This window comes from Brassica napus, chromosome C7 (assembly GCF_020379485.1).
Source record: "Brassica napus cultivar Da-Ae chromosome C7, Da-Ae, whole genome shotgun sequence".
Lineage (NCBI taxonomy): Eukaryota > Viridiplantae > Streptophyta > Magnoliopsida > Brassicales > Brassicaceae > Brassica > Brassica napus.
Window position 1 is genome coordinate 23,795,505 of NC_063450.1, and position 72,089 is coordinate 23,867,593.

Consider the following 72,089-nt stretch of genomic DNA (forward strand, 5'->3'; position numbering starts at 1 on the left):
CTCGAGGAGGTGCAAACAGATATTGCCAGGACTCAAGAGGATATACTGGAAGTATCTAGGAAATTACATGATTCATATAAGGATGAAGGGGAATACTGGCATCAGAAAAGTATGAATATATGGTATTCATCCGGGGATCTCAACACAAAATACTATCATGCTTTGACAAAGCAACAACGGGTTCGTAATAGAATTGTTGGATTACATGATGTGGATGGGAATTGGATTACAGAGGATAGTGGGGTGGAGAAAGTGGCAATCAATTATTTTGAAGATCTATTCACGTCTTCCTCACCATCGGAGTTTGATAGCTTCCTGGCAGAGGTTATACTGGGTATCACTCCTCAGATGAATCAACGATTGTTAAGTATAGTGACGGAGGAGGAGGTTAAAGAGGCTTTGTTCATGATGCGTCCAGGAGACATGACAACTCTTTTCTTTCAACACTCCTGGCACATTATTAAGAATGACTTGGTGGAGATGGTGAATAACTTTTTGGTTTCAGGAGAAATGGATGCCAAATTAAATATTACTAATATATGTATGATTCCAAAGATGGAGAGGCCTACTAGGATGACGGAATTGAGACCAATCAGTCTTTGTAACGTAGGGTATAAAATTATTTCAAAGGTTTTGTGTCAGAGATTAAAAATATATCTTCCTTTACTCATTTCAGAAACTCAATCGGCATTTGTGGTAGGAAGATTGATTTCTAATAACATTCTTATAGCCCAGGAAATGTTCCATGGATTGCGAACTAATAAAGCATGTCAAGGCAAGTATATGGCAATTAAAACGGATATGAGCAAAGCGTATGATAGAGTGGAATGGGATTTTATCAAGGCATTACTACAGAAAATGGGTTTTGATCTTCATTGGATTAAATTGATGATGGAGTGCATCTCCTCGGTCCAATACCGGGTTCTACTAAACGGTCAACCTCGTGGTCTCATTGTTCCACATAGGGGCTTACGTCAAGGAGACCCTTTATCTCCTTATTTATTTATTCTTTGCACTCACGCCTTAATTGCAAACATAAATAAGGCAGAGAGGGGGAAACAACTAACGGGAATGAAGGTATCCAGAGCATGTCCATCGATTTCTCATTTGTTTTTTTGCAGATGATAGTCTCTTCTTCTGCAAAGCTTAGAAAGAAGAATGTCAAACCATTCTTAGGATTTTAAAGGAATATGAGGAAGTATCAGGTCAACTTATAAATTTTGATAAGTCTTCGATTCAATTTGGCCATAAGGTCAAACAGGAGTTAAGGGATATACTGGGCATTCAGAATTTAGGAGGTATGGGGTCTTACCTTGGTTTACCAGAAAATTTGGGAGGCTCAAAGATACAAGTTTTTAGCTTTGTTCAGGATCAGTTAAATACTAGAGTCACTGGGTGGGCTTTCAGATTTTTCACAAAAGAAGGAAAGGAAGTGATTATAAAATCAGTGGTTACGGCAATACCAAATCATGTGATGTCCTGTTATCATTTACCTAAGGCAACTGCAAAAAAATTGACGAATGCGGTAGCACAATTTTGGTGGAGTCCAGGGGGAAGCACGAGAGGCGTGCATTGGACATCATGGGACAAAGTTGTTGGGGAAAAAATACCCCGGTATCATTTCCCTCAGCCTCTAGGCAGGACCCAGACCCTCGGGTCCCCGATAAGGGAACGCTCCAGGTCCCCGCTAGAAGGAACCCCAAACTCGGTCCATGGAACCGAGCTCCCTTCCAAAAAATGGAAAACTTCCGACAAGGAAAACCTTCCATATTTCCGAATATGGAAGAGTTTAACCTAATGAAACCAACTCCTAGACGATTATATAAGAGCCAAAAAAACCCTAAAGGAAGGGATCGACTTCTCCAAGACTTAGAGGCTAGAGCTAGACGGCTAGAATTAGGGTTCTTCTTCAATACCTTGTAACCCCGTTTGTTCTTGCTGTTCTATCTAATAAAACGTCTCTTCAAGTCTTTCTCTTCATTATTCTCTCAAATCCTTACGAAATACCTACAAGCATCCTCAAATACATTCGGTTTACCGGCTTGTCCATCGTTCCGTAGTACTCACAAAGAGCCTACACAAAAATCCCCTAACAGTTTGGCGTTAGAAGGAGGGGAGTAATCTAACTACGTGACGATGATGGTGGGTGAGCACGACGGCGAATCACCTGAAGCTTCTCAAACAACAGCTGAGCTTCAAAAGCAAATAGACAGCCTGCAAGGCCAAATCACCGACATACACCGAACTCAATGAACTACCGGAGAAAATTCCAACCTCTCTTCAGAAGTCCAGAGCCTGAAGGAAAAACTTGACGAACATTCCAAATAGTTGGAGCTAAGCGCCGAGAAGCTCAGCCAGCTACAGTCAGAAAACACTGCCCTCCGGGACCAGAATCAAACCCTCAACATGGCAGGTAACAAGAAGCGTCGCTTCAACACCCGGGTTCGACCTAAGGGAAATCTGAACACGCCCAGCACTGGAGAAGGTACCACCAACACACCTTCTGCATCTGGGGTAGCTGGGGCAACACGGGAAGGGACCGAGAATCCTCAAATCCATGATCTAGAGGAGAGTGATTCCGAGCCAGAACCCGAGAAAGCAGCAACCGAATCCTCCATAACCGCCTACCTAGAGCAGATGTTTTCTAGGAGATTCGATGCATGCAATCTATGGTAGAACGCCTACCAGGAGTAGCTCCCCCAATCCGAAGGAGCAACCCTGATTCCTACGCGGATACCCCTTTTGTGGAAGAGATTGCCTCGGTTGAGATGCCTAGAAAGTTCTCCTTCCCCAGCATCAAGATGTATGACGGTACTGGCGACCCCGACGATCACATCGCGCAGTACAAGCAAAGGATGTTGGCGATTGCACTCCCTAAGGAGTCCCGCAAAGCCACAATGTGCAAAGGGTTCAGTTCCACTCTGATCGGACCTGCCTTGCAGTGGTACATCAATCTCCCGACCAGGTCCATATCTTCCTTCGCGTGCTGAGCGACAAATTTGTGGAGCAATTCGCAAGCAGTAGGAGCCTGGAGAAGACTTCAGATGGTCTCTACGAGATCCTCCAGCATCGAGTGGAACCCCTACGAGACTACATAGCCCGCTTCAACCAGAAGAAAGTGGTGGTCCCCGAATGCAACATCCCTACTGCAATTTCTGCCTTCAAGAGAGGTCTACTTCCAGATGGGGGGGCTATACAAAGAGCTGACCATGTATCCTTGCAAGACCATGGAAGATGTGTTGTCTCGAGCCTGGGCGCAGGTGAAGTGGGAGGAAGATGTTGCTAGCCGCGCCAAGGCTCAGCCAAAGCAGGACCAAAGGTCAGCCCGATCAGATCGAGGAGACCGAGATGAAAGATCCTCCCAAAGGGGATCCAAGGACTCTGGTAGTAGAAACATGGGCAGGTTCCAGTACCGGCCGCAAGAGAAGGAAGAAAGGATGTCGGTATCTACCTGGCCGATATCTCCTATCTCTCAATATCAACACCAGAGCTAGTCAACTCACTGAGACAGATGGGCCAACAGGTTAAGTGGCCTCTGAAGATGAAAGCACCTGACTCGTTCTGGAACCCGGGACTTTGGTGCGACATCCATCGCGATCATGGCCACAAAACCGAAGACTGCATCTCCCTGAGGATCAAGGTCAACGAACTACTCCAAAAGAGGCATCTCCGAGAATTCCTCTCAGAGAAAGCCAAGGCCCACCTCAGCAAAGAGACAACAGGGAAATCCAAAGGAGCTGCACCAGCCTCACCACCTCGCCAAGATCGGGTGATCCATGTCATATCCGGAGGCTCAGAAGTAAGCGGAGTAAGCCACACAGCCGCAAAGAAAAGCACCTATAACGCTAAGCATGGTCTGGGAACGACCCAACCGAAGCGCCTACTTCTAGGAACCGACGAGATAAGCTTCACAACTAAGGAGTAAGAGAAGATCCTGGCTCCCCACCATGATGCTCTAGTTATCTCTCTCACCGTAGCAAACTGCTTGGTGAAAAGAATACTAGTAGACAACGGCAGCTTCAGCAACATCATCTTCCAGACGGCGTACCAAGATCTAGGGCTGGAGGAGAGCACCCTGACGCGCAAGGTAACCCCACTCATCGGATTCAGTGGCGAGGTCAAGCAAACCGCCGGAGAGGTTATCCTCCCAGTATACGCTGAAGGGGTCAACATGTCTACCAAATTCTTGGTCGTAGATTGCCAATCGGCATATAACATGATCTTGGGACGACCCTGGATTCATGACATGGGAGCAGTCCCTTCAACCCTTCATCAGATGGTGAAGTTCCCTACACCCTGGGGCATCAGAATAATTAGGGGAGACCAGGAGAACTCTCGATCCTGCTACCAGACCACCCTGAAGGGGAAGACCAAGGTCTTATAGCAATTACAGAGAAGACCTCGGACCCCGCGAACCCAGGGATCAGAGGTCAATGATACAGGTAATTGGGGGTCGTTCCGGAGAAGGCGGACCCTGAATCATTCCAAGAACCCAAGGGATCCCCAGAGTACCTATGTCGACCGCTCCACATGGTCTCCTCCGAAGCCCTTCAAAGTTGGATCTGCTCGCAAGACCTGGTCCTTGCAGTACCCTCGTCCCCCGCCTCACATAGACAAGATCACCAAGAACTTTATCAGATATCAGCCAGTGGTCTCGCGGATAAACAAGTGGGGCACGAGTACTCCTAGGAGACCTCCTCAGAGGGTACATCTGGCGGATCTGGAGCAAAAGGCGCCTCGCAGACGTAGGATGGAGACACTTAGCCAGGCAGAAGACCTCCGAACTTGGTCGCTTCAGTGGATGAATGTGACTACACGTTTCATGGAAGTGCTGAAAACCTTCATCAACAGGACACAGTGGTCCCCGAACACTAAGGGCTGGGGCATGAAACGAGTCTCGACCGCGGTCCCTTGACGCAACAAAGAGGCAGAACCCTGCAGAAGAAGGAGGAACCCTCCAGCAAGGACGATAGTCCCAAAAGCAAGTCAAAAACAAGAGGTAAAACATGGCCTAACCACCGGGGTACCTCGCAAGCTGATAACTTGTACGGTCTCCGGACCATGATTTCTATTAATTATTTTATCTATTATTTAAGCGTTATGTTTTCCTACTCCTATGTACGCTGAAACATCTCCGGACAAAGCTTATATAATAAAATAGTTCCGACTATAAAAGAGTAGTAGGAACGCCATAATACTTAAAGAGGCAAACGAGCTGGATCAGGTCCAAGAGACCTTCGATCCTGGCCAACCCTTAATGACAAGTGGTACGACCACGCAAAAACAAAACGGGTATGAGACATAAGGTAGGAATTGGTCTGCGCAAGCCCGAGTATGCCGTCAACACTACCTAAAACCCTTGTATAGCCTCAGGCATATCGGGGTCCCAAACAAAAATACCAAAAATGTGAAAGTACCTGTATTAAAACGCTACGTGCTAAAATAATACAGGGGACACGAGGTATAATTGCCCTTGAGCAAGTGCAAAAGTCCGGGAGCACCTTATAATATCCTGCTTCTCCAGACGTGGAAAGCAGCAAAGCCTGGCACTTGGGTTTTCATCCACACCAGCACCCTCTAAGCATGATAGTGGCTTTCTGCAGAAAGCAACATGCAGCACGGGAACTTGATAGTGACCAGCTTCCGAGCGGTAGAATGCGATACCCCAACAGGTACCGAGAGTGGCCTCACCTAGGATGGCCGAATGCGGTCCCTTTAAAACCTTAATTCCGGGTTCTGAGAAAGAACTCCGGGCTCAGACAGGCCTCAGGGCCAACAACCCTTCGGTTCCTAAAAACGACTCCAGGGTCCAAAGACCACGCGTCCTACCAGAGACCTCAGGGTCCAGAACCCACGGGTTCCCTTAAATGACCTCCGGGTCCTAAGCTTATCAAAACTCTCCAAGTGACTCCAGGGTCCCAGAGGAGATACAATTATGCGAGACCCACAGAGTCACCTAATCATTCCAGGGCTTAGAGGTTCCAAGGAACCTTAGCACCCAGGATCCATGGGTCCTCCGACAACCATAACATCTAGAGCCCATGCGGCCCAGGTCCTGTAAGAGACCCTCAAGCAATCACCGCTTAGCTCACTTGAGCAGTATTCACCAGCTCTCCAATCCTGACTCATGAGTCAAGCTTCAAGACCCCAAGGTCACTCAACAACCTGCAAACTTTCGAAAGATTGTTGAAAATCACAGAAGCAACACGAGTATCATCTACAAAGCTAAAGATCCTGAAAGACGAAGGACAAGCAAGCAATCAAAAGATGCAAATCTGAATAGCATAAAGCCACAACATTGCCGTGGTTCAGTTCAACAAAACAAAAGAGGCACAAAGGCTTGGTTCAAAGTTTTCAACCCTTATCAAGGGCAACTACAAAATGAAAGAAACCTCTTCACGAGGGTAAGAGTTCTGGAACAAGAAGGTCAGTTGGTAGGAGGATCGTCAGCAGGTTCCGGCACACCATCCCTCTCAGGAACATGTGGTTCATCATCAAAGCAAGGAGCAGGGAGACCAAGAAGCTCAGCCTCAGTAGTCTTAACGGTCTTGTATTGCTCCAAGGCTGATGCGGGCTCCCAGCTATCAGTCTGATGGTGAGGCCATTCTCGCATCAGCTCCCAACGGGCCACAACCTTGGCACCATTTACGACCATTGCCTTCTCAGCATCGAAGACCTCTGCGGCGTATTTCAACTCGCATATGTCCTCCTCCTTGCCCTCCAACTGCTTCTGCAGAGAAGCGTTCTCCGTTGTCACACGCTCCATTGCCTCTTCCTGATTCTGTACTTTGAGCTTTAAGGCCTTAATTTCCTTTTCTTTGGCCAAGACAACATCTTTCCCCTCACGCAGCTGAGCGGTCAATGCATCCACCTCGGCCTTGGCAGTAGTCTTATCTTCCATCCTCTCCCCAAGATGGAATAGTTGAGACGCCGCCTGCATCAACATAATCCAACCTATAAAGAGAGACGTTGCGAAAGCAAGACAAAGAACATGACATACTTCCTGGAGTATGTCACCCTGAAGAGAGCGGATGGCCGCAAAGGAGTCCCCATCCAACGACAGACGAGCAGGAACCAAAGGAAACGCCTTCGCATTCAAATTAGACAATACTGCGGACCAGTCACAAGGAGCAGTAGAAGGGGTTTTGGGAACAGAGCCGGAAGCCTTAGACTTTTTCTTGGAGGAAGAAAGAGCTACAGCAGCAGTCACCTGGCGCCTGCTACTACCAACAAACTGGACCTCTTTATCTTCAACAGGACCAGTCCGCTTGACTGCAGCCTTCCTTGCAGACATCGGCTCAAGAGCTTTCTTATATTCCGCCAAGGCCTCATCACCTTTAGAACCCGACATCACGCCTGAAAGATAGAATCAACCTGGTTTAATTTCGTAGAAGAAAAACAGGAAGAACTAAGATAGAAAACTTACCTCTGATGGTACACCGATCTAGCGCTTCGTCGCTTACAAGGAAATAGACTTCACGGCGTTCGAGGGGAAGCTCCAACAGCTGCTCGATCGTATCCCTTCCTGAAGAATAATCCGAGTGAGATATGTCTGCGAAAGAAAACAAAATTCATCAGCATCAAGCAGTTAAAGGGAGTCGTGGCAATTTCTATGACTCACCAGCTGCACACCAAGTGGGAGAGAATCCAAGAAAAGGCATAAAAGCAAACTTTGAAGTCCAACACCCCTCGAAGAAGGGGCAACGTTTTCTCTCAGCCTTCGAAAGCTCCCGCACAGGAAACGCTTTTCCACGAGGATGCAAATGATACCTAATCTCCCCACCGTTCAAAGGAGAGATAGAATAACAATATAGAACCTCATCGACTCCAACGGTAAAACCCTCAAGATCACCGAGATTCTGCATAGCTATCAAGATCCTCCAGGAGGGAGGATTCAGCTGTCCAGGGGAGATCTTCACAGCCTTCGAAATCTCAGCCACCAAAGAAGGAATCTGGTCTCTGAAACCCGATTCGAAGAAACCTTCGTATACATGGATCTCATCCGGCTCAAAATCCGAGACCCTATCAAAAGGACCAGGGATCCGAATGGTAACGACGTCGGGAAGACGAAACTTCTTTCTCCAGTTTGCGACCTCCTCTACTCCTATTACCGATAGAGGACCCACCGGCGAAAGTCTGTCTCCACCCGGAGGAGGCAGAGCCTCTCCAACAGCAGTATTCCTGAGTTTCTCTATTTCGGCGGTCAGGTCCAGAGAAGATTCTGAGGAATCCATGGACTCGCATGCCTCGTTTCCAACCCTACGTCTTGAGTGAACCCTAGTACCTATCGAAGAGGAGCCGAGGGCGAGATCTAGTCCGTTTGTCATCCTAAAAGGTTCGGAATAAAGGATGGGGAGAAAGAAAGTGTTACCAGAGAGAATGAAGACCTAGGCCTGAGTAATGGAGATCGCGCGAGATTTTGGTGAGAAAGAAAAGGAAACCCAAAAGTCCATTCAGCAAAAACGGGGAAACAAAATCAAAAACCCTAAGATTGACTTACACGCGTCAAGAAGGTGAGACTGCACGGGAAAACAAGTCGTGAAGCACGATAAGGGAACCTATCCCCTCAGTCCTGAGGACCCGAAGAACTAACGAGATCTTGAGGAACCCATTACCAGTATCATCTCTCCGACTCTCTCCAGCCTGTACACATCTTAACATCAGATTTCTGGCCCCACCATCTCCAGAAGATAGAAGGAACTACTACTGGACTTCGGTCAAACACGAAGGAATCGATCCTCACCTGGGTTCTGAATGAGTTCCAGCTTGAGTGGAACCCATGATAGCAAGATCAATGGAACGGGGTCCTGCCTAAGGGGAGCCTGCTGAGAATGAGCAACCCCGGTTGACTTGAGTGCACAGGTTATTCCCCGACTTCGATGACGAAATCGAGAAATAAGGGGCAAACTGTTGGGAAAAACTACCCCGGTATCATTTCCCCCAGCCTCCAGGCAGGACCCAGGCCCTCGGGTCCCCGATAAGGGAACGCCCCAGTTCCCCGCTAGAAGGAACCCCGAGCTCGGTCCCTAGAACCGAGCTCCCTTCCAAAAAATGGAAAACTTCCGACAAGGAAAACCTTCCATATTTCCGAATATGGAAGAGTTTAACCTAATGAAACCGACTCCTAGACGACTATATAAGAGCGACAAAAACCCTAAAGCAAGGGATCGACTTCTCCAAGACTTAGAGGCTAGAGCTAGACGGCTAGAATTAGGGTTCTTCTTCAATACCTTGTAACCCCGTTTGTTCTTGCTGTTCTATCTAATAAAACGTCTCTTCAAGTCTTTCTCTTCATTATTCTCTCAAATCCTTACGAAATACCTACAATCGTCCTCAAATACATTCGGTTTACCGGCTTGTCTATCGTTCCGTAGTACTCACAAAGAGCCTACACAAAAATCCCCTAACAAAAGTATGTGTCGATAAAGACGAAGGAGGTCTGAGGTTTAAAGACATCACTGATTTTAATACAGCGATGCTTGGTAAACAGCTTTGGCGTCTAATAGAGAAACCAAACACATTATTTTTTTGAGTTTTTAAAGGACGGTATTACAGAATGCCTCACCCCTGGAACCGATTCGTTTATATTCTCCGTCATATGGCTGGCGGAATATTGTATCAGCTAGATCTCTGGTAAGCAAAGGACTAATTAAAAGGGTGAGATCAGGTTCTTCTATATCTGTATGGAATGATCCATGGCTCCCAACCACTCGCCCGAGACCAGCCAATAAAAATCAACACAATTTATACCCGGACCTTACAGTGGACTCTCTCATTGACTTTACTTCGTGCACTTGGAACTCGCAGGCAATCCAGGTCTTGGTGAACCCACAGGATGTGAAACGTATAGAAATTATACCACTGAGTAGGACTCAGAGGATAGATAGGGATGGATGGCACTTTACAAAAAGTGGGAAATATACAGTTAAATCAGGATATCATGTGGTACGGATTTATTCAGATAGGGTAAGACCACCACTTTTGATAGGCCCCACAGTTGACGTCTTGAAGGCCTTTTGTTGGAAAATACGGTGCCCACCAAAGTTAAAACATTTCCTATGGCAACTAGTGACAGGGTGTATTGCGGTTAAGAAGAATCTACAAGGGAGAGGGATTCAAGGGGATATCTGTTGTGCAAGATGTGGAGCTCATGAGGAATCGATAAACCATGTGTTTTTTGAATGTCCTCCAGCACTCCAGGTTTGGGCTCTCTCGAAGATACCATCAAATCCCGAAATCTTTCCCACAAGTTCTCTATTCACAAACATGGATCATCTCTTTTGGAGAGTTCTACCACAGATGGAGGATCATTAGTTTACTTGGATTCTATGGTACATATGGAAAAGTCGTAATAATAAAGGTTTTAGTAATCTGGATATTGATCCCATGGATACTCTTAAAATGGCAGAAACATAGTCAACATTATGGGCTGAGGCCCAGATGTTGAATGTACAGAGGACAGTACCACACGTTGCGGTTACGGCTCTGCCGTCAATTTCAGGACGCTGGTGTTTCACGGATGGTTCCTGGAAAGAGGGCGATAGTTTTTCTGGAGAAGGTTGGTTCAGCACTCTAGAAGGATTTGCTGGACTGTGGGGAACGAGGAATGTTCGGGCTAGCCTCTCTCCTCTTCATGCGGAAATGGAAGCGCTACTACGGGCAATCGAATGCATGAAAAATTTACATCAATTCCAGGTTACGTTTGCAACGGATTGTTCTCATTTGGTGAAGATGGTTTCGACACCAGAAGAATGGCTTTGGTGTTTATGAAACTTCAGATTGTCTAAAAGACTGAAAGAGAGTTTCTTCCGAGCAGAAATCATCCGCGTTCAAAAGACACAAAATTCAATGGCGGATAGTCTAGCCCGTAGTGCTAGGATGCAACCGTCTTTCGTTGTCCACATGGATGCAGATCATCCGGTTTGGTTTAAAGAGTTTGTATGAGTCTGTATAAGTTGATGACAAAAAAAAATATAAAATAATAATATTTTATTACAAAAATAAAATTTATTTACTTTTTAAAAATTTAATAACAATTATTATAAATTTAGTAAATACAAATACTGGAAAACTTATAAAAAATATATTATTTATATAACTTTTCTATATAGATCTTTAAATATATGTATAGATATGCATATAACAGTTCGGATCGGATATCCATTCTTAAAAATATTAGTATTTATCATTTGCTTCGTTTCTTACGGATATTGCATTTTAGTATTTGATTTGCTTCATAAAATTATGAATATCCGAATTTTTTTGAATCGAAACGGATAATGAATCGAATTAATATTTTGGATATTTTGTCCAGTCCTGCTCGTAAACAACAAAAAACTGGCAAAGAGCAATAAGCGTAAGGAGAATCAACCAAATGTGCTATGTGTTAGTTGTCCATTTGACTTTATAGTACTTAATATTGTGTCTGTGTTATTTTAGTTCTCTGATTATAAATAAATGGAACTGGTGTGTTAAAATTGATGCCTCGAGAGCAGATTATTCACCTGATTATCCGTTTGTCTGAATATTTTTGATTTTTTTTTTCAAAAAAAAAAAAAATTTAGTCTAAGAAATTTTATAGTTGTGGAAGTCGCCTTAGTCCAGTGGTTTGACTAATTGTTCATTAATGCTTCTACACCAGAAGGTTTGGGGTTCAAACCCCAAAAAACGCAAATTATGCAGATCATGGAGAAAAAGGGTTACAAGAGGTCTTCATCATGGTGCAAAGGCATATCATCGAACATGAATCTCATAGAGCGGCTCGGAGCGATGCAGTCAGACGTGCATTCTCATATGATGGTAAAATTTTCGGCTGTAGAATCGTCTATGTAATATTTCTCATCGTTGTAATAACATAATTAATCAGACCTTAATTATTATTTTTTTATAATTATGTCGACTAGAAAACATGAAAAACATTTGTAAGCAATACACGTTGTGGATTTTAGCTTTACGGAGGCTTTAAAAAGGGAAGTTTTCTTTTTTAGACCAAAAAAATAGTTACATTGTCTCATTAGGCTAATCTCAAATTTGTATCATTTTTGCCTTCTTTTCCTATTTATAAAAATAAACCAAATAAATAAATTTACAAAAAAAGAAAAAGAATTAAATATGTATACCAATGTAGAGATACTTTTTTTGGTTCTAAAAATGTTCAAATAAAAAATTCAGATTTCGTTCTACGAATTGTAGAATTTACATTCTGCAAAGTGGAAAATGAAATCCACATTTTTCATCAGATATACTAAAATTAGAATAATTGATCAACGGAAATAACAATCTAAAAATATTTGAAATACACATTCAGCGCTTTTCCTATCTTTCTAAAATATGTAGAACCAACAATCTACACGTTACTCAAAATCTATAACCTGTAGAAATAGATTTCAAACAGATTAACTGTAGTCTTCACATAATAGTAGAATGCAGATTTTACGGATAAATATGAACAGTTCCAAAAATAGGAAGTGCATTTATGAAAATATTTTGCAAATATTTTATTTCCATATTTAAAAAAAAATCGAATTTGTTAACAAAAATAATTAGAAAACTAGGTAGTAACCTGCGCCCTGCACGGGATGAGATAGTTTTATAAATGTTTTAATTATTTACTTTTGATTATTTATAGTATAATATTTTTTTGACATAAATCACATTATCGGTTATTGAATGTTAAGGATATAATCAGTTTTATAAAGCTACAACTCGATACTAAAATGTACAATTAAAACATAATTTTATTTGAGGCATATTTGAACTGGTGGCTTATACTATTTGTTGCTTCTTTTTTCTAAAAAAAAAAAATCATTTATCTCAAAATTAATTAAAAAATCATTCCTTCGTAAGAGAAAACGAAAAAGGATTTAGGGTTCGATTTCATCGATCCTCTTAATTTCACCTCAATAATTTCATTCCTGTTATCAACAAAAAGAAGATATGATGAAATATTTATTCACTAAGCTTTCCTTTATCCAACCTGAATTCAGTGAAATCTTCATAAGGATCTTTGATTTATGTATTTGCGAAGACATTGATGAATCAATAACATATGATAAGAAAAACCATATATAACTGTCTCACATAAATATAATGTAGTTCTTGAAATTCAGAAAATATAGTTGTAGCATAACACCAATCGAAGGTTATTCGATCCTCTAATTAGTTTAAAATAAAAAAACAATTCCAAAAATAAATTAAAATATAAAATTTTCATTAAAAAATTTAAACCAAAGTCTTCAACTCTCTTGAAGTAGAATCAAAATGTGGTGAATGGAATCCTGACATAATAAATAAAAATATTTTAACATTAGCAACAAAAATATACTAAACTATGTTTAGTATTCATATTCTATAGATAAGTTTCTGAAATCATATGTATTTCAGAAAACCATAGAGTACGTTTTGAAATAATAATGAACATCTATGCTGTTTCTTTTTAAATTATTTTAACCAACAAAACCATAGAGTACGTATCAAATGACAAACTGTGAAATAGAGAAACGAATACCAATAAGAAAAAATCGAAAACAAACACCAATGGATCACTCGATAAAAAAAATAAGCCTCTTTCACTTGGAACACAGCTAACATCAACTCTTCAACCATTTTTATCAGTTTCCTCTTTCTTGATTCTGACACCAGGTCCATGTTTGGTACAACTACTCTGGTGGAAGATTGAATATAAACTTGCTACCGGGTTCCAAAACGTTTAATTGGAGTCAGGTGATAAGATTTAGAGTTCTGAGAAGAACTACCAAGTAACAGCATAGAACCGTGGTAGACACGTTTGTTAAGTAAAACAATAACGACAGACAATAGACATGAAACTATATATTACCTCGGGGGGATCAGACACATTAGAAACTCTGGGCATAATGTTTTCGAACTTCCCTAATCCTATGAAGTTAAAATGTCTTTTAAGTATCTAACAAACTACAAAGATAAAGACTCGGGTAGGTATGGAAAAAGTATTTACGGTAGGATAAGAAGTTACGCCAAGGTAATATATAGTTTCATCTCTACTGTCGTGGTCGTTAATATGCAAAATATATAAGAACAGATATCACAATTAATAGTTTCTCCTCTGTTTTCAACCGATCAAGTTGCTTAAACAGAATCCATGTTGCTTCAAGCTTGACTGCTTGATGCTTGCGGTTGTTACGTTGGAACTTTATTAAGAATTAGGGACTTGTTTCTGTAATCGGTATAGCCTTGTTTCTCTAAATACTCATGCCAGCTTTATTATAAATTAGAGGACGTCTCCTTTTTTGGATTGGAACTCGAGAAAATATCTCCCAATGAGAACTGTTTGCACGTCCACGCATTTCAGGTTGAAGATGGTTGTGCCTTTCTTCTGAGCGGTTTCGATGTTTCTCGACGTGCCGGTGGTTAGTGACATTGATTACTCGGCTTCTTTCTCCATATCGATGAGTGGTGCCATTGTTGACACGAAGGATTCGAGTGACATTGAAGATCCTCGATTCTTCGCCATTTGAGAGATACTCTATACATGAACAACACAAACCTCGATCTTAAAATACGAAACGGATGAACAAATTCAAGTAAAATCAGATGAATCCAAATGAATGATTCTATCCTAATTTCATATAGCCGGAGAGAAAATTGAGGCCGAAACGGTCTTACCTACCAGCTTCGACGATGATTTTTGCTCTGCGTTTCACGAATTGGGGAGTGAAAGATGAAGAAAAGAACCCTAGAAAGAAGACAGGAAGGAGGAAGATTGTAACGGCCCCGTTCCTAGCCCAAAAATTTCTTAAGGAGAACCCGTTAAGACTGCAGCCCATTAGGGTAAATGACCTAAGGTTCCCTCCTTTTTCTATAAATGAAACTGCCTCTCTTATTTTTCTCTCATTCTGAAACTTGAGCGAAGTTCTGCAGAGATTTAGAGAGACTAGGAAACCCTAGTCGTCAATCTTCTCTTTTCCTTTTCTCTCTTCTTCTCTCACGCCTCTCTCTCTCTCTCTCCCTCTCCTTTCTCTTTCCGTTGGATCTCTTCCTCTCTCCTCGCCGCGAGTCCCCCGAGAGCAAGCCGAGCCGCCGGTGGTGGTGGTGGTCGTCGTCCAAGTGGTGGTGGGGTGATCGTCCGAGTGTGGTGATGGTGGTGGCTGTGTGGTGTTGTGGTGGTGACCAGATTTCGTCTCTCTCTTGTTTACTTGTTCCAGATCTGTCCATATCTCATCCCCTTTGTCCTTGTTCCAGATCCAGATCTAGGCTAAGGTGGAGTGTCTTGAACCCATCTTGTTCCCATGTACTGTATACTCCTTTATGTTGGAGTTAGGTTTGATTAGACCCTGCTTGAGAGTTAGGATGATAGAACATGGTTATTACTAGGTTGATAGATGAATGGATCATGATGCATAAGAACCCTCATACTGTTAAATGGGACTTAATGAACTGTCTTGTGTTGTTGTGGTGATGATTGATTGGTAATCGATACTTGTATGTTTGGATGTGTAGTCCCATGAGTGTTTTGTGATTAAAGCTAGGATGCTAGAAAGAAGTGAATGCTAAGATGATAGATGACTACTGATTGTTATTGATACTGTAAGTGAAACCTGAGTGTGATGTGTATTGTGTGTGACACAGATAACGGGTGGCGTCTAGTGAATGAGTTCAAGTACGAGTCTAAGTGTAAAAGAAAGTGAATGAGAATGAGAATGAATAAGTGAAAGTGAATAAGGATGTGAAAGGATAAGTGAATGTATAAGTGAATAACGTTAAGGTTAAGCATGGGTTGGGAAATGATATAGAGTCTAGAGGGAGTACGTGGGGTAGTAGTTCTATGCTAGGCATCCATAGGAGCTGTGGTGGAATCCACAAGAATATGGAGGCACCCAAAGGAGCTGTGGTGGAATCCACAAGAATATGGAGGCACCCATAGGAGCTGTGGTGGAATCCAAAAGAATATGGGGTAGAAGTCTAGCGAGAGCTACCCCCGGAGAAAAGAGAAAAGATGAGCCAGCCGCGAGAGGCGGGATATAAAAACGTGCATTGTAGAGTCCTTAGTTCATGGTCGGGTATCTGGGTGCTAAAGGTGTCATAAGATTGAGTCGGTCTGGTATGTCGAGTCGGTTAAGTCTATGGTTTGACGTGTGTGACAATGAGTGAGATCATTGTACTGATTGATCGCTAGGTTGTTAGAAATGTATAGAATTGAATGTATGGAAATAAATGATGATGATATGAAATGTTAAGATGCATCAACTGATTGTAGTGGCTAGTCAGCCCTAATTCCCGCATAGAGTAGTATAGAGTGTCATGCGGGCAGGCTGGTCTAGAGTCACTTCACTGAGTAACTTCTTGCTCATCCCTCCCTTTCCATTTCCCTGTGCGCAAGACTGTAAGTAGAAGTATATGGATGTGGGTGTGACGGTATTTCAAAGAAGGTTATGCGTCCGTCGACTCTTGGGACCAGTAACGGGACACATATGGTTGTCTAAATGAGTAGACACGTGTCCATAACGCCCTTTCGATAACCCCAGTCGGACGCCGGGGGATCGGGCCGTTACAATTGGTATCAGAGCGGGTTAAGATCCCTTAGTTCTGTCCTAAGGGATCATCATTTCCGACGTTTAAAAAAAAAAACTTGTTTTTATTAAAAGAAAAGAGTTTGTGAAAGTTTTGATTCTCCTAAAAGTTCTGAAAACGATTTCAAAACCACCCACTATATCTATAAGTCTATTAAGGTTTTGATCAGATCCATTTTACTTGCAGAATTTCTTTCTGAGTTTAATTCATTTAATGGTTTTTAAAAAATCCCGAGCAAAGTTGTTCTCGCCTTGTGTGCCTCCCTTGTATGATGTGTGATTGTGTGAGTTCCTTTCGGGATCGGGTGTTAAGTTCGGGAGTCTGGAGCCTTGGAATTCGGGGACGAATTCCGATTAACAGGGGAGAATTGTAACGGCTCGGTTCCTAACCCAAAAATTTCTTAAAGAGAGCCCGTTATGACTGCAGCCCATTAGGGTAAATGACCTAGGGTTTCCTCCTTTTTCTATAAATGAAGCTGCCTCCTCTCATTTTTCTCTCATTCTGAAACTGGAGCGACGCTCTGCAGAGATTTAGAGAGACTAGGAAACCCTAGCCGTCAAGCTTCTCTTTTCCTTTTCTCTCTTCTTCTCTCACGCCTCTCTCTCTCTCCCTCTCCTTTCTCTTTCCGTTGGATCTCTTCCTCTCTCCTCGCCGCGAGTCCCCCGAGAGCAAGCCGAGCCGTCGGTGGTGGTGGAGGTGGTCGTCCAAGTGGTGGTGGGGTGATCGTCCGAGTGTGGTGATGGTGGTGGCTGTGTGGTGTTGTAGTGGTGACCAGATCTCGTCCCTCTCTTGTTTACTTGTTCCAGATCTGTTCAGATCTCATCCCCTTTGTCCTTGTTCCAGATCTAGGCTAAGGTGGAGTGTCTTGAACCCATCTTGTTCCCATGTACTGTATACTCCTTTATGTTAGAGTTAGGTTTGATTAGACCCTGTTTGAGAGTTAGGATGATAGAACATGGTTATTACTAGGTTGATAGATGAATGGATCAAGATGCATAAGAACCCTCATACTGTTAAATGGGACTTAATGAACTGTTTTGTGTTGTTGTGGTGATGATTGATTGGTAATCGATACTTGTATGTTTGGATGTGTAGTCCCATGAGTGGTTTGTGATTAAAGCTAGGATGCTAGAAAGAAGTGAATGCTAAGATGATAGATGACTACTGATTGTTATTGATACTGTAAGTGAAACCTGAGTGTGATGTGTATTGTGTGTGACACCGATAACGGGTGGCGTCTAGTGAATGAGTTCAAGTACGAGTCTAAGTGTAAAAGAAAGTGAATGAGAATGAGAATGGATAAGTGAAAGTGAATAAGGATGTGAAAGGATAAGTGAATGTATAAGTGAATAACGTTAAGGTTAAGCATGGGTTGGGAAATCATATAGAGTTTAGAGGGAGTACGTGGGGTGGTAGTTCTACGCTAGGCATCCATAGGAGCTGTGGTGGAATCCACAAGAATATGGAGGCACCCATAGGAGCTGTGGTGGAATCCACAAGAATATGGGGTAGAAGTCTAGCGAGAGCTACCCCCGGAGAAAAGAGAAAAGATGAGCCAGCCGCGAGAGGCGGGATATAAAAACATGCATTGTAGAGTCCTTAGTTCATGGTCGGGTATCTGGGTGCTAAAGGTGTCATAAGATTGAGTCGGTCTGGTATGTCGAGTCGGTTAAGTCTATGGTTTGACGGTGTGACAATGAGTGAGATCATTGTACTGATTGATCGCTAGGTTGTTAGAAATGTATAGAATTGAATGTGTGGAAATAAATGATGATGATATGAAATGTCAAGATGCATCAACTGATTGTAGTGGCTAGTCCGCCCTAGTCCCCGCATAGAGTAGTATAGAGTGTCATGCGGGCAGGTTGGTCTAGAGTCACTTCACTGAGTAACTTCTTGCTCATCCCTCCCTTTCTATTTCTCTGTGCACAAGACTGTAAGTAGAAGTATATGGATGTGGGTGTGACGGTATTTCAAAGAAGGTTATGCGTCCGTCGACTCTTTGGACCAGTAACGGGACACATATGGTTGTCTAAATGAGTAGACACGTGTCCATAACGCCCTTTCGATAACCCCGGTCGGACGTCGGGGGATCGGGCCGTTACAAAGATGATGATCTATCTGACTATGATAGTTGAGAAAATCACAGCTCTCTCAAGTTGCTTAAACAGAATCCATATTGTTTCAAGCAATCATTGTTTCAAGCTTGATTGCTTGATGCTTGCGGTTGTTACGTTGAAAAGGTGATAACGTCAAAAAAAAATGTTGTTACGTAGAATAGAAAGTGTCAAGATTTTTAAGAAATGTAATGATTGCATTAAATTCATATTTTTTGTGATAAACTTTTTCTGCGTGACACGTATGCAATTTCTTAAATAAAAATCTCTCACGAAGTCACGTCAGATTTTCACATTACACCGTTAAGAAAACTCTTAAAAGTATTTTTCCTTTAATAGATAGGGGATCATTATTAGCCTTTTTTCTTGAAACGCCTAAGTTTTTCCTAGATTTTTCATAAAATTTCTTCCATGATGCATATTTATGCCTCGTGTCTTCTTATAATGACTTCATATAACTTAAAGCCTTATACATGTTCTTGCAACTGTTGTTTAAGCGTGGCCGGTCAGTTCCTCCATAACGCACATGACTTTAGTTCGAGTGTCCTACAGTGCATTTTGGACTATTTTCTACTTATTTTTAGGTTAATGAAATGGAAATGACAAAATTGTCTCCATCTTCGACCTCTTATGCCTGCAAATTCTGGAGCGAGTTGAACATTTTTTCCCTGCGATTTCAGTGTTTTCCCTTTGCGAAACTTGTGGTTTTAGTGTAAATAATATAGATCTATAACTAAAACGTGATTTCGAACTCAAAATCTTTTCTCCAATAAGAACCTTATCATATATTGACAAACATTATTTAGCTAAAATTAGCTAACAAAAATGAGAAAAGAAAATCATTTTTGTTATAAACCATATTGTGGATGTCCATAACCGGCCAGTTCCATAACCGACCCATTCGTTAGAGAGAGAGAGACGGCCGCTTTCCTTATTCCTCATAGCCGGCTACTTCCTATTTCCTTTAGACTTATGATTTGTACTTTTTCCATATTTGTATTTCTTTTTGAACAAAAATTTAACCCACTCTTAATGACCAATTAAAGTGTCACATAGATTATTAACTAAAAAACATTAAATTAAATAAAAAATAGCTAAAAAAATAAATATGCTAATTTTAACGACGTTAACGCCGCTAGCGAAACCCTAAACCATAAATCTTAAATTCTAAACCCTATACCCTAAATTCTAAACCCTATACCCTAAATTCTAAACCCAAATCCAAACCCCTAAACCTAAACCCTATACCCTAAACCCTAATCCTAGACCCTAAACCCAAATTATATACCTTAAACCAAAAATAAGACTATAAACCTAAACCCTATACCCTAAACCAAAGTCTTAGACCCTAAACCCAAACCGTAAACCTTAACCCAAACCCTATAGCATCTAATTTGGGGTTTGGGTTTAGGGTTTACCGTTTGGGTTTTAAATCTAGGATTTGGGTTTAGGGTATAGGTTTTGGGTTTAGGATTTACGGTTTGGGTTTAGGATTTACCGTTTGGACTTATGGTTAAGGTTTTGGGTTTAGGGTTTATAATTTGGGTTTAGGGTCTAGGACTTGGGTTTAGGGTATAGAGTTTAGGTTTATAGTCTAGTTTTTGGGTGTAGGGTATATAATTTGGGTTTAGGGTCTAGGATTAGGGTTTAGGTATAGGGTTAGGATTTGGGTTTAGAATTTAGGGTATAGGGTTTAGAATTTAAGATTTAGGGTTTAGGGTTTTGGGTTTAGCTGGAAGCGTTAGCGTCGTTAAAATTAGCATTTTTATTTTTTTGTAGCTATTTTTTATTTAATTTAATATTTTTTAATTAATAATCTATGTGTCACTTTGATTGGTTCTAAATGGTGGAGTGAATTTAAAGGTTCATCCTAGGGGGTGAACCTAAGTTCTATCATTTCCCTTTCTAGTCTTTCCATTATTCTATGACGGTGTAATTCCCTATATATAAAGGGCTCCTTATGTTTATGATTAATAAGAACAAGAAACTATTCTCTTAAGTTACACAACACATTATCAGCACTATTACTCTAAGAACCCTAAGCTAAAATCCCGACGATAAAACCCTAAACCTACCCGGCGATAACCCCATCCCGATCGCGAACCAAAATCCGATCGAGAACATCTCATCCCGCATTCAAACCGTTCCCGATCCCATCCAGCTCGCGATGATACTCAGCTCAACTCGATACTAAGCTCGATAGCCAGCACGTTCGCGACCCGTCTCAGCGTCAACCCGTTCGCGACTCGACGATCTCAGTTCGCGATCTCAGCAACGATCAGTTCCAGCTCGCGACCCGATCAGCTCCAGCTCGTGACGATCAGCAAGCAATCCATTCGCAGCTCTTCTTTATTCGGTGGTCCATTCAACCCGACTTGAGGTTTAGGTAAAACTAAAACCTAATAACCAAAACCCTAAGGCAAAAAGATCCAATCCCTGATAACCAAAATCGAATCTCATTGCTTGATCTAGATTGAAACCCTAATACCTAAGATCCTAGCCGCATACATGCATATTGCATGATATGCATGAAATCGATTGAAATCTTAAAACTAATACATAATCAATTTTACCCAAACCCTAATTAAAACTTAAAATCGAAATTGATTGTTTGAGTGATTGAATGTTTTGAAATAGTATACTAGCCTTGATTAATCGAAACCGTATACTAGATTAAATTTTGAAACCCTAATGCTTTGAAATAGAAATCGAATTCTTGCTTGATTGTTTAATCGAAATTGATAGTTGCTTGATTCGATTTTGAAATTGAATTTGATTGAATATAATCACATAGAAACTGTTTGCTAGGATTGCTAAATACTTGAAACTAAGATTGATTGCTTGATCCGGTTTTGAAATTAGAACAATATATTAAATTGATTCGAATGCTAGATTGAAACCGAAATCCTAATGTCTTGAAATTGAAATCGCTTACTGAAATTGATTGACATTGAAACCGCCTGCTAGATTATGTGTTCGACCATCCTGTTTATATTGAAACCCTAATTTGATCACATTGATTGATTACAATTACACTTAGAAACGTATGTTAGGATTGTAAACGAATGAACATTGCTTGAAAACATCCTATAGCCGTGTGGCTTGTTAACATATCAGGCATGCATAATCATATGAACTGAATGCATCATATCCGTTTGGTCGTGTGACCAATTTGCATATCTGATTGTCTTGTATGCATCATAAGAACACTATAATCTTAAGATTGAAATATATGATTTCAGATGTCGAAAATCAACAACTTGGATTTTGCTGCCCTAAATCTCTCTGGAGATAATTACTTGCAATGGGCACTTGATGCTAAGATCATCCTGAAATCCAAGGGACTCGGTGAATGTATCACCGAGGGCAATAATGCAAGTGAGAGATAGATATAGTGCTATATTGATTATACGCCATCATCTTATTGAGAGTCTCAAAAATCAGTATTTGACAATTGAGAATCCATTAGAACTTTGGACAGAATTGAAAGTAAGATATGATAACCAGAGAACGGTGCTATTATCAAAGGCTATGTATGATTGGAGGAATCTCAGAATCCAGGACTTTAAGTTTGTGGACGAGTATAACTCGGCCCTGTTTAAAATGGTTTCGAAATTGAAACTGTGTGGTGAGGATATAACAGATAAGGATATGCTTGAGAAAACTTTTTTCACCTTCCACACAAGCAATGTGTTGTTACAACAACAGTATCGTGAGAAGGGCTTCTCTACTTATGCTAATCTGATCTCTTGTCTCTTGCTCGCTGAGCAGAACAATGAACTGTTGATGAGGAACAGTGAATTGAGACCTCCTGGAACAACCCCATTACCCGAGGCACATGCGACCGTAGAGGCTAAAAAAGAGTCGAACCATGTCCAGAGTGATAGCCAACACGGCCGTGGTCGTGGAAAATGGCATGGACGTGGTGGTCGAGGCCGAAACTCGTTTGGTCGAGGCCGAGGCAACTCATATGGCCGTGCCAAGGAAACTCTTATGGAGGCCGTGTTCATGGCGGAGGCCGTGGTACATCTTTCAAGCCACAAAACTCGATCAAATCCATGTGTCATAGATGTGGTATGTGTAATCATTGGGCTAAGACATATAGGACTCCCAAACATCTCATTGACCTCTACCAAGAGAGTTTGAAAAGGAAGAATCCTGAAGCTCATATGACTTATCAAGATGGTGAAGAAGATTTCAATCATGAACAAGACGATCTCATGGAGTATGAAACGTCTGATTGTTTAAAAGATCAAAGTTGATTTCGGCCATCTATGTTTTTGTATTCTTTGCTTTGGGTTTTCTATGTTTTGATTTCTTTGAACTTATTTTGAATCTTAATGAATGAAAGTTTTTATAAAGTCTCTAAAGTATCATTCTATCTTATTTTGAAGAATGAAAGATGATATGGATGTATTCGTTGTGGACAGTGGGTCAAGCCACACGATTTTAAGAGACAAAAGATATTTCATAAACCTAACTCTTAAGAATGCCAATATAAACACTATTGCGGGTATAGCTAGTCTCATAGAGGGCTACGGCCAGGCTAACATCATGTTTCCTAAAGGTACGCATCTAGAGATATCTGATGCATTATATTCACCCAGCTCTAAGAGAAGCCTATTGAGCTTTAAAGACATTCGAATGAATGGCTTTCATATTGAGACTAAGGGCGAAGGAAACAAAGAGTTCCTTCAGATCATAGAGATCGGCCAAGGCTATAAGAAAGTCCTAGAGACTATACATGCGCTCTCTACTGGCCTTCACTATGCCAAGGTCGAAATGATTGAGGCCAATACCATATTTAACAAAGTGGCCACTGAGAATTTTACTCTGGTGCGACCGGCTTGGCCATCCTAGTTCGACCATGATGCGAAAGTTGATTTTAAATACAAACGGCCATACTTTGAAAGAGAAAAGAGTTGTTCCTAAGAATCTAACGTGTGTAGCATGTTCACAAGGGAAACTCATTGTTAGGCCATCACCAGTCAAAGTGACTAAGGAAACAATAAACTTTTTGGAAAGAATACAAGGAGACATCTGTGGACCAATACACCCACCTTGTGAGACGTTTAGATATTACATGGTCCTGATTGAGGCGTCCACGAGATGGTCGCACGTCTGTCTCTTGTCAACTCGTAATTTGGCATTTGCGAGATTGTTGGCTCAGATCATTCGTTTGATAGCACACTTTCCAGACTTTCTTTTAAAGACTATACGTCTTGATAATGCTGGTGAGTTCACGTCCCAAGCGTTTAATGAAAACTGTATGTCCATGGGGGTAAGTGGTGAACACTCCGTGACACATGTACCTACACAAAACGGCTTGGCCGAGTCATTCATAAAACGAATTCAACTAATAGCTAGACCATTGCTTATGAGGTCAAAGCTTCCGGTCTCAGCTTGGGGACACGTGGTCTTACACGCGGCCAAACTGATTCGTATAAGACCGTCTAGTGAACATAGATATTCCCCATTACAATTGCTTACGGGTCATGAACCAGACATATCCCATCTTAAGACATTTGGATGTGCCGTCTATGTGCCAATTGCACCACCACAGAGAACAAAGATGGGACCTCAAAGGAGGATGGGGATATATGTTGGATATGATTCTCCCACGATTATAAAATACCTTGAGCCAACTACGGGTGATTTATTTAAGGCAAGGTATGCGGATTGTCACTTTGATGAATCCGAACATCCAACATTAGGGGGAGAGAATAGTAAGCTGGTAAAATAAATTACATGGAATCAAACATCCTTATCTTGGCAAGATCCTCGGACTCAGGAATGTGATTTAGAAGTCCAAAAGATTATACATTTACAAAAGCTAGCTAATCAATTGCCAGATTCCTTTGCTGACCCGAAAAGAGTGACAAAGTCATATATACAGCTGCTAATGCACCAATTAGTATTGATGTTCAAGAGGGACACAATCAAGTTGCTACAGAGTCTAGAACACGTCTGAAACGTGGTAGACCAATAGGTTCCAAAGATAAGAACCCTCGGAAAACAAAGAAAGGTGCAGAGAATGAAACCGAGGTTGATAAAACCCTAGACACAACCGCGGCCGAACCGAAATCCCGAGTCTTAGCCGCGGCCGATCCCAAAATCCTAATAGCGATTGCGGCCGATCATAAACTCTTAGATGCGGCCGGCCCTGATGTATCTAATCCTGATTCTTGGGACACCAAGATTCAAGGTACTAAAGGCCCTGATAATAATGAGATCTCAATAAATTATGTCTTGTCTGGGATACAATGGAACATAAATAATGTCGACATTGATGATATATTTGCATACAAGGTAGCACTTGAACTTATGGATTTGAATGAGGATCATGAACCCACGTCTATTTATGAGTGCACTCAACGGTCATATTGGATCAAATGGAAAGAAGCTATAAACGTGAAGTTAAACTCTTTAAAGAAGAGAGATGTAGTCGGTCCAATAATAAGGACACCGTATAATGTTATACCAGTCGGATATATGTGGGTCTTTGTGAGAAAAAGAAACGAACACGGTGAGGTCGTTAGATATAAAGTACGGCTTGTTGCACAAGGATTCTCACAGAGACCAGGAATAGATTATGAGGAGACATACTCCCCCTGTGGTGGATGCTACTACTTTTAGATTCCTGATAAGTCTGGCTATAAGAGAGAAATTAGACTTGCGGTTAATGGATGTTGTAACTGCATACCTATATGGTCCACTGGATAACAAAATCTGTATGAAAGTACCAGAGGATATAGAGTTGAAAAACAAATCAAGTACTCGAGAACAAAACTGTATAAAGTTGAATAAGTCACTTTATGGATTGAAACAATCAGGTCGAATGTCGTACAACAGGCTAAGTGAGTACCTAGAGAGAGAAGGATACAAGAATGATCCGATCAGCCCTTGTATCTTTATAAGAAAATTCGGTCAGTGCTTTGTGATTATAGCAGTGTATGTTGATGATTTGAATATCCTAGGAACTTCTGGAGAAATCTCCCAAACAGTTGAATATCTTAAGACAAAATTCGAGATGAAAGATCTTGGAAAAATAAAGTTTTGTTTGGGATTACAGCTTGAGTACATAAGAGATGGAATCCTTGTGCATCAAATGGCATATACAGAGAAAGTACTCAAGAGATTCAATATGGCCGAGTCTCACCCATTGTCTAGCCCCATGGTCGTAACTCTAGGCTTGGACACGGATCCGTTCGGTCCTAAGAAGGATGATGAGGAAGTCCTTGGCCCCGACGTGCCATATCCTAGTGCCATAGGAGCTTTATTGTATCTGGCCATCAACACTCGGCCAGACATATGTTTTGCCGTGAATCTATTGTCTAGATTTAGCTCTTATCCGACCCAAAGGCACTGGAACGGGATTAAACATATTCTTCGTTACCTACAAGGAACGAAAGACTTGGGTTTATTTTATACTAACCAAACCAAAGAAGGGTTAGTTGGCTTTGCTGATGCAGGTTATCTCTCGGATCCACACAATTCGCGATCTCAGACAGGCTATGTCTTTACACATGGAGGCACGGCCATATCATGGCGTTCCATGAAGCAGACGATCTTGTCTACATCGTCTAATCATGCCGAGATCTTGGCCATTCATGAGGCCAGCCGTGAAGTTATATGGTTGTGGTCCATGACCAACCATGTCCGAGTTGATTGTGGGATGATCGAAGGGAGAGACGCACCAATGGTCATGTATGAGGACAATGCAGCATTCATTGCTCAGCTTAAGGATGGCTACATCTAAGGAGATAGGACGAAGCACATCTTGCCTAAGTTCTTCTTCACGTACGAGCTTCAGAAAGCCGGTGAGGTCCAAGTAGTCCAAGTGCGTTCCAGTGACAACTCAGCCGGCCTGTTCACCAAATCACTTCCGACCTGCACAGTTAGAAAGCCCACGCATCAGATTGGGATGCATACACTGAAAGACCTTCAGTGATGTTCAGAACAGGGGGAGTAATATTTATTGTACTCTTTTTCCTTCACCATGGTTTTGTCCCATTGGGTTTTCTTGGTAAGGTTTTAATGAGGCAACATCCAAAGCATATTACAATCTATGTATGGTTTTGACATCCAAGGAGAAGTGTTATAAACCGTATTGTGGATGTCCATAACCGGCCCGTTCCATAACCGGCCCGTTCCATAACCGGCCCATCCGTTAGAGAGAGAGAGAGAGACAGTGGAGAGAGAGAGACGGCCGTTTTCCTTATTCCTCATAGGCGGCTACTTCCTATTTCCTTTAGACTTATGATTTGTACTCTTTCCACATTTGTATTTCCTTTTCTAGTCTTTCCATTATTCTATGATGGTGTAATTCCTTATATATAAAGGGCTCATTATGTTTATGATTAATAAGAATAAGAAACTATTCTCCTAAGTTACACAACAATTTTTTTTTGTTTTTGTACTAGATTTTCTTAGGGAGAATCCAATAGAATAGGGATTTTTGTTTTTGGGAAGGAAAGAGTAAAAGAAAGCAAAAACCAGTTTTCCTAAAAAATAGAAAATCTATTTTGTCAAAATCATGATTGGATAAAAAGTGGTTTTTGGAAAATCAAAACCACAAACTAATGTAGAATATGCAAACAATCAACCTCTCAGAATCTTCTTGCATCCTTTCTTTGCATACACAAAAGCATACTCGTCGAACTCGTTCGGGTATGATAAATACGGTATTGTGTTTCATATTTCGGCTATGAATTAGATTACGATTAATACTGTGAATGTATGAACAAAGGTATTGTGTTTCATAATTCATATTTAGGGTATGACTTAATATTCAATCAAATCAAATCAAGTCTATAAAATACGATTAAATATTCTGAATGATAAACCACATATGTGAGATGTAAAAGAAAAAACAATGGAGCGTCTCAACATTCCACCTCTGCTCCGAACGTTTTAGCATTTCTTCACCGAAAACATCACTGGAAGTTTATGCACAAACTCTTTACTTGCAGGTGGAGCCTTGGTGATCCACCACATTCTAGTATCTGCATAGAACACATTATATATATATACTAGGTAATAACCTGCACATTGCGCGAAATGTAATTATTAATTTTGTTATTTTTAATAAAAAGACTTTAAATCTGTTTAATCTGGATATAGGTTCGGTTTTAAGTTATTTTTAGCTTTAAATCTTCGAAAATATAACTATTATTTTAAATTAATATTATTTTTAGTTTATTCGGTTAAAATATTTGATTTTTTGATTTTTTCCGGTAAAAACCAAAAATTAATATTATTTATTTATTTTCATGTTATGAATTTTAGATAGTCGTCATGTCGAACCAATAGTTTCATATTATAGTTTCTAAACAGAAAATAGGTTAAGAAAAATAAAAGAAAATTATTAAGACAAATTATTTTACTACAATTTGGTCGGTAGTAAAAGAAGCATTAAGAAAAAATATTTCAACTTTCAAAAAAATTAGATACTTTAGTTGTGGTGAATAATTAGTTACAAGGTGCGCTCACATCAAGGTGCACATGTATTTGTATGTAAAAAGTATATAAAAATAGTTGACAAATATATAAAGATATTGTTAATTAATATTAAATGACATTTTTGTTCAAAATAATACATGAAAGATAAAATTAAAATTAATTTAAAAAAAAAGCCTTGACGTTAGTCATTTTTTCATATAAAGAAAATAAAATTGTATCCGTAAATAGGGGTGGACACAGATCGAATATCTGGGTATTAGGAAGCATTCGTGTCGATTCGATCTTTAGTCACCTAGATATTCGGTGACTCAGATATCCGAAATGTTTTAGAATTTTAAAGGATATCCGATTTGATCCGTAAATAAAATAAAATTTTAAAAATAATTGAAAAATTTAATAATAACATTTTATTACAAAACTAAAACATTATTTAACTTTTTAAAATTTAGTACCTAATATAATAAATTTAATTCATAAAAATATTGTAAAACTGATATAAAGTATAATATATATAACGTATATATATATATATATATATATATATATATATATATATAATTCTTTACATATATGTATATATATGCATATAACAGATCGAATTAGATATCTGTTCCTAAAAATATTGGTATTTGTGATTTGCTTCTTTTTGGATATTGTATTGTAGTATTTGATTTGTTTCGTAGAGTTATGGATATCCAGATTTTTTGGTTGAAATCAAGACGGATAACAAATCGAATCAAAATTTATGAATATTTTCTCAACTTTATCCGTAAACAATAAAAATAATATAAATATAGTTTGGCTTTTGATTTGTTATCTATTTTTATTCGAACCGAAAAATCCAAAGTTTTATTGGAACCATGTATGTGAGGTTTATATTAAAAAAAAACGCAAAATACACAGTGTGAACACGTTTATGAATATAGTGTGAACGCGTTAGCATATTTATTATCAAATCATTGTGAGGCTACCACGTGTCTATTATAGTGTGAATGCATTTATTACAATGCTTCTCTTTTAATATATAAGGGATATACTCCCTCTGTTTCATTATAAGTGTCGTTTTAGGTTTCGGCACACGGATTAAGAAAACAATTAATTGTGTACATTTCCTATAAAAAAACACTATTACCTATACACCTAACCATATTTCAACCAATAGAAAAATAAATTTTGAATAAAATTAATAAATTTTGCATTGAAAATCGAAAATGACACTTATTTTGTAACGAAAAAAATTCTGTAAAACGACACTTAACATGAAAAACGAAGGGAGTATTATGTTTTCAATCACGAGGCTAAGGTCACTAACAATATCCTATAGATGTTGGGGTTAAACAATCCTGATACAAAAGGAGACAGATCACTAGCCATATAGGAAAATAATCTTGTTCTATCAACGTGTGTCGTGTGATCAATCATACAACAACTACATCATCTAAACCTAGCAAGGAGGAACAGAGAAATTGAATGTCAAAATATAATAGAAACTACCTCTGGAATGATACTGTCAAGACCATTAATGAGTTCTTGCATCAAGTTAGCAGTGTCCCCAAAATAGAAGCTGGAGCTGAGCCAATGAGTCCAACAGAAGAAGAGCCTGTTTCAGATATAAAGATAGGACCTTCACCATCAAACACCATACAAGAAACAGTAATGAGGCTGTCACTATCAAAACCTTACCTTGGCTACCCATAATCGCATCCCCATTGCCTTCATTGTTAACCATATAGTTACCTCTCTTAGGCACAAGTAGACACGTTATGGGTAACAGTACATAACTCCCATCTCCTACATCTTTAACCACTCCATCCGTACCACCAACACCTACACCAGTAGACACGTTAACCCTAACCACACATTCTTGTACAGACTGAAACTGAACAAATTCAATGAGAGGAAAACGTGCAAGATTGCTTACAACAAGCTGATGCCTTTGTGCCTACTGGAGTAAGTTCATGTCATCCATAGAGGGATTCATCCCCAACCCACCTGTTGGCCCAAACATTCAGCATCACAGTTTCAACTCCACCTTAGATTCTCTTTTTGATGACTAACAGCAACTGGAACTTACCCTTGGTACAACACCCACCTAATGCGCAAGAGAAACAAACAGTCTACGGTGAGTAAAAAGGCACAAGAGAAAGATGGTGGTGATATTCCATCATTCTGATAAGCTTCTGACCATATTAGAGAAGAAACCCACAACAAAACCCATATAGTGATGATATTCCATCATTGAAGAATCATACAAACGTCAAGACCCATTTCAGAACCAAGTCGTAAGTAAAGTGTATCTTTGCCACAGTAATCATTGTCTGAAGTCTGGACTCAGAAGATTTTAAAAAATCAATCGAAATCTAACCAAAGTTTACTGGATACATAACAAGCCGTGGCAACTTGGAACAGTGATCAAATCTAGCATCTAGCGCAAATCAATAAGCTGAGTTGTAGGCATCAAATTTACTAGATAGGCAAATTTGATATGTAAAGCAAAAAATTTACAAATAACATGAATAAAAAATACAACAATATAATACCGTAGTTGGAAAAGAACTATGTTGAAGCAGAGTCGAGATTAGATCTCTTTCCTTAATCATTTGAACGCCCGTAGTGTGCCGGTTTGATACGTTTAAGAATCCCAGGATACAACTGCCTATATCTTCAGTCTCACAGCACTTGAGAACCAAAGCCTGTCGAACCTATTTCTATGTTATACTCTCAGACAGAAAACAAAAAAGAAGTAGGAAAAAGTGGTTTTGTTTGTATTGGATGTGTATTTTTAGAGTGAGAAGAGCATGGCATTTATATAGAATATAAAGTTTAACGTGTGCTTTAACCAGCACTAAATGGAGATGACGTTTTTGATTCCTTCATAATGACTACTAAGAGGTGATTGATTTTCATATGTTACAAAAATCAATTCACAAAATCAACTTGACATTGGTCAAAGATTTAGTCAGGAAGTAATGAAGGGCCTTGGTCAAAAACGTAAGAATCATTCTCTACACCAAGAGATAATATGCTTGCATTATTTATTTAAATAATTAGCAAATGGATTTGGGCTAACAAGATTAATCTTATTTGTTTAATTCCAAAACTTGCTCCAGCCCAAATATCTCTTTTTATAATACACCAAAGTGTCTACAAAATTTTCTATGACTTTGTTATAAATTCTCCATTTTAAACACAAGAGGTTTCTTACCTCATAATTCTAATATAGATATTTTACAAATAATCTATTTTAGACTTTTATTTTTCATTCAAACGAACTTCGTTTTTGACATATGATTACACTATACCATAGTGCTCATAACAATGAATCCAACGATTCCACAATCCGGTCATTTCGACAATCAAATTGCTCGAAAAATTCACCGGAATATTGGCCATAGCCATTTGTCCAAAAAACAGTTCCAACATGAGTTTGGCAAATAATACCCAAAAGCTGCTGAATTTAGGAGGTCAAGTCTGAGACGCGAAACTGAAGAAGAAAAAGATTGCAATTTCTGAAGGCTGGTCTCCGAGAAAGACACTTGTTGCTAGAGACAAGACATATAAGAGCCATGATGATCTATGTTGGTGTTCCAAAGAGTTTCTTGTAGTAACGATTGACGCCAGAGAAGAATCCTCTTTGTAGCTCCACCGAAAAAGAGAAAGGGAGAAAACAAGATTAGGTTTACGAAAAATTGGGTTTATTTTAATTTTCATTAGTTTAATTTTTTTTTTGTCAGAATTTTCATTAGTGTAATTAAAGTATAATATTTTAATATATTATAATTAGTTTATAATTATATTTTAGAAGGAAAAATTTGGGTTTGTAGAAAACATTAGCATAATGGGATAATTCTATGTTGGGTTTATTCTATTAGGACAACATATGTGTTTTTTTTGTTTAAAAAAACATTTTTTCTTTAAAAAAGGTACAATGCTCAATTTTAGTATAATAAAGGCAAAAGATAGGAAGTTTGCAAGTTTAGATAAGTAGTAGAAGCAAATCGCACATGTGATGTGACATAAACACGCATTTAGCGGATGCTTTCACAATCTTCTTTATTATATGAACACGGTTTTCCTCTTTGGACCCTTGTCAATCACAACTCTTGCAACTTTTGGGAATGTTGTACAGCTTGAATCATAGCAAAATGGGAAATCGTATCCCCACCGCTAAAACGTTTTCTGAAGCCTAAGATTTCGTAAGACTTCAAGTATCACTTCCATAGTAATTAATTATGCGAATTGTCAATGTTTGTCACCTAAATCTTACTTTTGAAAAAACTACTCGAAACTTTCACGGATCAATCACACAGATATGAGAAAAACTTCTGATTAAGCTTGGTTGCAATAATTAACCTCGTCACGGCTCTCGTACAGCCAAAACTTCAAAACTTCTTTACGGAACAAATCTCGTAAAAATTATGCTCGACAACATCTTGCGAAATAACATTTGCAAAAATTAAGCTCGACAACATTTTATGAAACAACTTTCGTAAAATTAAAATAGATAACATTCTACGGAATTACTTTCGTAAAATTGAACTCGATAAAACCTTTCGTAAAACTAAAGTTGGCAACATTTGTAAACCTTCGAAAATCTAACAACGATCGTAGAAAAAGAATCTCGGATAAGGAAAGAGATGGAGCGAAATCCGAGAATCAAAATTCGCCCATCCACCCCTCTCCATGGTCTCACCATCCTTCCTCTCACGCTTTGATTTGTCGCCAAAACCCCATCACCTGGCGAGTCTTCCTAATCATCCTTGGCATCTCTTGATCGTCCCTGGCTATTCCTAAAACGCTAAAAACTTTTTCGACGAGATGCCTATTCATTTTCGTAAAATCAAATGATACTAAGATTGAAACATGGATCACGAAAACCGCAAGATTGGCAGCAGCCTAAACGCAGCCAAGAAAGCAGACAAGTCCAGGAAGAATTAATATTCTTGCTATTCGAAATGGGAAAACAGACACAAAAAGAGTAAGGGCAAATGAGCAAGCAAAAGAGAGAAGAGGCTAACCCGAATAGTCGAGAGAACTAAGGTATTTTTGACTTGAAATTTTTGAAATCAGACTTGGAATTTTCGTAGGAAATTACTAAGAAATAAAAACGCCTTTGAGACTGCCATAGAACTTTAAGGAACTTAAAACCTAGGTGGATAGTCTAGCGAACTAAGTCTTAGGCGATTTTTCATGTCTCGGTATATCGTTCCATAAATGTTCAGCCAGATCTTGTAAACCGATCTAAACTCTCTGAAAATTGATAAACGATCACCACACATATCTAGCTCGTTTCCTAAAGAGAGAAAAAACTAGAGACATGAACGTCGTCTTAAAACCGATTCGTTTCTAACAATTTTCTCAAAACCAACATATTCCAAGTCGTCAAACTGGAAACTACCGAATCACAGTCTCAGCGTCATCTTTAAATCGACCCGTATTGTCGATCATTCCAAAACTTCGGAAAATGAAACCTACACAACCCTCCAAAGTATCGGTTCAACCATTTTTTTCGTAAAAAAAAAGGGGGGAGTAGGTACGTATACTATACTCGTATACTCCCAAACTTCAATTTTTTTTTGCAAATCTTCACAAAAACGCTTTCGTCAAAGCAAATCGTCTCAAAAAGGCAAACTTCAGAAGAAAATTTGTCTAAACGCCAGCAACATATCCATACGATCATGAACATAATCTCAAAGACTATACCACATTTCTTATCGCAATCATGCGTATAGAAAACCTGTACCAATATCAAACTGAAACTCGACGATTAGCTAAAGTCTTAAAACCCTCTCCGGCTTTATAAAGCCAGTTTCGTATAAACAAAATTTACGAGAAATCTTCAATCATCAAAGCATTTCTTCAGTCTCCGTTGAACCAAGTAAGTCACCGTAATGCATCGAAAACATTCGCGACGAAGAAAACTCGAGAATAAAAGTAGCAGTGAGCACATTAAAGGGAACACTTTCTTCCCGATCGTTCACCAGATCTAACGCTGGTTGACCAATTCGTTCCACAAACGAATGTGTCATGAGAATTCTCTCAAAAAACCAATGAAAAACGTTCTGCGACTAGATCGTAGTGAAATAGACTTCGGTAACACTCCATTAGTAACTCCAAGCAACTTTCACCTAAGATCGAAATCACAGCAGAAACGTTTCTCGTAAAACCCGCAGAAACAACGCTACTTTGACATGTGTATACATATCACCGATTTACTTACACGAAAAATCCTTCGTACAATCAGACCAAGTCTTACGAAGAAACTTTTGAAAGTAAACATAACTGGTTTTACGAAGAAGTATATTTTGTATAGCAAACACAAAGCTGTAAAATCTTACTTTGGATGACCAATCTAAAGAGAGATCTCTTCGCATTACAATTTAATAGATCTCATATTTTAGCCATGCGGCTCACTGGCTTCTGTGTTTCGTTCCCCTCGGTCACATCCGAGCAGGCAATCGTCCCGCAACTGACTCCGCACTGGTTCTATATCAAACCTCTTAGGCTACGTCTTCCTCAGACAAAAACAAATCAATTTTCATAAGACTATAGGGAACATTATACGAAACATTCATCGTATAACTGAAACCTAAAGCATAGAATCGTTTTCTATGACTATCATCCATCTTAACACGGATAACTCTGACAAACTTGGCTTATCAATCTCGACATGCGCTCTTTGGCCCTCGGTCAATTACGCTTTCCAGTAAAGGTCCAAACCAGAATTTGGCATCCCCTTTAAGGACGATCGTAAACTAACGTGACCTTAATGTTAACACGAAAGTACCATGGTCTAATCCTTGACCTACAATGTCCTGGGCGATCTGAGTGAACACATCCTTCACACCAAGCCAAACTATTTGAGAAACCATCGCTCCATCACTTAACGGCTAAACGACAACCTACGATTTGTCTAAAAACGTCGTGTGACTATTAAGAGAATAATTATCGTATAGCCCACAGTCGAAAATCATATGATAAATTCTTCGTAACAAAACTCAGTCCTAACAACCAAACGGTTAGCAGAAAACCTAAACTTGTCGACAATCGACCAAGTTCAATACGTTTCACCGATAACTTTAAAGCCCGCTACGTATTACCCGTAAAATGCGGCATGTAAGGAAAACTCGTAACAGAGCTCCTAGAGCTATACAAAACATCCTCAAATGTACACGAAATAGATCAGCCAACACCTCACAAAGCACTACGAAGGAAAACACTTCTTCCCAAGGACAAATTTACGCGACCCCTCTGTCCTAATTCCTCGATCGCAAATCAAATTATTAGTATCCAAATAGGAACAACAGTTTTGGCTGCGAACATCCAAAGACAAACCAGAATATTTCTCAAACGCAGGGTTATGACTAAACCCCTGCAAAATCGCGAAACATCTTCAAGCCCGCGAACATTTCAAGCACGAAAGCGCGGCATACGAAAGAAAAATCAATCTTCAGCATTGCGAGACGTCGCAGACGCCTGAAGAACAATTTTTTGACAAAATTACCTTCCTTGATAAAGACACCGTCTTGGAAGACCAAATAGTCATACATACTAACATCTTCTCAAACATGTATTCTTCGCGAAAACTCAAAAACGGTAATATCTACTGATAAGTTTGTCGCTGATCACAACAAACTCTTAACGTCCTAAACAGACTAAGCCATCTCGTAGAGATAGCTCTCGAACACCTGACACAAGGGTAAAAGCGCTATATAAAAATAATCCGAAATTTTGGTCAGCACTTTCGAGAGACTTAAAAATTGTCCTCGAAGAGATGCTCGATTCCTACCATACATGTCACGTAAGCCGAGAACATATCGCGGACTTTAAAGCAGGATGGAATCTGGTCGAAAACGTTACGGGAAACGTAAGTCTAAGTAGTCATCGCACCCCCTAAAGCCGTGATTAGACCTAGGTCTTGCCCTAAACCCAGCACACTGGTCTCTAAAATCTCTAGGCATAGTATCAAACACCCTGATACGAGATCCCAAAATTTGTCTCTTGGCCAATATTTGACCGTCTTCAGAAATCCCGCGAGTTTACACACTACGGAAAACTCTTGATACAGATCACGGATATAACAGTTCATACAGAGTTAGATTACGAGATGAAAACTCGTAGTCTTCCCTCTACACCCATATAAAATGCCATCGGCAGCAACATGCCTGATAACCTCTACATATAAACTAGACCGTAAAGGTCTCGCTGGAAAACATGTCATAAGAACCTTAACTCCAAGACGAACTACGAAAGGCTTGATCCCTTCAACTAGGGTACGTAGGTAGCCGTCATAAGGTGCAGCCCCAAGTTTATCGCGTTCCACTCTTATAAGAGCGAGAAGAACACTTACCACGGACCTTTCAACCATTAATTCCGCTTAACTTACCTAACTTGCCTAACTTGCCAAGCCACTCGCTAGAACCTCACGCTAGAAGCTCATGGTTCAAACGAGCTGGGGGGTTAATTGTTGGGGTCAAAATCGGTCACGACGGAATCAATGTCTGAAAGTCCCCGTAAAAATCAGCATGAACGTTTTTACAAAAAGAAATCTTCGTAAAGAGATCTTTACGAAGAACTTTGCAGTAAAATCTTGTTCTAATCTCAATCGAACCACTAAATACCGATTGTCCGAAGGCAACAGACACGTATCCAAATCTGCCACGGACCAGCTAAAGTATGGCCATCAGACCACGCACACGGCTCGAAGATAATGCCAATAAATGTGAAGTTTCCGAAGATAATCACGAAGATCGGGAAAATTGAAATATCTCCATTTTTGAGCTATGACGGCTTAAGGGCAGAAGGGGAAAGGTGCAAAACGACCTAGGAGCAAGTATATAAGGAGTCCTAGGTGAGAGGCAAAGGGGGATTTCGACAGTATGGAAACTTAGCACTTAGAGCAATTTAGATATCTGGGACCTCTAGGGTTCTCTTACTTTCTTTATTTAAACGAAAATCGACAGTGCGAATTTTGGTTCCCACAGCACGTTGCATTGTTTTTGCTACGCGAAAAGCTTGCTCTTCTTGATCTTACCTTCCTTGTTAACTGGTTCCCCAACAATATCCTCTTTACTGAGAATTTCTCCTTCCTCAACTTCATCCATCATCATAGCCAAACTACCCTGGTCCAAGTCATTCTGCTCTTCCTCTTCCGCATGGTTACCTATCGGATCCCCATCATCCGCTAGAAGCTGAAACCTTGATGGAGAAATAACTGTGTGATTTTGCTTTTGTTCATAAGTTCTTCTTTTCCTGGAGACACTTGATTCCAGTTTGACTCCTCTGCAGTCGAGGAAATTGATGCAATAGTCTCGTCAGATGAGTGATTTCCCTCATGGTATTGAACTGCCTCTGCTTCTATTCTTTGAACTCTTCTACCTCTTGCACCTCAGAAAAATTCCTTCTCCTTTGCTTCCTCCCTAGTTTCAACCTCCTTCATCCGCTCCTTGGGTTCCTTCATAATTACGATCTCTGTATTTATGTTTTTTTTCAGGACTTCCCACAGATTGATCTCCTGCAACCAACAACTCCTTTGCTCTCGACTTAGTACACTCCTTCCCTGGGTGACCCCATTTGGAGCAGAAAGAGCATTTTTTAGGAAGCCATGGATATGAGAATTCCACTGCTTATTGGGGTCAAAAACGGTTATTTCGAAATCAACGGCTATGATTCTTTCTTATTCACGGATTTCTCGCAAAACATTCACTGAAAGAAAGATCGAAAGTGAATGAACGAGCGAATCCCGCACAAAAGCCACTTGCCGGAGAGCTGAACCGCCGTGTGGTTGCACTCTCCCGACGAGCTCAGCCACCGCGCCGGTCAGCTCGCCGGCGAGCTGAACCGTCGCGTGGTTGTGTTCGCCGGCGAGTTCGGCCGTCACGCGAGTCGGCTCGACCGGCGAGCTCGACCTGATCCTGGCCTGTCCGACTTACTTCGACTCCCATATCTTCCGTATAGCTGTGATATCCGACCTTCGGGACCATATACTTCTCGTTTCGTTTCGATTAAAGTTATTCTCGAAGTTTTATGACCAAAACCGAGAAATCGTATAAACGCCAAAAGGCCTAAGAACGGTCCGCAAGGATCCAGATAGGTCTAGAGGCCCATCTACGCTCTCAGAAGAGATTCGAGCCCATAAACGTTATGACGGTTTGTCCTAACTCGCAGAAATACGATAAATGCTAAGTTTCCAAAGATAAATGTAAAGATTCGAGGATAACTATCATGATCGACGAAAAATGGAATATGCCCGAAAGAGATAGACTTGGGCCCGAAGGCGAAGAATGGGCCACCAACCTAGAGCGACTATATAAGGAGAGCAGGAGCAGAAGAAAAAAGGGCCGAGAATTTAGTCTTAGAGAACTCCTGCTAGCTTAGAGAACTTGGGGCTTAGGTGGTTAGACTAGCACGACAAGGCTTAGGACGTCTTGACCGCCTCTTGTCCTGTTGTTCCGATAGTTAGCATATCTCTACTCCTCTGGGAGAAATCTTGTATTCATACTATTCAATAAAACGCCTATGAGCGATTATCTATCTTTTTATCGTTCTAAAGTGATTACGCAGAGAATTCAGACCTTCAAGGAAAAACGGGTTCACTCGATTTTCCTCCATTATTATTTGTTATAATCGACGGTGTGAATTTCGGTTCCCACAGTTTGGCGCTAGAAGGAGGGGGGGGGGTTTGACGAATTCTCTAACTCAAAAATCTCTAAACGGTAAAAGACACAGGATGTCCGCTCCAACAGCTAACAATGTCGTTTCTTTCAAGGACCGGGCAACGGCCGATCAAGCCAAACCCCACAACGATCTCCTTGTCATCGAGCTAACGATCCAGGACATTGACCTAGCGAGAGTGTTGGTCGACACCGGATGCTCGGCCAATATTATCTACAAAAGCACCCTCGAAAGAATGGAGATCGATCTGTGCGCCGTTACGGAAAGACCCAGCCCGATATTCGGACTCTCGGTAAATGCTACTATGACTCTCGGCTCGATCGACCTCGTTGTCAAAGCCGGGAGCGTCACCAAAGTCACGGAATTCTTAGTCATCGACCGCCCAACATCGTACAACGCGATCGTCGGTACTCCATTGCTGAATTCCATGCAAGCGATCCCTTCGACATTCCATCTGTGCCTTAAGTTTCCAACCCCTCGTGGAGTCAAAACTATACAAGGAGACCGCAGGATGTCGCAAGTATGCTTCGCCGCCGAGTTAAAAAGAAAGAACTTGGCGATCGAAACTTCCCATTAAAAGAAAAGAAAGCTGACTCTCGATGAAAACGCCCCAGAACGAGACTCGGAAGTCTTCTGGCAATCTCAAAGGGCCGAAGCCCTAGAATGGAAGCGCGAACCGACTTGCAAACCGGTAATTTTGATCAGCCTCGATGAATCCTCTCCGGAACGATGCGTCGAGATTGGAGCCAACCTCCGCGAGCCACTAAAGACAGAGCTCATCGCTTGTCTCAAAAAAGAACCGCAATGCGTTCGCTTGGGCCGCGGAAGACATGCCAGGGATCGAAATCAGCATAACGTGTCATGAGCTTAACATCGATCCGACATACAGACCTGTCAAACAAAAAGGCGGAAGCTAGGACCGGAGCGTGCCACCGCGGTAAATGAGGAAGTCGAAAGACTCCTGAAGGTCGGATAGATAACAGAAGTTAGGTATCCAGACTGGCTCGCTAACCCGGCCGTGGTCAAAAAGAAAAACGGCAAATGGCGAGTATGCGTCGATTTCACCGATCTCAACAAGGCCTGTCCAAAGGATTGCTTCCCACTCCCGCACATCGACCAACTGGTCGAAGCAACAGCAAGGAACAAACTCTTATCATTTATGGATGCCTTCTCCGGGTACAATCAGATCATGATGAATCCCGACGATCGTGAGAAACCGACGATCGTGAGAAAGCTGCGTTCATCACCGATCGGGGAACATATTGCTACAAAGTAATGCCTTTCGGTCTCAAGAATGCAGGCGCAACTTACCAGCGACTTGTCAATCGAATTTTCTCCGAACAGCTCGGCAAGACTATGGAGGTAAATATCGATGACATGCTCGTAAAGTCTCTTGACGAGCATGACCACGTCTCCCATTTGGAGGAGTGCTTTGCAAAAATTAACGCCCACAACATGAAACTGAACCCTGCAAAGTGTAAATTCGCGGTGGCATCAGGAGAATTTCTCGGGTACCTAGTCACGTGTCGTGGGATCGAAGTCAATCCTAAGCAGATAAACGCGTTAATAGAAATGGTCTCGCCAAGGACGAAATGGGAAGTCCAAAGGCTAACCGGAAGAGTCGCGGCCTTGAACCGTTTCATCTCGCGCTCGATGGATAAGTGTCTTCCTTTCTACGACACACTGAAAGGGAATAAGAAGTTCGAATGGTCGGAGGAATGTGAGAAAGCTTTCCAACAGCTAAAACGTTACCTAGCCACTCCTCCCGTCCTCGCAAAACCAGTGGAGGGAGAGCTCTTGTTCCTGTACATCACAGTCTCCACAACAGCGGTAAGCGGCGTTTTGATTAGAGAGGAACGCGGTGAGCAAAAACCAATCTTCTACATAAGCAAAACGTTACTGGACGCTGAGACCCGGCATCCCCTGATAGAGAAACTAGCATTCGTAGTTGTGACATCGGCAAGGAAACTCCGGCCGTACTTCCAATCGCATACCATAATAATCGTCACCACCTTCCCCCTGCGAACGATCTTGCACAGTCCGAGTCAGTCAGGACGACTCGCAAAATGGGCAATCAAACTAAGCGAGTACGACGTGGAGTACCGCCCAAGAACCTGCGCAAAATCTCAAGTACTAGCGGATTTCTTGGTAGAATTGCCCACGGGGGATATGACAAACACGGAACCGGACTCAACCTGGATCCTTCACGTCGACGGATCATCGTCCAAACAAGGATCCAGGATCGGAATCCGGCTCACGTCTCCGACCAGCAAAGTCTTGGAACAATCGTTCCGATTGGAATTCCATGCGTCGAATAACGAGGCCGAATATGAAGCACACATCGCAGGATTACGATTAGCCCATGGGCTTAAGATCCGTAACATTCACGCTTACTGTGACTCTCAGTAAGTCGCAAATCAGTACAACGGAGAATACGAAGCGAGGGACGAAAGAATGGATGCATATCTAAAAATCATCCAAGACCTCTCCCGGGACCACTTCGCCCTCACTAGGATTCCTCGCTCGGAAAACACTCAGGCGGATGCCTTGGCCGTGCTCACATCAAGTTCGGATTCTGGACTAAGGCGAGTAATCCTCGTCGAGTTCGAGTTCATCGAACACCCAAGCATCGGACCACCAGTTGTCGCCATTCTGATTCGAGCACAAATCGAAAATGCGGAGGAAGTCGAAGACCCACCAGAAGAAAACGTGGATCAGTCAGAATACGGCTGCGACAGCCCATGGCTAGAGCCAATCCGAGCATACATAATCAACGGAACGCTTCCCACTGAGAAATGGGCGGCCCGCAAAATCAAGACCCAGGCCGCGCGATATGTAACGGTTGAAGGAGAAATCTACAAATGGAGATTCTTTGGCCCACTCATGACCTGCGCCGAAGGCGAAAAAGCAAGAAGAGTAATGGAGGAGGTTCATTCCGGATCATGTGGGAACCACTCCGGTGGAAGATCTCTCGCCGTAAAAATAAAACGCCATGGTTATTACTGGCCAACTATGATCAAAGACTGCGAGAAATTCGCACGGAAGTGCAAAAAATGCCAAAGGTGCGCGCCAACAATCCATCAACCCGCGGAAGTCCTCTCGTCCATCTCGTCTCCGTATCCCTTCATGCGATGGTCCATGGATATCGTCGGGCCATTACACAACTCGAAGCAGAAACGCTTCCTCCTGGTCCTCACGGATTTCTTCTCAAAGTGGGTGGAGGCAGATTCCTACGCAAGTATCAAAGACGTACAACTTCGTATGGAAGAACATCATCACCAGACACGGTCCCTTACGAAATGGTGACAGAAAATGGATCTCAGTTCATCTCTACCCGATTCGAAGCATTATGCGAGAAGTGGAAGATACGACTGACCAAGTCGACTCCCAGATATCTGCAGTGCAATGGCCAGGCAGAGACCATCAACAAAACCGTCCTCGACGGGTTAAAAAAGCGCTTAGAACCCAAAAAGGGGCGATGGGCAGAAGAGCTCGAAGGAGTTCTTTGGTCGCACCGTACGACCCCGAGACGGGCTACGGGTGAAACCCCATTCGACCTTGTTTACGGAACGGAATGTATGATCCCCGTGGAAGTAGAATTTCCCGGAGTACGGAGAAGATTCCTCCCCGAACGAGAAGATCTTAACAGCGCAATGCTGCTAGACGAACTCGATCTTATTAACGAGCGGCGAGATCAAGCTCTCATACGGATCCAAAATTACCAGCACGCCGCCGCAAAATACTACAACTCAAACGTTCGCCATCGCAGGTTCAAAGAAGGCGACCTGGACCTGCACAAAGTCTTCCAAAACACTGTCGAACGTAACGCAGGAAAACTGGGAGCATACTGGGAAGGTCCATACAAGGTCATAAAGGTAGTCCGACCAGCATCATACCAAATCGTAAACATGCAGGGCGTCAAGATCCAAAGAACCTGGAATGCGATGCATCTTAAGAAATACTACCACTAATCGTAAAGTGGATCCGAAGAACTACGAGATGGCTTGATCCCCAAAAAAAGGGTACGTAGGCAGGTCGCCCAGCGAGTTCAGCTATCCCCCATCTTAAAAGGGGGGGGGGGGAATGGGTACGTATACTCGTATACTCCGACAACTTTCAAAAAAGTCGATCTTTTCGGAACTTTTTACAAAAAAAAAATGCGACGCTACAATCGCTAAGCCCACTACCCGACAAACGGCCAGAACGGCGGTCCAGAACTCGCCCAGAACGCCTAAATCAGCTATCACGCTAAAACCAACAAACCCACGAATGCTCATAAAAAAAGCATCCTTGGTAAAAAGCCCGCAAGAAAAATGCGGCTCAAAAAAAAAAAGATTAACTTCTACCACTGTGAGACGTCGCAACACGCTTGAAGTTACGGTCTTTCCAACAGTTATGGAAACAACACTCTTGTTTCCAAAATCAACATACCTCTAACGGTGAAATGCCTTTAAAATGGCATCGATTCTTTGTTGCTGATCACAACAAACGAACCCTAACGTCCTAAACAGACACTAGCCGCCCTCGAAAGGATAGGCTCTCTTACATCCGACAAGGATACCATAGCGCGCTATACAAGAAAATCCAAAATTTTGGTCAGCACCTCCAAACGGCCTTTGGAAGTAGCTCGATTCATGCCAAGACAAGTCATATAAGCCGATAACACTTCGCGGACTTTATATCGGTATGAATAAGGTAGAAATCATAAACAGGCAAAACGAAAGCCGACTTGTCATCGCATAGCCTTAGTCCGAAAGTAAACCTAGGTCTTGCCCTAAACCCAATCTTGCTGGATCCTGACATCTCAAAGGCATAATATCGACATCCCGATATGAGATCCCAAAACTTGTCTCTTCACTTAAGTTTATACGTTTTCACGAGTCCTCGCACAAAGAAAAAGCTGCGCGCTCAACAGACTATGGATACGGTGATCGTCCAGGGGCAAGGAACGAGACGACAACTCACTCCTTCGCCCTCTAACTTTGAAAAACCCGGAGTTCTCTCGATTTATAATAAACCGAAAAGATTTTATAAATTGAGCCAAGCATTATACAAAAAGCCCAAACAAGGGCAGGGATTCAAAGCCACCAACGGCCAGTCCTGAAACATGCAAAATGTGGCCTCACAAACAGGCCGAAACAGAAAATAAAAAAAAAAATCCCCGAAAGGATGATTACCCTAAACACTCCTCGGAGCACCACCTTCATCCTCAACCTCACAGCCATTGCCTCCCTCGGCTGCTTCGTCGTTTCCTCTCCCGCTCGCAACATCTCCACCTTCTTCAGCCACGGGGCCATGCCCCTCGGTCTCTCTCGAACACGGCGTGAGGGTGCACTCGAACTGCAGCTGAGAGAGGATCGAGTCGAAGTCCCCGTCGGAAGCCTTCAATTCCTCCTTGCGAGACAACAGCTTGGTTTCTCGGAGTCCAGAGTCGGAACCATGTCGCCTTTAAGCAGGTGGATCTCGTTCAGGCTTCCCTCGTTGCTCGCCAGAGACAGGTCCTTCTCATGGACCGCCATGAGGGAATCGAACAGAACAGCCATCCTCGTCAGGCGAGCGTGAAAATCATCCCTCGAAATGACAGTCCTCGACTCTTCTCGGTTCTGGATTTCACGCTGGAGACGACAGACTTCGGAAGCCTTGCTCTTTTTCTCTTTCTTCAGCTTGAACAATGCACTGGCCGACTTTCCGAGGTCCCGCTCAAGATCGCTGACCCGAACGTCCAGCTGAGAGAGCTCAGCAGCACGAGCGGCTTCAGTAGATTTCAACGCGGCCTCGGCTTGCTTCAACGCCTCTCGCGATTCAGCCAGCCCCTTGTCGAACGCTCTATCTCTGATCCGCAGTCGCTGAGCATCCCTTCAATCAGGGATACAAACTATACATGAAATAAGGGTCAGGATAATCGCAGAACAAGATGGCTCAAGCTGAAAATAGTCGAAACAAACCTTGGCACGATGTTGCGACAAAGGTCCCGAGGGCTCCCCTTCCGCGCCAGAGGTACATCTCCTCTTCTTGACAGTCTCGGTCGCAGCGCCAGTCCTCTTGCGGCTTTTGGTCAAAGGAGCAGCACTGGACGCGGGAAGCCCTAGGACGATCTCCTTCCTATCCAAAGGTGGAGGCATCAACTCCGTCACCTTCTCCTCCTTAGGAGCTGGGACTGGTGTGGTTGAAGAGCCCGAGGGTTGAACCGAGACCTCCGAAACTTGAACAGGAACCACGGCCGATTCTGCGAGGGGCGTGGCATCACCAGGGGACTTGTTTCCTCCTGCCGAGGTCGACATCGCAGGCGAAGAAAGGATAGCTGGCACTTCATGCTGAATCCGACCCCCTTCCTTCTCGGCACTGCGTCTGGACAGTCTCTCTTTGAAAGAAAGAAACCCGGCGATGAAGGTTGGAGTAGCTTCGTGCATGGCCGGAGTTGGAAGTACCGAGTTGGCCTCACCCATCTTGACGTCGGAGCTTTTCTTTTCACTTGGGGAGGAAGACATTCTTGATAGGTTAGATTGAATAAAAAGAGAATGTGAGAGAAGGAGATGTGTTAAGAATGAGGAGTGGTGAGTTGCTACTTATAAGGATATGAGGGTGACGTGGATTTCCGCAATAAATATTCTTAGCCAAAGATTTCGATTTCTAATTCATATCACTCGCCCGCAAAATCGTCTCAGAGTCTTACGGGCTGGAGGGCTAACTGTTGGGGTCATAAACGGTTATTTCAAAATCAACGGCTATGATTATTTCTTATTCACGGATTTCTCGCAAAACATTCACTGAAAGAAAGATCGGAAGTGAACGAACGAGCGAATCCCGCACAAAAGCCACTCGCCGGGGAGCTGAACCGTCATGCGGGTCAGCTCGCCGGCGAGCTCAACCATCATGCCGTTCAGCTCGCCGGCGAGCTGAACCGCCGTGTGGTTGCACTCGCCCGGTGAGCTCAGCCACCACGTCGGTCAGCTCGCCGGTGAGCTGAACCGCCGTGTGGTTTCACTCGCCCGGCGAGCTCAGCCACCGCGCCGGTCAGCTCGCCGGCGAGTTTGGCCGTCACGCGAGTCGGCTCGCCCGGCGAGCTCGACCTGATCCTGGCCTGTCCGACTTACTTCGACTCCCGTATCTTCCGTATAGCTGTGATATCCGACCTTCGGGACCATATACTTCTCGTTTCGTTTCGATTAAAGTTATTCTCGAAGTTTTATGACCAAAACTGAGAAATCGTATAAACGCCAAAAGGCCTAAGAACGGTCCGCAAGGATTCAGACTGGTCTAGAGGCCCATCTACGCTCTCAGAAGGGATTCGAGCCCATAAAAGTTATGACGGTTTGTCCTAACTCGCAGAAATACGATAAATGCTAAGTTTCCAAAGATAAATGTAAAGATTCGAGGATAATTATCAAGATCGACGAAAAATAGAATATGCCCAAAAGAGATAGACTTGGGCCCGAAGGCGAAGGATGGGCCACCGACCTAGAGCGACTATATAAGGAGAGCAGGAGCAGAAGAAAAAAGGCCCGAGAATCTAGACTTAGAGAACTCCTGCTAGCTTAGAGAACTTAGGGCTTAGGTGGTTAGACTAGCACGGCAAGGCTTAGGACGTCTTGACCGCCTCTTGTCATGTTGTTCCGATAGTTAGCATATCTCTACTCCTCTCGGAGAAATCTTGTATTCATACTATTCAATAAAACGCCTCTGAGCGATTATCTATCTTTTTATCGTTCTAAAGTGATTACGCAAAGAATTCGGACCTTCAAAGAAAAACGGGTTTACTCGGTTTTTCTCCATTATTATTTGTTATAATCGACGGTGTGAATTTCGGTTCCCACACTGATGCCCTAATGCATTTCTTTGACTTGAATTTATATAGCTTTGGTAACTCTTTTGTCATGTCTGTGTTGACAAACACCTTTGCCTCCTCAAAATTTGAGCACAGTTCAGTTTCGGGATGTAGTCTAACAGTCTTTCCCACTGAACTAGCAATGAAACCAATCCCTTTCCAGGAATACAATTTACGTGGAACATTTTTAAGTGTTACCCACATAGGCAAGATTTTTATTTCTTGCTCATCTTCATCCTCCTCCTCGTCGACTGGAGACCACTTCGATACAATCATAGGGATCCCTGCAATATTCCACATGCCCCTTCTCAGAATTCTCTTACGATTTAGCTCATCTCGAATCCGAAACTTAACTGTTCTTTCATTCACCGGGAATACATCAATTTTTATGTTATTGTTTCCAAGAGGCCATATCTTGTTGACAAGGATATGGATCCTTGATACATGAGGGGCTGGATCGAGAAATTCTGCCTTCCAGAACATCCTCCCATAACGGGACTGAATTGAGGAGTTCATCTGGTATTTCTACAGTAGGTTACCCATCCACAACTTCAACTCGCACCACATGATTCTCCAAAACCTGCTTACTTTGCACTGCATTCACATATACGACTTCTTACCCATGCGAGGAACATGGGTTGAAATGCCTTCCTGAGTCGACGGAGGAGAGTCCCCTGGCGCCTGAGCCGCCATAGGAGTTACCTTGCGGCCGCCGATTGACCGAAGGCAACAGACACGTATCCAAATCGGCCATGGACAAGCTCAAGTATGGCCATCGGACCACGCACACGGCTCGAAGATAATACCAATAAATGTGAAGTTTCCGAAGATAATCACGAAGATCGGGAAAATTGAAATATCTCCATTTTTGAAAGACGCAAACCGACCTAGGAGCAAGTATATAAGGAGTCCTAGGTGAGAGGCTAAGGGGGATTTCAACAGTATGGAAACTTAGCACTTAGAGCAATTTAGATATCCGGGACCTCTAGGGTTCTCCTACTTTCCTTATTTAAACGGAAATCAACAGTGCGAATTTCGGTTCCCACAGCACGTTGCATTGTTTTTGCTACGCGAAAATCTTGCCCTTCTTGATCTTATCTTCCTTGTTAACTGGTTCCCCAACAATATCCTCTTTACTGAGAATTTCTCCTTCCTCAACTTCATCCATCATCATAGCTGAACTACCCTGGTCCAAGTCATTCTGCTCTTCCTCTTCCGCAGGGTTACCTATCAGATCCCCATCATCCGCTAGAAGCTGAAACCTTGATGGAGAAATAACTGTGTGATTTTGCTTTTGTTCATAAGTTCTTCCTACTTTTCCTGGAGACACTTGATTCCAGTTTGACTCCTCTGCAGTCGAGGAAATTGATGCAATAGTCTCGTCAGATGAGTGATTTCCCTTATGGTACCGAACTGCCTCTGCTTCTATTCTTTGAACTCTTCTACCTCTTGCACCTCAGAAAAATTCATTCTCCTTTGGTTCCTCCCTAGTTTCAACCTCCTTCATCCGCTCCTTGGGTTCCTTCATAATTACGATCTCCGTATTTATGGTTTTTTCAGGACTTCCCACAGATTGATCTCCTGCAACCAACGACTCCTTTGCTCTCGACTTAGTACACTCCTTCCCTGGGTGACCCCACTTGGAGCAGAAAGAGCATTTTTTAGGCAGCCATGGATATGAGAATTCCACTGCTGCGCTAATGCCTTTCTTTGACTTGAATTTATATAGCTTTGGTAACTCTTTTGTCATGTCTGCGTTGACAAACACCTTTGCCTCCTCAAAATTTGAGCACAGTTCAGTTTCGGGATGTAGTCTAACAGGCTTTCCCACTGAACTAGAAATGAAACCAATCCCCTTCCAGGAATACAATTTACGTGGAACATTTTTAACTGTTACCCACATAGGCAAGATTTTTATTTCTTGCTCATCTTCATCCTCCTCCTCGTCGGCTGGAGACCACTTCGACACAATCATAGGGATCCCTACAATATTCCACATGCCCCTTCTCAGAATTCTCTTACGAGTTAGCTCATCTCGAATCCGAAACTTAACTGTTCTTTCATTCACCGGGAATACATCATTTTTTATGTTACTGTTTCCAAGAGGCCATATCTTGTTGACAAGGATATGGATCCTATATACAGGGGCTGGATCGAGAAATCTGCCTTCCAGAACATCCTCCCATAACGGGACTGAATTGAGGAGTTCATCTGGTATTTCTACAGTAGGTTCCCCATCCACAACTTCAACTCGCACCACATGATTCTCCAAAACCTGCTTAATTTGCACTGCATTCACATACGACTTCTTACCCATGAGAGGAACATGGGTTGAAGTGCCTTCCTGAGTCGACGGAGGAGAGTCCCCCGGCGCCTAAGCCGCCATAGGAGTTACCTTGCGGCCGCCGCAAAAACCTTCGCGAAAAAATCCTAGTCGCTTTCGAAATCTCCCTCAGAGCCCTCTTGCTGACGTGGCCTTCTTTCCTTTTAAAAAAGCAATCACAAAACAAAACAAAGAGACTCAATATTGAACTCATCAAAGCAAATTCTGATACATTGTTTCCTCCCCATACACGTGGCACTACCAAATCAAACCCAGAACCCTAACAAGATAAAAGGTCTCCCCTTTGTCTTCTCCTTCAAGAAAAGTATCATCTTTTCAATTACGTAGCGAAGAAGTTACCGATGAAGTGTTCGAGTTTGACGTTGGCCTGGCACGATCGGCGAAGAACTCAGCGCAATTGGGATCCAAGTCGATGGCTTTTGAGTACAAGTCAACAGCAACATCGAAGTCGTCGTCTACGAAAGCCTCTTTGATCTTAGCTGCAAGCTCCTTAGCCATATCGACTGTGGTTTTGGTTAGATTGAGAGAGAAGGGGAATGAAGTAGAAGGCCAGGTGAAAGGTTTAGTCTTCCCTTGCAGAAGACCAAAGAATATAAAAGGGAAGAAGAGATGGATAGTGTCTTGTGAGGGAAGCTCAGGCGCTTCAATACAAAAAAATAAAGCATAGTCAAATGGGTTTAATATGGGTCGAAGTTTATAATCATGGATTAAGGCCCATCAGTCTCAAAATTAAACTATGCCTCTATTATCTATAATACTTAATTACTTATCATCCCACGTCGGAAATTAGGCCTGGACATTTTACCAGATATCCGAAGCCGCACACGAACCCGACCTAAAAACCCGAACCGAAATCCAAACCGAAATAGCAATTAAGAGAGATTAGATATCTGAACCCGAACGTGTATTATCCGAACCCGAAGGGGTATCCGAAAATAACCGAACATATACATACTTAACATTATATTTCTAGTTTACTTCTCTCATTTTATTCAAAATATTAAAATTGATACTATACATTATTTAAGATTAGATAATATATACATATAGTTATGGATTGTTACTCAATTCAAAAATATGTAAAGCTTCTTGTTTCGGGCATAGCAAAAACTGTATCCAAAATTTCAAAACAATAACCAAATTAGTGTCTTTTTAGTTTTAAAATTTTATCTCCAAATCTATTGATCATTTAATCTATTAAAATTTTAAAAAACCAATTATGTTAAATGTATATTTTTAAATACAAAAAATTTGAACAATGAAAATTTTGATTTTTTTCTTTCAAAATCTAAATATCTGAACCCGATCCGAAATAACCGAAGCCGAACTAAAAATACCCAAACTCGATCCGAAATAACCGAAGCCAAACTAAAAACACTCGAACCCGATCCGAAGTATAGAAATATCCGAACGGGTTCTATACCCCTATACCGAAATATCCAAAAATCTGAAATACCCGATCCGAACCCAAACGGGTATCTGAACGTCCACCCCTATCGGAAATCTTGAGATGGGATACTAGTCTATGGCTTAGCATAAAAGAAGACGTAGGTCGAACTTTGAAAAATACTTATCTGGACGGGGTCGACTCTTGATCAAGAAGACGAGTGGCCTAAGCTAGTGACCTCCAGTGCACATATTGGAGGGGTGCCTAGCTTAAGGTCTCCCTATGTGGGAGAGCCTGCGTCATTATTTGTTGCAGTGGGGATTAGCGTTCGCGCTGTCCCTTCCATAACCCAACAGTTCAACTTTCTTTGTCCGTTAAGTTTGTGGCTGAGTCTGTTAAACGGTCTTCTGGATTTTTCACATTAGTGGTTCATGGAGGATGTCATTGTCACAAAGATTTCATTCAGTTTCAGACTGATAAGGAAGCGTTATACGTTTCGGATAAGAATTAGTCTATGTCCTTAACGATCTCTACACTGAAAATACCACCAAATGGATCTTATGATGACTGTAACTACAAGTTGCTCTTTTGATTTTCCTTATCATCCCCTAGACTATATTTGCGAACTGATTTTGCCATATGTCTTCTCTATAATCAATTTCACAAAACAAATATGAAATGACTACTGAAATTGATGACATGGCTTCTAAAAAAATCTGACATGAATAATTTCATTTAATGTTGATTTATATTTTTGACAAATTTATTAGAATATGTCAATAATTCATATATTACATTTAATACTGATATTTCTTTTTGGCAAACTTTTTTAAATATCGTAATAGTTCATACATCATCTATAAAATAAATATATTCATATAACATTTCAAATTTTGAAATATTATTATTTTTGTATAATTATAAAATTTGTATTACGAAATCTTTCAAAAATTTCTACAATTTTTTAAAAATTTAAATATCTAATCATAAGATCATTAGTTTTTATATACCAACAAAATTTATAAATATTGTTTAGGCTAAATTTTTGATAATTATACAATTGTATATTATTTTTATTAGTTTTATACAAATTGATTTAATATATATCAAATCTGTATTAAATATTAGTAAGAAAATAGTAAAACCTATAATATTTAATAAATTTTATTTTTAAATATAAGTTAGATTAAAAAAATTCCATGTGCAGGAAAACACCTAGTACAATAGAAAATGTCAAGTATATCGTAAATGAAGATGTGCTTATCATACAATAGAATGTCAAGTTTATCGTAAATGAAGATGTGGTTGGCGGAATAATTAACGTATTATTAATAGGGAGATGTAACGTACACGAAGTTGCGTTAGGCTAAAAAAAGAATAGTGGACATTAAACCTTTCTCACATGCTTTGCCATCAGGCCCATCACATTACTTCCTTTAGTTTCATTTTGTAATTCGATTTCTTAGTTAACCTTGAAGCTGACCAAAATTAATATTTATACGTTCAAATTATATAAACTTCTTTAGGGCAGATAACCAAATATAGTTTTGCCTGATTTTCTTCCACTAATCGACTTATACAAAACCAGTGTTCCAAAAAGCGTTGGGCGTTACGCGTTAGAAATGACTGTATAGCTTCTAGCCGGAGGGATGTCTAAATGGGTATATATGGATATATTGTATACGACTTATACTTGACTTGTACTCTTTGGCTTATATAACTTTAACATATGGGTAATATATGTTAAATTTCCAGATTGTTGTCATATGCGTTCAAGGCTTATCATTGGCAGGGATGAGCTCGACAGAAACGAAGGCAACAGATCTCGCACGTTACCGTCTTCTCCCTCGAGCTCTCCGTCGAAGCTCTCACCGGAATCCATGGTCATGACAAGCTCCATTCCTCATCGCAGGTCCAAAAACGAAACCGTCGCAATCTCGTCCAAACACCACTCGTGGACGTTGGATTGTTTACATATCGCGATTGGGCTCACTCTCCTCCGCCGCCGTCATCTCAGCTTCTCTCCTAGACCTCTAGTGCGCTGCGTCGTCTCCTCCTTTGCGTCCTCAGCTCTCTCTGTCGTGCTATGTCTTCGTCGCCCGTCCTCGCCGTACGATGAAAAATCTAATGTTTTGATGACAAATCTAATTTCTTGAAATCTAATGTCTTGAAATCGGATGTCAGATAACAAATCTGATGTTTTGATCCACAAACGGTAAGAAAATTTCAGAAAAGAATGATAATCATGTTAGAATCGTGTTCGGCGGCCATTAAAATTTGCAGAAAAAACTAAAACCCTAAGAAGAAGAAGATAGTATAATTACATATTTGTCATTAATGAGAGAAAATAAAAATATAACACAAAAAACTGACTACCTTAGGTTCAAACCCGAGTCATTTTGGTTACCATAAGCACCCGGTTCCACCAGACCAAGTTAATTATTTGGTAATATCTCTCGTACAGAAATATATATTTACACGTTTATACGAAATTATTTGCCAACTTCAGATTATTTTCCCATATCTTGGATTTTCTTCAGATTATTGTCCTAATAATCTTGGATTTTCCTATCTTGCCTCTGAAGATACACTATGTGTTCCGTATTTGTCGCTCGAGATCCTGTAAAGTTGCTTGACTAACATGAGATGAACAGATGAAGACACATATTATTTTAAAGAATATTTTCGACTAACCGGACAAAGAACTATGTCTCAGTGATCAAGAAAGTACTACTACTATGGTTTATAAAGAAGAGTAAAACGAACAAAAACTTACAATGAACATAAAATACTGATCACTTTAAATATGTAAACCTGTATGTGTTCAGTAAAAGGGGTATAAATTAAAATCTAAATGTTTGGATCAAAAATGTAAAGGAAATCAAGGAATCTGTATGTTTTAAGACACTGAGCCAAAATGAAAAGAAGCAAAAAAAATTGGCAACTTGGTTACGACCCACATTCGCAACAAATAAGAGAATGTGGGCAACCTAGTTGCATAAACCTTAATATCGAAGTGTACACCGAAAGTGTACAACGGAAGTGTACAACTTAGGTGTACATGCGAGTGATGCATATCGGAGCGTACATGTATAGACACTCAGCTCTCGCCGTCGTGCCTCATATCAAGGGCAACAACAACAATGGCCAAGTTTCTCATAATTGCATATTTGGTGTCTTATTTGTTTTCGTTTTGGCCCTAGAATCTTATAACGTACATATTTCTTTAGATTTTTGATCCAAGCTCTTAAAATGTGTCATCTAACCCATATTAATGAACATATATACACAATAAAGATATTTAAGTGCATCCAAAGAGATTTAAATGAAATAAAATGCAATATTAAATATAAATCATATATTCAACCTTATAAATATACTTTATAGATCCTAAACACTATAATCTAAATCAAAAATCGGAAGCTACACGTTGAATTAAATTTGTAAACATAAATATAAAACACTAAACAATATACTCTCGAAACATAAATCAAACACTAAAGCCAATACACTAAAAACTATACCCTAAATACTATATCATATTCTATACCATAAACACTAAAGTATATACCCTAAACCCTAAAGTATATACCCATATATAGAAATTCTAACTAAACACTAAACTTAAATCTATTATTATATCCTAAGATAATAAACCAATAAAATTATACATTTTCATATCGTGTAATTTCTCACTATATATCCGCATACCTACATCCCCTAAACCCTAAACTAAAATCACTATACTCAAAAGCCCCTAAGCTAGAATATTAAACTTCAAACCCTAAACTCTAAACTAAAAAATGTAACTCTAATCAATAAATATTAAAATCTAAACCGTAAACCTCAAAATCAAAACCCTAAACTAAAAAAACTAAACCCTAAGATGAAAACCCTAAACCCTAAATCTTAAGCTCAAACTTTGACTCTAAACCATATATCTATTTTATCCATATATCTATCTCCCTTACCCACCAAAGCTTACATTTTTGTTATGTGATAGTAACTGAGAGTTAAAGATTTAGTAAGTTAGTAGACTAAAGAAATAAAAAGTTAGAAGACTAAATATAGGAAAATGTGGTAAAAGTTTGTCATGTATGTATTAGATAGTTTGCTGAATTTTGATTTTCTAATTAAAATAATTATAAAATATAAAATAATATGAAAGTTTGAAATCACACCTTTCTTAGTTCCCTAACAGTTACAATCGGTTTTCTATTTAGCCCTAAATCAAATTTAATTTTACACGTTTCTAACTATATATCTTCAAACATACATCGATTAAACCTAATATTATATCCTAAGATAATAAACCACTAAAATTATACATTTCCATACCATGTAGTTTCTCATTATATATCCTCAGACCTAAATCCCCTAAACCCTAAACCATAATCAATATACTCAAAAGCCCTTAAGCTAAAATAGTAAAATTTAAACTGTAAACTCTAAACTCACGCATGTAACTGTAATCAATAAATATTAAACTCTAAACCGTAAACATAAAATCAAAACCCTAAACTAAAAAACCTAAACTGAAAACTCTAAACCCTGAATCTTAAGCTCAAAACCCTAAATCTTTGACTCTAAACCATATACCTATTTTATCCATATCTATCACCCTCACCACCAACGTTTATTTTTTTTGGTTATGTGATAATACCTGAGAGTTAAAGATTTAGTAAGTTAGTAGACTAAGGAAAAAAAAAAAGTTAGTAGACTAAAATGATATAGGAAAATGTGGCAAAAGTTTGTCATGAATGTAATAGATAGTTTGCTGAATTGTTGTTTTTTTAATTATAATAATTATAATGTATATTTAAAATATATAATAATATAAAATTTTGAAACTAAACATGTTTTAGTTCCCGAAATAATTAAATCAGTTTTCTATTTAACCCTAAATCAAACATAGTTTTACACATAGTTTCTCCCTATATATCTTCAAACCTGAACCAAAAACCCTATATCAAACACTACGCCTTAAACCTAAACCTAAACCAGATATTCAAAACATAACCTTAAATTGTAATGTATACATGAGTATATACACTTAGCGTACAAAGGAGTGTACTCTTAGTGTACACCAGAGCTTACACATACGTATACCGGAGTGTATACCTAATGTACACTAGAGTGTACATAGAAACGTACACCTAGTGTACAAAGAGCGTTCATTTATTGTACACCAAAGCGTACATCAATGTATACTAGAGTGTACACGGAGCGTACACAGGAGCGTACACGGAAACGTACACGGAGGCGTACACGAGGACATACACAGAGGCGTACACCGGAGCGTGCACCGCAGTGTATACTGCAGTGTACACCGCTATGTTGTAAACTATTATGTAAACTGCGGTGTACACCGCAGAGTACACCGAGCGTACACGAAATTGTAGACCGTAGTGTACACCAAGGTGTACCTTAGTGTACACCGCATTGTACACCGGGCATATTTTAACATTTTATATTTTAACATTATTAATTAAAATGTACACTGGGCATATTTTATCTAAAATGCTTCTTTAAGTTACATTTTATATGTTAACATTATTAGTTTACATAGTATATTAATTTATCGTACTGCCACACTCTTACTGTTATTTGATTACCTTTATTATTCATTCTTTGAAAGCTCGTACATTCTCAACATTAAGAAAGGAAAAGCTAAGATTTAGTTTTATTATCTTATTACTCTCCAAACCTTAAATCAAACATTTTACATCCCTTAAACCTAATATTATATATCCTAAGATAATAAACCACTAAAAGTATACATTTCCGTACCATGTAGTTTCTAAATATATATCCTGAGACCTACATCCCCTAAACCCTAAACCATAATCGATATACTCAAAAGCCCCTAAACTAAAATACTAAAATTTAAACCGTAAACTCTAAACTCACGCATGTAACTGTAATCAATAAATATTAAACTCTAAACCGTAAACCTTAAAATCAAAACCCTAAACTAAAAAACCTAAACTGAAAACCTTAAACCCTAAATCTTCTCAAAACCCTAAATCTTTGAATCTAAACCACATACCTATTTTATCCATATCTATCTCCCTTACCACCAACGCTTATATTTTTGGTTATGTGATCGTAACTGAGAGTTGAAGATTTAGTAAGTTAGTTGAGTAAAATGATATAGGAAAGGTGGTAAAAGTTTGTGATGTATGTATTAGAAAGTTTGCTGAATTGTTGATTTTTTAATTAAAATAATTATAATATATATTAAAATATATAATATTTTTAATAGTGAGGAACGAGAGGAAGAAAGCTGAGACACTGGAAGTGTATACCGGTGATGTACATGCGAGTGATGCATATCAGAGCGTACATTGGTGTAGACACTCAGTTCTCGTCGTGGTGCCTCATATCAAGGGCAACAACAACAATGGCGAAGTTTCTCATAATTGCATATTTGGTGATTATTTGTTTTGTTTCTTTTCATTTTGGCCCTATAGTCTTATAACATACATATTTCTTTAGATTTTTGATCCAAGTTCTTAAAATGTGTCATCTAACCCATATTAATGAACATATATATATATACAATAAAAATATTTAAGTGCATTCAAAGAGATTAAAATGAAATAAAATGCAATATTAAATATAAATCATATATTCAACCTTATAATATATAATTTATAGATCCTAAATACTATATACTATATCATAATTCCTAAGCTAAACATTAAATTGTGTAAACATATATATAACTTTTCTTTCAGTTGCACTAGAAAATTCTTATAAAAATCATAAGCTGTTAAATAAAATATTTAATATTGGTTATTTTGTTTTATGGGAACATCCTAACTTGTTTGTCGTGAGGAGTCATCTTGAAAATCTCTTGCACATCCCTTCTCATGTCGGATAAAGAAGTGTTAGATATGTTAAAACAGGCAAGTGAGATATTTTTACACACGAGGATGTTAGAGATCAGCATACCGAGTGATTCTAGCAATTTGTGACACTCGTCAAGAATAAAAATGCCTCACATTTACAAAATAAATGCCTAAATTTGAAAATAATGTGGGATATAATGCACAATTGGAAATTTGGGTCTACACCGAGAAGTGTAGACCGAGAAGTGTACACCGAGAAATGTACCCGTGAAGTGTACACCGGAAATGTACATCGGGAAGTGTCCACCGGGAAATGTACATCGGGAAGTGTCCACCGGGAAATGTACACCGAGAAGTGTTGATATATGGTGTTTTTAATACCATTATATGTGTGCTCTGAGCTAATTCCCAGCCCTAATTCATGTTTAATTGATATCATTCCAGGTTTGGAGCAGGTGAAAGAGAAAAGAAGAGAGATTCAGGAAGTCAGATGTCGTTTTGAAGGATTCGATGCAGAACAGCCATCTAGAACAACCCGAAGGTTGTTCCCGAAGAGAACACGCGTTTGACTGTTCCCGATCACTAAGAAAACTTCCTATTCCGGAAGTTTTCCCTAGATTCCACTCTCTTATCTCTTTATCACCAGTGCCTCCATATAAAAGGCCTATGCTATCATTTTTTTTCTTACGCTAGTTTTGCAGGAGACCTAGAACTATTTTCTTTGGATTAAGTAACCTGTAAGGGAGAAGGCTTCATCCTCACGAGAAGATCATCCTGAACCCTTGTCTTTCTACTTTATTTTATATGCAGTATTATTCAGAAACCATGTCTGTGTCATCCTGCTATATGATTGAGTAGTAGGCTAAACTTGCTTAGGGTTGTAGGGTGTTAGCCGCATGAACTGAACGACAAATAAGTGATCTTAACAGTTCTTCATTTATATTGTTCTTACTGCTTACATTGAATTGATCACTTAATGTTCGGTTTCTGATTTAATCACCTAGCTAACCGCTTAGGAGATAAATCGACATATATTGAATGAGCTTTGTATCCCTAATCAGCGAGAGTAGATATTAGGGTATTAAGTGAACTAATCGGATCTTGTCTCTAAGGCTTGTTATCGCGTCTTGTTCCAAGTGAGAACTTAGGATTCAAGACCGATCTGCAAAGGGAGCAAGACCACGATAGTGGATTGTTCTAGCCGAGTTATCTGAGTTCTAGACTGCACCTCATTGCACTTGAATAGTTGTTCATTTTTGCATTGACACCCGATTAATAACCCTAAGCCGGCTTCATTTAAATCGAATTTGAACTATCTAGGTATTCTAGTTACTTGCGTCACAATTAATTCTCAAAACCCCCACTTGTTTCTCAGCTTATTATTGAACTCATAAGAGTAAAGAGTAAACTGGTCCTCTGGATTGAATCTCAAATATTACAACTACCACTGTTAAGTTGATAGTAGCAAGGATTCATTTTTTGTGTATCAAGTTTTGGCGCCGTTGCGACGGGGACTAAGCTTTTACCTTTATTTTTTGGTTTATTATTTACTCTGAGATATCTAACTTGCTTTATTTCTTTGTTGGAACAGATGATCCAAGTGCATGACCAGTAGACATACTCGGAGCAACGTACAAGGACCACTACATCAACTGACCAACGACGAACTCGCAAGATTAGAAAGACAGAACCGTCAACAGCCAAGAACAACCGACACCAACATGGGTGATCACGACAATATGGATGACCTCACTGCTGCATTGGCACTCATTCAACAACAAATGCAGACTCAGCAACAGCAGATGTTGCAGATGCAGCAGACCATCCAAAATCAGCAACAAGCTGCTCAGGAACAAGCAGCCGTGAATGCCGCGCGAGAAGAGCGTGGTGCTCTTATTGGGGAGCGAAACCTTCCGCGGAACTTCGCTACTAACCGCTCCCCCATCAACCCTCCACCCTGTACTCGACAAGATTATGAGATCAAACCTGCACTGATAGATCTGGTACAGAAGAGCACGTTCAGTGGCCTCACTTCAGACATTCCAATGGACCACATAGAGGCTTTTGAGAGGATCTGTAAATTCTCTCGCTCTAATGGAGTGCCACCAGATTATGTCAAATGCACGTTGTTCCCATTCTCTCTTGAAGGGAAAGCTTCTCGCTTGTTGCAATCTCTCCCAACCGGTTCTCTCACCTCATGGGACCAGGTTCGATCAGCATTCCTGAGCCACTTCTACACAAAGTCCAAAACCGCGGCTCTACGGCACATAATCTCCAACTTCAAGCAGAAGTCTGATGAACCTTTTCATGAAGCTTGGGAAAGGTATACAGAATACCAGAGAGAGTGCCCACACCATGGGTTTGATGATGATTACATATTGGAGGTGTTCTACGATGGAGTGAGTTATGAGTTCCGAAACACCCTTGACTCTTCTAGTAATGGAGACTTCATGACTCAAACCACACCTGGTGCGTTTGTGTTGATTGAAAACATGGCATCAAGTTCATTGAACAAGAACAAGGAGCATGACCGCTCGAAGAGTGTGAACAGCATAGATGATCTCGCTGCGAAGGTGGACCAACTGCTTAAGGGAAACCAAAGCCAAGTGTTCATAATGGAAGAAGCAACTCCTGAGAAGAGTGCCGGTGACCTGGCGTTTGAAGCTAATTTATCAGGGGACGATCAGCAAGAGGTGAGCTACGTGAATGGGCAAGGATGGCAGCTCAAAAACTACCACCCAAACCCTAACGTGCGGAACAACCAACAGCTTTTCTGGCCTAAGCAAGATAAACCAACTAATCCTGCACAGAGTAACGAAGGTCAGTATGCCGGGTATCAAAAGAACTACCAACCCCGGGCTTATGTTCTAAGCCAACCGCAGAACAACACACCCCAGATGCAGAAACACCAGAACCCTCAACCAGCTACCTCTGCTCCTATCGTTGCTCCGCAAGATGAGACAAAGGTCATGTTGCAGCAGCTGCTCCAAGGACAACAACTCCAAGGGAAAGCTCTGAACCAGGTTACTACCGAGATCAATACCAGAATGAACCATATGTTAGGAGATTTGAGCACCAAGTACGATAATGTCGCGAGCCATATGAGACAGATGGACATTCAGATAGCTCAGACTGTTGAGAGCGTCAAGAGGCAGCAGGGTACTCTACCTGGTAAAAGAAACAAAAATCCTAAGGAGTGCAATGCAGTTCAACTGAGGAGCGGAAACCAACTTTCCGAGCCGGAGAAGAGGAGGTTCACCACGGCTGAGAAAGGGAAGCAGAAAGAGTCGGAACAACTACCAGCCGATACCCCGACAGTTGAGAGGAATACGGAACCAGCAGTTGGAACAAGTTCGCCAGTGCCATAACAACCAGCTAAAGCTGTTCGCCCGATCCCAGAGGTTGTTCCTCCTCGCGAATACATTCCTAAAGTCCCTAACCCTGTTCCAGCAAGGACCACTCGTAAGGACAGAGAGGAGATGAAGTGCAGGAAGATGCTGGAGGACCTAACCGTCTGACTCCCCTTGATGGATGCGATCCAGATGATGCCCTCGATGCGCAGCTTTATGAAGAGATTGATCTCAGGAAAAATATCAGAGGAGAGCAAATTCATGACAGTTTCCAAGAAGTGCAGCGCAGTGCTTCAGAACAGGCAGATAAAGAAGCGAGGAGACCACAACAAGTTCGTCCTCTCTATCTAGATTGGGAAGACAGTTTTTGCATGCTCCTTGGTTGATCTTGGATCCAGCGTGAACCTCATGCCTTACTCTGTAGCACGACGTCTAGGATACACGTATTTCAAACCAACTAAGATGTCCTTAGTGTTCGCGGATAGATCATTCAAATCCCCAGTTGGTATACTAGAGGATCTCCAAGTAAAAGTCGGAAACACCTCTGTTCCAGCAGACTTTGTTGTTCTGGAGCTGGAAGAAGAGTCTAAAGATCCTCTCATCTTGGGAAGACCATTCCTATGTACTGTTGGAGCCATCATTGATGTGCGACAAGGGAAGATAGATCTGAATCTTGGGGACATAGTCATGCAATTCGAGATGGATGAACTACTAAAAAAGCCGATGTTAGATGGGCAGACCTTTGAGGTTGATGGAGGGATTGACCCGCTGCAACCTCGTGAAGGAATGATCGAGGAGATTCTTACAGAAGACCCACTTGAGCTTGCACTAGTAAGAGCTGAGGCCGAGCAGAGTGTCGTAAACATTGATGCAGACGGGTATGCCAAGATGCTTGATTCCGCAAGGAGTATGGGAAGAATGGTAGCGAGTCTAAGTCTGGGGGAGGCAAGCAACATGGACGAGAACACTCCAGTTGGAGCGACCCCTACACCGAACTTGCATGTTCCGCCGAACCAACCAGATGATCCCTGGAGGGAGCTTAAAGCTCCCAAGGTTGAGCTAAAACCCCTTCCCAAGGGGCTCAGGTACGCTTTCTTAGGTCCGAATTCCACCTACCATGTCATTGTGAACGCTGAACTAAATAATGTGGAAACTGCATTGCTTTTGTGTGAGCTTAGGAAATATCGTAAGGCATTAGGATATTCACTAGCTGACATACCTGGCATGTCACCTGATTTATGCATGCATAGAATACACCTAGAAGATGAATCAATGACTTCTGTCGAACATCAGAGGAGGTTAAACCCGAATCTAAAAGATGTTATTAAGAAAGAGATTATGAAACTTCTTGAAGAGGGTGTGATCTATACCATATCTGATAGTAAATGGGTTAGCCCTGTTCATGTAGTACCTAAGAAAGGTGGGATCACTGTTATCACAAATGAAAAGAATAAATTGATCCCTACTAGGACAGTGACAGGACATCGCATGTGCATTGATTTCAGAAAATTAAATGCAGCAACCAGAAAGGATCACTTTCCACTCCCTTTAATTGATCAAATGCTTGAGAGATTGGCTAACCACCCATATTACTACTTTTTAGACGGCTATTCAGGTTTCTTTCAGATCCCTATCCATCCAGACGATCAGGAAAAGACGACGTTCACCTGCCCCTATGGAACGTACGCTTACAGGAGAATGCCATTCGGCTTGTGCAATGCGCCAACAACATTTCAGCGCTGCATGATGTCAATCTTTACTGACCTGATTGAAGACATTATGGAGGTTTTCATGGACGATTTCAGCGTCTATGGAAGCTCCTTTAGTGTCTGTTTGTCTAACTTGTGCAGGGTACTAAAAAGGTGTGAGGAGAAACATTTAGTGCTCAATTGGGAGAAGTGCCACTTCATGGTCATGGATGGGATTGTTCTGGGGCACAAGATCTCCGCGAAAGGCATTGAGGTGGATAAGGCAAAGATCGAGGTGATGATGAGCTTGCAACCACCAACAACTATGAAAGCTATCAGGAGTTTCTTGGGTCACGCGGGGTTTTACAGAAGGTTCATACAGGACTTCTCAAGGATAGCGAGACCACTCACCAGACTGCTCTGAAAGGAGATCAAGTTTGATTTCGACAGTGAGTGCTTTGCTGCGTTCCATACCATCAAAGGAGCTCTAGTCAGCGCGCCTGTAGTACAACCGCCAGACTGGGATCTCCCTTTTGAAATCATGACTGATGCCAGCGATTTTGCAGTTGGAGCAGTCCTTGGGCAGCGCAAAGATAAGAAACTTCATGTAATCTATTACCCAAGCAAAACCATGGATGAAGCTCAATGCAGATACGCTACGACTGAGAAGGAACTTCTGGCTATTGTTTTTGCATTCGAGAAGTTTAGATCCTACCTGGTGGGATCTAAGGTGATTGTGCACACCGACCATGCTGCTCTTAAGTACCTTCTCACAAAGAAAGATGCAAAACCGAGGTTGTTGAGGTGGATTCTTCTTCTCCAAGAATTCGATCTTGAGATAAAAGATAAGAGAGGGGTTGAGAATGGGGTTGCAGACCATTTGTCCAGAATGAAGATTGAGGACGACACAACTCTTGATGAAGAACACCCAGTGGAACACGTCAACGCGATTGGTCTGCGTTTCGCGGAACAACCTCTGCGAATCACATCCGACTGTTCTCGCATCGCGGAACAACCCCTGGGAATGATACCTGACTGTTCTCGCATCGCGGAACAGCCAGTCCCCGCGATCCAAAAGTAGTACTCTCACCTCCCGTGGTTTCCTGAGATTGCGAATTTTCTTGCTGCTGAAAAGCAACCTCTTAAGTTCACTGGAAACGACAAGAGGAAATTTTTAAGGGAGGCGAAGCGTTATGTTTGGGATGAACCGTACTTGTACAGACATTGCAAGGATGGCTTGTTCAGAAGGTGTGTTCCCGAGGAAGATATCCCATGAATCTTACATCATTGCCATGGTTCTTCTTACGGATGCCACTTCGCTACATTCAAAACGGTTTCCAAAATCCTTCATGCGGGTTTCTGGTGGCCAACTATGTTCAGGGATGCTCACGCCTACATAGCCAGATGCGATGCATGCCAGCGACTTGGGAACATCAGCAAGTGGAATGAGATGCCTCAGAATTACATTCTAGAGGTTGAGGTGTTTGACTGTTGGGGAGTCGATTTCATGGGCCCATTCCCTCCATCTTTCAAGAACGAGTACATCCTCATCGCCGTTGACTATGTATCTAAGTGGGTAGAAGTGATGGCGAGTCCCACAAATGATGCAAAAGTGGCGACTAAGATGTTCAGCTCCATCATCTTTCCGAGATTTGGAGTGCCTCGAGTGGTCATTAGCGATGGTGGAACACACTTCATCAACAAGGCATTTCAGGGCCTCTTAAAGAATAATGGAGTAAGGCACAAGGTGGCGACCACTTATCATCCACAGACGAGTGGACAGGTTGAGGTTTCCAACAGGGAGATCAAGAGAATTCTCCAGAAAACTGTCAACACCTCACGAAAGGACTGGTCACTTAAGCTGGACGATGCCCTATGGACCTACAGAACGGCCTACAAAACGCCATTAGGGACCACCCCCTATCACCTGGTCTACGGTAAGGCGTGTCACCTTCCTGTCGAACTCGAATACAAGGCTGCATAGGCAGTCAAGTTACTGAATTTCGACATCAAGCCAGCAACTGAGAGGCGCATGATCCAAATCCATGAGCTGGAAGAGATAAGGCACTGTGGGAACCGAAATTCGCACTGTCGATTTCCGTTTAAATAAGGAAACTAGGAAAACCCTAATTTCCCAAAGGACCCGGATATCTGCTAATTACCACACGTCAAGCAATTAGAACACGAGAATAACAACGATAAGAATAAGAAATCGAAAAAGAGAGCAAAGTAGATCTTATTCCGAATCTGCGTATGAGCGTTTACAACAAGGTATAAGCCTGGGCTCGAGAGCTGTCGGCGAGATTCCTAGTTCTAGCAACCCTAAGACGGCTCAACCTAATTGAGTCGCAGCTCGAAATAACAAAAACGGAAAATTGCCTAAATTGCTCTAAGTGCTAAGTTTGCTCTGAAAAATCCTCTGCCATGCTCCTCGCCTAGGACTCCTTATATACTAGCTCCAAGGTCGGTTTACGTTTTTACTCTTCTGCCCTTAAGCCGTCATCTCCATTTTTACCGATCTTCCAATTATCTTCAAAACTTCCGTATTTATCCGCGGAAACTTGACATTTATCCTTCCTTGTGGACCAAGCGTAAACCGTGCTGCGGTTTACGGGCTTTTGGTTAAGAAATCGTAGGATGGGCCTCGAGTCGTGTTTTAGATCCCTTTGGGCCGTCTTCCGACTCGACACGTTTACTACGCATTCTTTTTGATAAAGAACGAACTTTCCGCGGTTTCTAATCCGCGAAGTTTGATCGATGAATTTGAATAGCGAAAAACATGGACTGAGCTTGCTACGGTCTTCGGGAGATAGCATTCGAAGGTTTGACGAGAATGCATGGATTGATGTCGTATCGATGTTCGGAAGGGTTCAATCTCTACACAGCAACTGAACTTCGGCTCGAGCCCGGTTGCTACGTAGCGACCGAGCGGGACGAACGCTCGGTCGCTACGTAGCGACCGAGCTTTGGCTTGAGCTCGGTCGCTACGTAGCGACCGAGCTTTGGCTTGAGCTCGGTCGCTACGTAGCGACCGAGCGTTACGTAACGACCGAGCTTGGCCGAGCTCGATCGCTACGTAGCGACCGAGCGGGACGATCGCTCGGTCGCTACGTAGCGACCGAGCGGGATGATCGCTCGGTCGCTACATAGCGACCGAGCTTTGGCTCGAGCTCGGTCGCTACGTAGCGACCTAGCTTCGGCTCGAACTCGGTCGCTACGTAACGACCGAGCGGGATGATCACTCGGTCGCTACGTAGCGACCGAGCTCTGGCTCGAGCTCGGTCGCTACGTAGCGACCGAGCGGGACGAGCGCTCGGTCGCTACGTAATGACCGAGCTTCGGCTCGTGCTCGGTCGCTACGTAGCGACCGAGCGGGACGATCGCTAGGTCGCTCTGTAGCGACCGAGTTTTGGCTCGAGCTCGGTCGCTACGTAGCGACCGAGCTTTGGCTCGAGCTCGGTCGATACGTAGCGACCGAGCGGGACGATCGCTCGGTCGCTACGTAACGACCGAGCTTTGGCTCGAGCTCGGTCGCTACGTAGCGACCGAGCGGGACGAGCCCTCGGTCGCTACGTAGCGACCGAGCTTTGGCTCGAGCTCGGTCGCTACGTAGCGACCGAGCTGGACGAGCGCTCGGTCGTTACGTAGCGACCGAGCTTTGACTCGAGCTCGGTCGCTTCGCATCGACCGAGCTTTGGCTTGGACTTTGTTGCTACGCAGTGACCAGACAGCGTGTATGTGTGGTAATTACGCAACGGTCGAGCTTGGTTAGTTTGGTTTGAATCTTCAAGGATACTTCTTTGTAAAAACTTCGTGTTTGGTTATATTTTACGAAAGTTACATCTTCTTTTTTACTATCTCTTTCGGAAATACGATCTCCGAGGATTTTCGGGTGGTAATTCCGTCGTAACCGTTTTTGACCCCAACAGTTAGCCCCCCAGCCCGTTAGGATCATGCATCGTAGGATCCTAGCGTGCGGTTAGGCATGTTCGGCAAGTTAGGCGTGATGGATGGAATTAATATCTGAAAGTCCGAGCTTGAATAGTAAATCCTCATGCTTATAAGAAGGGAGGTAACTTGTTTCATAATTTTTTCACTTTCTTGTCTTTCTCTAAGATCTTTCTTAAGAAAAAATTTTCTTTCTTTCTCTCCACCCTTTTCCTCTATTTTCTTAGGAGAAGTTTAAAGATGTCGAGCAAGAAAAAGATTGCGAAAAAAGGGTCTTCATCCGCGAGTGCTTACGAAGAGCTCATTGTTCCGAAGATGGAGTTCGTGCCTCACTCGGTACATCCTGCCGAGAACGAGGCATGGTGGGTTGCTCATTATGGCTCGTTGACCCCTCCCAAGGAGAAGTCGTTCCCGGTCCTGACCCATCGTGGAGTCGAGAAAGGGGATGCAAGCAGGAGTACCGACGAGTTTCTCGCGATCATGCGATCGTTCTACCATATCCCGGATGCTGTGGAGTTCCGGGTTCCTCGCCGTGGGGAATGTGCTAACAGCCCCCCAGAGGGTTACTTCACTTGCTACGAGGCGTTCGTAGTGCGTTGTCGCCTATGGTTCCCAATACCCGAAATTCTTGTCCGAGTGTTGGACCGTTTCGAAGTTGCGATAAGCCAGTTGACTCCCCTTGCCATTCAGCATCATATTGGGATCCTGATCCTAAGCTACGAGCATGGCCTTTCCCTTTCCGTCGATCATTATGAAGCGCTTTTGAGGCTTCAACTTGTCACAGATACGGATAAGCATAGGTTGGTCCCTCGGAAATTTATGTCAGTGGTTAAGAAGTTCATTTCGAACTTCAACTCGTGGAAGAAGTTCTTTTTCTTTGTTTGTATAGACGCTGCGTCCGTCGAAGAGAGTTGCATTCCACTGTTCCGGAGGTTGCCGAATGATCATCCCTTCATCAACCCTCTTGCTCCGTTCCCTGAGGACATCATTGCGGTGAGGGATCTTCTCAGGAACGGTCCCTTCTTCTGGACTTCTTTTACGCCGAACAGGGTTCGGAAGGCACTGAGATTCGTGCAACCCTGTCCTGCTTTGGCTGCGGACACGGGATGCGACTCCGAAGCTCCAACAGCTGTGCCGGAGTCGAGCTCTCTGAAGGGAAAAGATGTCGATCTTGGCGACATAGAATTTTCGATGGATGACTCTATGCTTCCAGGATGGGATCCGAACCTTGCTTACAGCGATGGGAGTGGTTCGAGCGAGGTCCCTATTCCGGATTTTGATGATTTCTTTGCTGATCTGCCACCGGGTTTCGATGCTCCTCCTCCTACGAAAGAATCGGCGAGGCCGAGAGTCGTTGCGGAAGGATCTCGCATCATCAATGGGGTTAGTTTTTTGAGAATTTTTTGGTGATTGTCCTATGTATATATATATTTATAACATGTCAATCGATTTTGCAGGGCCTGAGCTTGCTGGGCTCGGCCATTGAGGCGGGCCATAGAGAAGCCATGGTCTACCGCTTCAAAGCGGAGAAAGCGGAGCGGGATCTCGCTCGCGTGCAAGGCGAGATGTTGGAGCGAGAGGCGCAACTTACTCGTGATCATGCGCGGGCCATCCGCAAAGCGGAAAGGAAAGGCAAGAGGGAAATCGTCGAGGTGATGAAGACTCGTGCCTCTCAATTCCAGGTTGAGTATGGGAACCTCAAGAATGCCTTTACCTTGGTGGGTGACTTTCGTGAGTGCCGCGGTTCGGTCGGAAGTCTTTGGAGGACGCGAGCCGATGACTATGCGTTTGAGGAGGAAATGAGCTTGATGAAGAGTGGGATGAATGAACGTGCCCACGCTGAGGCGCTTATCCCTCCGATCGACGAGCGGATTCAAGGGTTCTGGGATTCCATCCCGGTTTCCCCTGATACCGAGGAGGTTTCGACTGGGTTTCCCGATGATGGCGAGGAAGTGGATCGTCCCGCGGATGCGTTCGGTGCTTCGTTGTCCGGGGACTTTGACTTTGGATTATGAGAGGTGGAATAGTTATCGAAAGAGAGATGCTCGTCTTTCTGTTTCATGTTTATGGCCGATTGTGGCCGAGAGATTTGTACGGGCCTGTTTTGGCCGTTTTTATCGTTTATCGGGATTGGCCGTTGGTGGCTTTGAATCCCCTTACCGCTTTACGCGGTTATTTATATGATGAATGTTTTCGTTTTCGAGTTTTCCTGAGTAGGTTTGAAGTAAATATGAGTTGTCGTCTCATATTTAATTCCGATGAGACGTTCAATCTGTTGGTTCGTTCGTGATTTTCGTAAAAATTATTTATCTTTACGATTTTCGAGAACATTGAGATACGAACGGAGAGACATGGTTTAGGATCTCGTATCTTTTAGATATCATGCCTTGAGATGTTTGAGACCAGAGCGTTGGGTTTAGGGCAAGACCTAGGTTTACTTTCGGTTAAGGTTTATGCGGTGACTAGCCGGCTATCGTTTTTCCTGTTGCGATTTCTTCCTGATTCGCACCGATTTAAAGTCCGCGATATGTTCTCGGCTTATATGACTTGTATGGTACGAATCGAGCATCTTCTCAGAATTAACTGGAAGTGCTAAACCAAAATTTCGGATTTTTGTTGTAGCGCGCTTTTGTCCTTGTGCTGGACGTTTTTAAAGATCAAAAGAGTGATCGAATTGCGTTTGTTTATGACAGCTGGCGTGTTCGTCGGGGCCAATCGACGAACGGGGTGTAAGGTTTTGGTGGTCGCGTTCGGACAATTTGTTCGTATTATCTTCGAATTTTAGCTTTGCGACGTCTCGCAGTTGTTTCGAGGATTATACGTGTATCTTTGTGCGTTTGAAGGATGATGATTTTTTTACGATTTTTGGGCTGGATGAGGCTGCAGACAAGAGTCTTAATGTTTCCAGGCGTGTCCTGAAAATTTTTTGTGTTTAACTGAAGCGTAAACGTTTTCCGATAAAAAGGACAACGTATATTGTAGTAAAAGTTTTTGAAGTTTCTTAAAACTCGATTACAATAATGGCGATTTTTTAAGTGGGAGTATACGAGTATACGCACCCACTCCCCCCCTTTTTAGAGAGGGGGATAGCTGAACTCGTCTTTTGACGAGCTGCCTACGTACCCCTTTCGAGGATCAAGCCATCTCGTAGTTCTGTTTCATGCCGCAAGTGTTCTTACTCGGCGGTAGATGTCGCGATGTCCGCCTTGACCTTGTCGATCGTGGCTGGGTCAACGCTATTTTCCGGATGTTCCGGTTGAGTTGTAGCGTGGGCTTCAGACTTGTGTCGAGCTTCGACGTCCGATGCGTTTGCGTTGGTAGACGTTTTTAATTCGTTTTTTCCCGGGGTGCTTTTGGCCGAAGATTGGTCTATCTTCGTGCGCTTGCCGTTTACAGCTGCAGAAGTCGTGATTTGCCTTAACTTGTGCTCTGCGAGGAAGCATAGCCGCGACTGTTTTTGGCACCCCCAGATGGCCGCGACTCCGCTTGGGGTTGGGAATTTGAGACCCAGGTGGAAGGTTGACGGAACTGCCTGCATGGCGTTGAGCCATGGGGTTCCCATGATCACGTTGTAGATAGCGGGATGATCGACCACCGCGAACTCGACGATTTTCGTGATCTCCTTGGCCATGACTGGCAATTGGATCGATCCAAGAGTCATCGATACTTCGCCTGAAAAACCCGTGAGTGGTTTTGGCGTCGGAATTACTTCTCCGAGTTTGATGCTCATCCGTTTGAGAGTGTCGCGGAAGATTACGTTGACCGTGCTTCCCGTGTCGACGAGTACCCTTCCGACTTCTAAGTCTCGTATAACGAGATCTATGACGAGCGGGTCGCAGTGAGGTTGATCGATGCCGCCGGCCTCTTCCTTTGTGAAGGTGATCGAGCAATTTTGGCCATCTCGGGGAGGAGACCATGTAGACCAATTTGCGCTCGACTCCGCCTTCCGTTGGTAAGCCTTGATGGCCGACACAGTGTCGCCGCAGTATTGTGATCCTCCGATGATCATATTGACTCTGCGGCGATTGTTATCGTTCCCTTTGTCGTCTGGCCTCCTGCCGCGTTTATCCCCAGGCTGGTTTTGTTGAGGGGATTTTTCAGCGGACGGATTTCTGTCCGTCTTTGGAGGGCGATCAGAATCGAGGATCAGATCCTTGACGCTAGTTACTTCCGAGAGCTCTCCAGCGAGTAGCTTCGCGGCCAGTCTTGCTCCCAAGACTTTGCAGTTGGTTGTGGAATGTCCTCGGGATTGGTGGAACTCGCAGAAGGTGTTTTCGTCATACCCTTGATTGCGAGTCCATGTGTTGCCCGTGGTCCGACCCTGATCCGAGTTGATCGCATAGTTATGCGCCCCCTGGAGATCTTCCCCCTCGTGATGGACGTACTTGCCGTTACGAGAGTTCTTCTTTTTCCCTTTCGGGTCCACGTCTTTCGAGGATGGTCTTACCGCCTTATGTTTTTGCGATAAGACTTTAGTTTCCTCCTCTACTATGATGTAGTCCGTTGCTTTGTGGAGGGCGTCCTGGATCGTTCGTGGTTTGTCGAGAGTTATCCACTTTCTGAATTTCGACTTGTACCAGAGCGTCTTTCTCAGCGCGTCGATGGCCACTTTGTCGCTTATCCCACTGACCCTTGACATTATCAGCTTGAACCGACTGATAAACTCGCGGAGGGGTTCGTCTTCCCTCTGGGAGAGACTCCAGAGGTCAACATCGGAAGTTTCTCTGTCTATGAATACAGAGTATTGCTTGAGAAATTCCGATGCGAGCTGTCGGAAACTCCCGATGGTGTTACGACGAAGGCGTGCGAACCATTCAAGTGCTGCTCCTTCCAGGTTTTCAACGAACAGGCGGCAGTAGCCGGCATCCTTTTCGCCGTCCTTCAGTCTAGCTCTTCCCATCGCGATGTGGAAAGCCTGAAGGTGCGCTTTTGGATCGGCCGTACCATCGTACTTCGGTACTTTGATTTTTCCCGGATCGGACACCCTCATGTCCGAAATGCGATTGGTAAAAGGGGTCTTCCGAGCTCCTTCCAACAGTCGATCGATTTCGGGGGCAGCACTAGTAGCATGATGGATTTGAGACTTTACGGCCCTCACTTCTGCCGCAGTCTTGGTGATGTAGTCGCGAAGATCGCGGATATCCGATGTCTCGTCAGTAGATTTCCGAGCCTGTCGGCGTTTACTGCGAGTGAGCTCGGTTTGTCTTTCAGCCAGCTCCTCCTGTTCGTTCCAATAGGCGATTTCTTCCTCTTCCGTCATTGGTTTTTCGAACGGGGAGCCTTCCCGAGCAGATCGGCTTCTGGTCCTTCTCGGATGTCTGTCGACGTCCTCGTCGGTGTCGTTGGAAACATCGCTAGGATCCAGGTCAATGTGTTCGGCTTCGTTATCCTCCGAGTCCTTTGCAGGGGGCGGAAGACTTTCAGGGTTCCCCTTTTCGATGGGAGATTTCTCGCTAGGGTTTTGACCGGAAGGTCGTTCCCGCGCGACTCCTGATCTGTCGAGTGGGGTAGCGAAGTCGAGCCTTTTCCCGTGGATTTTGGTGGTTCCGCGGGGGCGGATTGCTTGGGTCCTTGCCGTTAAGGTTTCAACCTGTTGGGTCAAGGTATTCACGAGCTTATCCTGTTCTTCCGACCTTTTCTCATAGGTGGCGAACATCTTTTTAAACTCCTCGAGCGTCGCGGCGTTGGCTTGTGCGTTGGCCGCGGATACGTCCGCTACTGGAGTGTGGAGATCGGTGCCGCTGCCTCCGTTAAGAGGAGTTTGCACGTTATCCGCGTCGTTAGTTGACATGTCTGATCGAGAGTGATGTGGCTTTTGCGGGTTAGATTGATCCGTACCCCCCCCCCCTCTTTCTAGCGCCAAACTGTGGGAACCGAAATTCGCACTGTCGA

The 72,089-nt window shown here is 42.0% G+C and overlaps 3 protein-coding genes and 2 non-coding genes across 5 annotated transcripts; 4 read left to right on the forward strand and 1 right to left on the reverse strand.

Moving 5' to 3' along the window:
- Positions 1-38,856: 38,856 nt before the first annotated feature.
- On the forward strand, positions 38,857-39,378 carry LOC125590501. The gene has a single exon (XM_048764087.1). The coding sequence runs from the start codon at positions 38,857-38,859 to the stop codon at positions 39,376-39,378; it is 522 nt and encodes a 173-aa protein (XP_048620044.1).
- A 1,877-nt stretch (positions 39,379-41,255) lies between these two features.
- On the forward strand, positions 41,256-42,772 carry LOC125590502. The gene is made up of 2 exons (XM_048764088.1): positions 41,256-41,777; positions 41,864-42,772. The coding sequence occupies exons 1-2, from the start codon at positions 41,256-41,258 to the stop codon at positions 42,770-42,772; spliced, it is 1,431 nt and encodes a 476-aa protein (XP_048620045.1).
- Positions 42,773-50,536: 7,764 nt separating this feature from the next.
- LOC125590935 lies at positions 50,537-50,700 on the forward strand. Its single transcript, XR_007326933.1, has one exon. It is a non-coding gene; the product is annotated as a U1 spliceosomal RNA (small nuclear RNA).
- An 8,232-nt stretch (positions 50,701-58,932) lies between these two features.
- LOC106425573 lies at positions 58,933-60,579 on the forward strand. Its single transcript, XM_013866304.1, has one exon. The coding sequence runs from the start codon at positions 58,933-58,935 to the stop codon at positions 60,577-60,579; it is 1,647 nt and encodes a 548-aa protein (XP_013721758.1).
- On the reverse strand, positions 59,467-59,573 carry LOC125590931. The gene has a single exon (XR_007326929.1). It is a non-coding gene; the product is annotated as a small nucleolar RNA R71 (small nucleolar RNA).
- Positions 60,580-72,089: the final 11,510 nt, after the last annotated feature.

Coding starts and splice junctions, on each gene's coding strand:
- LOC125590501 (XM_048764087.1), top strand. CDS start 38,857: ATGTCCGCTCCAACAGCTAACAATGTCGTTTCTTTCAAGGACCGGGCA.
- LOC125590502 (XM_048764088.1), top strand. CDS start 41,256: ATGGATGCATATCTAAAAATCATCCAAGACCTCTCCCGGGACCACTTC. Junction 41,778..41,863: donor CCGGTGGAAGATCTCTCGCC/GTAAAAATAAAA, acceptor AAAATGCCAAAG/GTGCGCGCCAACAATCCATC.
- LOC106425573 (XM_013866304.1), top strand. CDS start 58,933: ATGGGTGATCACGACAATATGGATGACCTCACTGCTGCATTGGCACTC.